Source organism: Carex rostrata, chromosome 18 (genome assembly GCF_964058835.1).
Source record: "Carex rostrata chromosome 18, lpCarRost1.2, whole genome shotgun sequence".
Taxonomy (NCBI): Eukaryota; Viridiplantae; Streptophyta; class Magnoliopsida; order Poales; family Cyperaceae; genus Carex; species Carex rostrata.
Genome location: NC_135935.1, coordinates 8522304 through 8593131, shown reverse-complemented (window position 1 = coordinate 8593131; position 70828 = coordinate 8522304). Strand labels below are relative to the sequence as shown.

General features: G+C 34.9%; 7 protein-coding genes, 2 long non-coding RNA genes, 1 other non-coding gene and 2 pseudogenes across 15 annotated transcripts in view; 7 read left to right on the top strand and 5 right to left on the bottom strand.

The window, feature by feature from the left end:
* The window catches only part of LOC144569440 (uncharacterized), a 4080-nt gene extending 3149 nt beyond the window's left edge, over nucleotides 1–931 (top strand). For both annotated transcript variants that reach the window (XM_078319792.1, XM_078319793.1), the window contains one exon: nucleotides 434–931. In XM_078319792.1, coding sequence (XP_078175918.1) covers nucleotides 434–762 — 329 coding nt within the window. In that variant the 3' untranslated portion in view covers nucleotides 763–931. The remainder of the gene's footprint in view (nucleotides 1–433) is intronic.
* A 25-nt stretch (nucleotides 932–956) lies between these two features.
* Nucleotides 957–6239, bottom strand: LOC144569439 (uncharacterized). Of its 2 annotated transcripts, XM_078319791.1 has the most exons (13): nucleotides 6022–6239; nucleotides 5774–5869; nucleotides 5558–5634; nucleotides 5248–5327; nucleotides 4903–4969; nucleotides 4406–4470; nucleotides 2772–2844; nucleotides 2362–2432; nucleotides 2036–2117; nucleotides 1795–1872; nucleotides 1617–1691; nucleotides 1339–1458; nucleotides 957–1251 (listed from the first exon to the last, which is right to left on the bottom strand). In XM_078319791.1, the coding sequence occupies exons 2-13, from the start codon at nucleotides 5865–5867 to the stop codon at nucleotides 1063–1065; spliced, it is 1071 nt and encodes a 356-aa protein (XP_078175917.1). In that variant the 5' UTR covers nucleotides 5868–5869; nucleotides 6022–6239; the 3' UTR covers nucleotides 957–1062. The 2 variants fall into 2 exon arrangements, with proteins under 2 accessions (XP_078175917.1, XP_078175916.1); XM_078319790.1 differs by lacking the exon at nucleotides 6022–6239 and having other exon boundaries at nucleotides 5774–6001.
* On the top strand, nucleotides 1635–2219 carry LOC144569441 (uncharacterized). Its single transcript, XR_013516060.1, has 2 exons — nucleotides 1635–1748; nucleotides 2142–2219. It is a non-coding gene; the product is annotated as an uncharacterized LOC144569441 (long non-coding RNA).
* Nucleotides 6240–16700: 10461 nt separating the features above from the next.
* Nucleotides 16701–20108, top strand: LOC144569697 (amino acid-ligase). Its single transcript, XM_078320151.1, has 4 exons — nucleotides 16701–17081; nucleotides 17421–17714; nucleotides 18830–19123; nucleotides 19456–20108. Exons 1-4 carry the CDS (start codon nucleotides 16754–16756, stop codon nucleotides 19827–19829), a joined length of 1290 nt encoding a protein of 429 aa, XP_078176277.1. The 5' UTR covers nucleotides 16701–16753; the 3' UTR covers nucleotides 19830–20108.
* A 2388-nt stretch (nucleotides 20109–22496) lies between these two features.
* Nucleotides 22497–24155, bottom strand: LOC144569469 (profilin). The gene is made up of 3 exons (XM_078319836.1): nucleotides 23879–24155; nucleotides 23134–23271; nucleotides 22497–22861 (listed from the first exon to the last, which is right to left on the bottom strand). Exons 1-3 carry the CDS (start codon nucleotides 23999–24001, stop codon nucleotides 22727–22729), a joined length of 396 nt encoding a protein of 131 aa, XP_078175962.1. The 5' UTR covers nucleotides 24002–24155; the 3' UTR covers nucleotides 22497–22726.
* A 1812-nt stretch (nucleotides 24156–25967) lies between these two features.
* On the top strand, nucleotides 25968–26908 carry LOC144569699 (uncharacterized). Its single transcript, XR_013516137.1, has 2 exons — nucleotides 25968–26164; nucleotides 26477–26908. It is a non-coding gene; the product is annotated as an uncharacterized LOC144569699 (long non-coding RNA).
* A 788-nt stretch (nucleotides 26909–27696) lies between these two features.
* On the bottom strand, nucleotides 27697–29885 carry LOC144569698 (uncharacterized; annotated as a pseudogene). The gene is made up of 4 exons (XR_013516136.1): nucleotides 29757–29885; nucleotides 29417–29548; nucleotides 28537–28773; nucleotides 27697–28202 (listed from the first exon to the last, which is right to left on the bottom strand). The product of XR_013516136.1 is annotated as an uncharacterized LOC144569698 (transcript).
* Nucleotides 29886–35987: 6102 nt separating this feature from the next.
* Nucleotides 35988–38029, bottom strand: LOC144569654 (uncharacterized). The gene is made up of 2 exons (XM_078320113.1): nucleotides 36988–38029; nucleotides 35988–36643 (listed from the first exon to the last, which is right to left on the bottom strand). Exons 1-2 carry the CDS (start codon nucleotides 38024–38026, stop codon nucleotides 36606–36608), a joined length of 1077 nt encoding a protein of 358 aa, XP_078176239.1. The 5' UTR covers nucleotides 38027–38029; the 3' UTR covers nucleotides 35988–36605.
* Nucleotides 38030–40888: 2859 nt separating this feature from the next.
* LOC144569413 (RPM1-interacting protein 4-like) lies at nucleotides 40889–43735 on the top strand. 3 transcript variants are annotated; one of them, XM_078319759.1, is made up of 5 exons: nucleotides 40889–41017; nucleotides 42047–42397; nucleotides 42801–42995; nucleotides 43445–43488; nucleotides 43520–43676. In XM_078319759.1, the coding sequence occupies exons 1-4, from the start codon at nucleotides 41012–41014 to the stop codon at nucleotides 43475–43477; spliced, it is 585 nt and encodes a 194-aa protein (XP_078175885.1). In that variant the 5' UTR covers nucleotides 40889–41011; the 3' UTR covers nucleotides 43478–43488; nucleotides 43520–43676. The 3 variants fall into 3 exon arrangements, with proteins under 3 accessions (XP_078175885.1, XP_078175886.1, XP_078175884.1); XM_078319760.1 differs by having other exon boundaries at nucleotides 42804–42995; nucleotides 43445–43735; XM_078319758.1 differs by having other exon boundaries at nucleotides 43445–43735.
* A 2533-nt stretch (nucleotides 43736–46268) lies between these two features.
* On the bottom strand, nucleotides 46269–46831 carry LOC144569212 (polygalacturonase inhibitor 3-like; annotated as a pseudogene).
* Nucleotides 46832–61652: 14821 nt separating this feature from the next.
* On the top strand, nucleotides 61653–63963 carry LOC144569211 (uncharacterized). Its single transcript, XM_078319452.1, has 4 exons — nucleotides 61653–62292; nucleotides 62413–62579; nucleotides 63386–63487; nucleotides 63910–63963. The coding sequence occupies exons 1-4, from the start codon at nucleotides 61653–61655 to the stop codon at nucleotides 63961–63963; spliced, it is 963 nt and encodes a 320-aa protein (XP_078175578.1).
* Nucleotides 63964–67889: 3926 nt separating this feature from the next.
* LOC144570799 (small nucleolar RNA R71) lies at nucleotides 67890–67995 on the top strand. Its single transcript, XR_013517023.1, has one exon. It is a non-coding gene; the product is annotated as a small nucleolar RNA R71 (small nucleolar RNA).
* The last annotated feature ends 2833 nt before the right edge of the window (nucleotides 67996–70828 follow it).

Genomic DNA, 70828 nt, shown 5'->3' with positions numbered 1-70828 from the left:
TAGAATAAATTGAAGAACGACATTTTGTTCGAAAACGAATAACATTCTGTTTCAACAAATATCTGGGTCTGTAACAGTGATCATATACTCCCAAAACTTTTGAACCAAAAATCTCCTTACCCTTCATTTGTTGTTTCATCGAGGAAAAATGATATATTTAGGATAATTATTGGGGGAGAGGAGCAAACTATGGAAGAGAAAGAGTGCTCAGGAGTCAATTAGCATAATTGTCATTATTTTTTGTGTTTTTGTTTTCTATCTTTCCTGTAAATTTTGGAAGCACCTAACATATCCTTCTTTTTTGGGGCAAATAGAAATAATTGACGTTGTCTTTTGCAAAAAGTCATTTTACTGTTTTGGTCTGTGTCAATTTTGGGTTCATTAGTTGGTACAGATATTGTTCTATGTTTCTAATTTTGTCTGATTGGCACAGATGTTGCTCCACTGAACAATATTTCATCTGGAGATCAATCTGATGGCATAAATCATGAAACCAATGTTCAAATGGCAAACCCAGATGTTTCGGAACATGAAGAGAGGAAAAATGTTGCCTTTGTCTCAGAGATTTCCGAACAGCAAGCGAAGAGAAAAAACGTTGCATTCGTCTCAGTTGGTCAACCAAAGACTTTATCTTCTGATCCTGGCCTTATTGGATCAAATAAGAGGCCTAAGTTGGATCTAGATGCAGCTGGCAGTGGCTTACCCGGAAACCTGTTTGATGATCTAGAATTTTCCGAAAGCATGGGCAGTTCCATATTTTAGACTTTTTTGGCAGTTCGTAGTTTTATTCTTTTAAGTTCGACTAAATTATATTACTCGTATTTCCCTTGTTTATACTTCTGTTTGTGCAGCGTCTAATGGAATATCCTAATGTATTATATGCTCAGGTTACTTTTATTATGAGAGAGGCTTTGCCACTTATAACGCATGCACATATCACGAAAACATTCGTTAGCTTCCTTGGAGGTGTATTTTGCTCAGTAACTATTTTATGTTAACTATTTCACGTACAATTTTACTATTAACAGCAAGTCTGCAACAGTTATTCTTTAATAGAAATTATCATTGGGAAAGAAGGCCGAAGTAGGGATTAGACATGGCCGAAAGAAGCTCACTACCAGCCGAATTTAGAAGCTGTACATCGACCTTATCTTTTGGCAGTAATAAATACATTTCCTCTCCTTCTTTGGTCTTCTCAAACCCACAAAGCTCTAGAAATTCTATGCCTCCTTTGAAGTTGCCTACTCTCTCCTGTTTAGCACACTTGCATCATAAGCTCAAAATATGATATCTTATAAATATGCACTATAGTGGGGACAGTAGAGTTTTCGAAAGTACCTGAAATGCATGGTTACTGAGCCTTATTCTTCGATATTTGTCTTCATTTGGATTTTTGCCAATGTTACCCACAATTCTTAGAAGTGTTTGGAATGCTCTCTTAACCTTTGCATCCTCATCCTGAAATGCATTCAGTTTAGAGAGAGAGAGACGGGCATGCAAGAGAGAACTTGATAGCCACTGTCAAGTCTTTCAAAAAGAAAAAAAAAAGAAAAAAAAAGAAAAAAAAAAAACGAGAAAAGCAAAAGAAAAAGGGACAGAAAAGATAAACGGTGTACCTTGTGATTTCTCTTAAGAGACCTCAGGCAATCCTGAAATTGCTCTGGCTTCGCCAACAGAGTTCCTGCCTCTTTCTAACCAATAAAGCAAAAGTATCTATAAATCTTTACAAGTCTATCTCCACTAAATATGTTGAAGAATTTAACTTAATTTCTCTTGTGAGAGAGTAGTAAGCACCTTTTCATTTTGAGGAACAATGGGTTGTGCAACTTTAGGATTTTCGTTAGGCAATCCTAGCTTTGATCTTCTCTCTGCCTGTACCAAACATCAAAAGTAAAATGTAAAACAAAAGATCTTCCTACTGCCGACACTCTCTCGGCTCATGTATACATTTTTCTTTTTCTTTTTGTTTAGGACTGTTTTTCCTACCAACACTTTGGGCTCTGAACCAATAAATACTGGTAATGTGCATAGGTACCTTATCATCCTCTATACGTCTTCTGATTCTCTCTCTAGCTCTTCTCTCTTCCTCCTTTTCTAGACCTGCTTGTGCTAGTGACCTGTGCTAAACAATGCACCCATAGATGCAGAAAATACAACGAGATAAGCAAAAATACTACAGGACTCAACAATTATGCTAAAAGATGGTAAATAACAAAAAGCATCAAGGAAAAAAAAAAAAACAGAATGATCAAATAACTGATATCCGTCTGGTATCAACTAGCGCATATTATGTACTGACACTGTACTGACAACATTAGTTATTGCCAGTCTGCAAGCAATATAGGAGGTTATTATACAAACCGTTTCCTTTGAGATTCCTCCAATTGTCCCTTTGCCTCCATAAGCTCTTTATTGGTTTTCATTTTCTCCTTCTTTGTACCAGCACAATCAGAATTAGAAAATCATCAAACAATTAATAACAGTCAGTACAATGGATTTATAACCCTAAGCTATTGAATTGTACAGTTCAGGTCTTGTAGTTGCAAGTACATGGAACCCTGATGCGATTTCACTATTGTATAGAGCAGTAAAGAGTTATATTAGTATATTACCACATTCTTTCTTTGTTTCAGTCTGTCTACATTATATTTTAGTTGGACTGAAAACCAGAAAAGCATTAATTCCTAGCTAGCAAGTGCCACTGAACTTATGGGCAGTACCACCAGAAATGTTTTGGCTTTCATTGTAATATATGGAAACCCCAGTTGTACCTGATCATCCTTTAACTGTTTTTCTCTTACTCTTTTTTCTTCCTCCCCTTTTGTTCTTATCATTGAAAGAATTCTGTTATAATGAAAGAGAAAACAAAATACAGAGACATTTTAGTCCATAATAATTAAATTATCCAAATCAACTTCATCTTTTAAAAAATACCCAAATTACCTTTTCATGACTTATATTAGAAATAAGAGAAATTTAGATATATACCCATCATAACTTGTTCAATTAGATATTTCTCCATCAAAACTTTAATATTAGTTATTTCCCCATCTAAACTCCCTTAAATTATTAATATCCCCATTTCTTACTTTAATTACTTAAAAATTAAAGCCAATATTACTAAACAATTAAAAGGACAAGATTGCCCTTCAAACAATGTACTCTCTCTCTCTCTCTCTCCCTCCCTCTCCCTCCCTTGTTTCTTAATGTGAAAATTGATTCTCTTCTCCAAGAAAACAATGAGCCAATGACAAGAAAAATATTCTGATTTTAGAAGTTTACTCAATGACTGGAAGAACCGTAAAACATTACCTATTGAGGAGAGAAATAAAGAATTACATAGTTTCCTTGAGACTACCGGGGCAATGCATCTGTTGACCCAAAACACACATGTATGTAGAAAAACAAGATGTTTGATGGAAGAGGAAGAATAAGCTATTCTCATTTTGAGATAGACTAAAATAATACAATTTGCAATGTACCGTTTCTAACTGTAACCATGAGTATCGGTGCTAAAATTTCAAAAAGATCGCATTGCTATTATATTTCAGATTTTGCTTCTTTTTATTTACTGCTCTTCTTTAGATTATTAGAATTAAATAATCAGATAAATCCAAAACCTTACAAATAATTTGCAATTTAAAAGATGCTTTAGTTCAAAATATTCTTCTTATTACAACTTCAGAACTGTATCAAATTTCATAACCTTTACAAATGCATAGCACATGATTATATTATAGCATATTTCATATTATAATGAAAAAAGGGTTCCTGATATCCTTGGCCGCATGTATTTCTCAAAACAAATAGCATATTGTTCATAAAAAAACAATTTTAAAATTGTTTTCGTTCAATTAAAAGATAATTCTCATTCCTCGTACTTCTTTCTAATTCAATTCGAATTATTTATCCCAAGCCAATAGTATGTAATCAGCTGGATAGCCTCTTAAAAGTGGCTAGTCGTGGGGTTTTTAAGCTGCTAAAGCTGATATCTGAAACAGACTAACTGTCGCACAATACTTTGATGCGGCCATTGATTCAATGTTTCCTTGGAGAAGAAAATCCTTTTTTGCAGGAAGAAACGAGGGAGGGAGGAAGAGAGAGGGAGACAGTACATTGTTTGAAGGGTAAACTTGTCATTTTAATTGTTTGTTAACTTTAGTCTCTATTTTTAAGTAATTAAAGTAAGAAATGGGGATATTAATAATTTAAGGGAGTTTAGATGGGGAAATAACTAATTTTAAAATTTTGATGGGGAAATATCTAATTGAACAAGTTTTGATGGGTATATATCTAAATTTCTCTAGAAATAAAGGACATAAGATTTAGGACCATGGATATGCAATATGGTTATCCAAAAAATTCTCTTTCGATACAATATAACTTATAAGGGGAAAACACAAACCTTTCTCTTTCATCTTCTGTATTTTTTGAATCATTGATTGTGGCTTCTCTGATTGCTGTTGTCACCTTTACGAAAAGAGAAAAGATATCAATAAAATAGATGAAGGATAATGATTTCGGTTCCCCACCAATAATCCCTAAAAAGTTCACTACCTCTCCCATATACCAATTTGTATTTTTAATCTATTATCTTGTTAAATATGCTGAGTTTTAAGCAAGAGAGAGCATGCAACTTCAAAGGAGGCATAAAACTGTGCTATTGACATGGAATCTTGTCAGGTGATGGTATCCGTCCTCAATTTTACTAGTATAAACCAATTCTCTTTTCCTTCCCTTATAAAAGACAGAGGATCTTCTTTGTTTCCTTTTTCTCCCTAAAATGGTGCCTTCAAATTCATTTGACCAATGATAAGGATTCCTCAGAATTTTCCTTTATCCAAATGTTGAATACATGTATTAAGAGTTCAACAGCAAAAGAAAAGTTTAGAACTGCAGTACCTTTTCTACTTCTGTCTGAGATGTTTTCAGATCTTCGAAATTCTTGGCATTACAAATTGTATTTTGCCTGAAATTCATTTCAAGAACAGATGTCAACAAAAAATGAAAAAAAGATAATACTTCCATCCAAGGTTATGGTGCCAACTAGTATCTGTACTAGCTACCAACAATTGGAATAAATAGAAAGAAATCATTGAGCAAGACAGTAATTTGTCCCACATGATTGCTGCATTGCCAGAAAAAATACACTTCATTTCTACTTATTGTAACTGATCTCATCCTCAAATTCCTAATTCTTTTTATATGTAATACAGCAATTAAAACAAAAAGAGATTTGAATCATACCACATTTTCTTTGCTTCCAAGTTCACTTCTTCTGGCAAGGAAAATTGATTCCCATCTTCAATTTTGATATTGAATGGCACCTAATAAATTAAATTACAGCATGTACCACTCACAAAAGGTAACAATGTATATGTCTAAGAGGAACTGACGCATTGGTACTGTGCCTGACAGGTGTCAGGTTAAACACCACAATTGGGCCACACAATTTCATAAAATTGAAATGACAAAAAAATGAATATAAAAGCACTTGGTAGTGGTGGTTTCCTTGAGAAATCCTTTGTAAGAGAGTAATTTTTACAAGAAGTGGTACCAGTAGTATTTGATCGATATCAGAATCATTCTCATGCTCTATGACCCAATCCAGGGCAGCTTCAAGGCTACAACTTCCTAAAAACATTAATTCCATGAGAAATAAAGTCATTACATACAGACCCCGTTTGTGGAGGATAGGAGTAGTATGCTGAACACAAATTAGTATTTAGTGTAGATTAGAAGAAATTTGAATTAGCAAAAGGGAAAAAGATACCAGTGGAATAAAGCGCTCTTGTTGCACGGTTGATTGGAAATCCCATTAATTCAAGTTCTCGAAGTAATCTTCTATCAACTTCTGGCTCCACCATTTCTTATATTGACCAAAATTAAAACTAGAAATCAAGAATAAGATTATCCTTGCACAAATCGAACTTCAGAAAACCAGTGTATAACGAGAATTTTATCAGATTTAAAACGAAATCGGTGAATCAGAACAGATAAAATGGAGAGAAAAGAAATTACTTGCAATTCACTAAAACCGTTTTGCTCAAATAACCTGATCTAAGGTTAATTAGAACAGCGTGCGTGAGGGAGGGTTACCTCTTTCTAGTCTCACTTTATACGTAACCTTCTTCAGAGTTCAGAGAGATGGAAGTGGCTTCTTTCAAAGTTGATCCTTTCTTCTTTCCTCGGTGTAAAGAAAAAACAATGAATAAGGATCAGCTTAATATTTATACCTTGTGGCTTTATCCGGCTTTGCAAGGCCACGGGCCCACGGCCCACGGGACAATTCTTACCCGACCCGGTCGGCTCCGGAGTCCGCACCGTCTGCAAGGCCACGGGACAATTCTCAGCCGTCTGATTTTAAATGGAGTCAATCGGAACAGTTTATAATTCAGGAGTCTTTTAATATTAGTGTGAATCTAGTCTGCACGATTCTCAAAACGAATTGGACAGTTCAGATGTATTAACTCAGAAGATTCCTTTTTAAGTTAATGCAGAGGATACGAATTCTTGGCTCGACCATTAAATGGCATTAATCAATCGGGTTTTACCACACGATATATTTGAAAACAAAAGATAATCTAAAACATGCCCCACGATTAAATTTCGGCGGTTAGTAAAATCCGAGTTTTGTCTTTTTGTGAAGATTTTGGACTGATCTGATCGGATTTATTCTCTCTTCTTATCCTTCACTGCAAATGCAATCAACTGATCTTCGCAGTAGTTTATTCATCAACTACTTATTATCCGAGGTTGGGATTAATTTCTTGTTGGTAGTGAATTGAAAAAAAATTCTCTTACGATGGTTATTTTATTTGGAGTAACAATTTAATTTTATAATTTTTAAAATTCAAACAATTTAACTTATAATATTTATAAGTTACAACATTTAGTAACAATTTAATTTTGTAATTTTTTAAATTCAAACAATCGATTTAAATCGTTCAGTATGATTTCTATATTAAAATATATTTGGAGATTAATTTTTTATTTTATATTATTTATCAAGTATTTTACAAATTTGTTGTTATTCAGTGTTTAAAATTGTTTAAAGAATAATTTTGTAAAATAATTTAACTTATAATATTTATAAGTTACAACATTTAGTAACAATTTAATTTTGTAATTTTTTAAATTCAAACAATCGATTTAAATCGTTCAGTATGATTTCTATATTAAAATATATTTGGAGATTAATTTTTTATTTTATATTATTTATCAAGTATTTTACAAAACTATTGTTATTCAGTGTTTAAAATTGTTTAAAGACAATAATTTTGTAAAATACTCAATAAATATTTAAATAAATTCAAAAAAGAGGAGGGATCCAATTACACATTTTTTGGTGACACTGAATTACACTCTCGATTTTTAAAATTTTCAAAGTTTAAATAGTCGATTCAAACCGTTCAACATAATGTATATATTAAAATGTAATTGCATATCAAATTTTACATTTTTTTTGGATTTTTTTTACTATTTATTAAGTATTTAACAAAATCGCTATATTTAGACCATTGAATTTTTTACCCATCTTAATAAATAGTAAAAAAATTCAAAAAAAAAAATAAAAAATTTGATCTGCAAGCACATTTTAACATATCCATCATGTTGAACGGTTTGGATCGACTGTTTGGACTTTGAAAATATAGACTGTAATTCGGTGTCACCAAAAAAAGATGTAATTGGATCCCTCCTCTTCAAAAAATATAAAATTTGATCTTCAAGCACATTTTAATATAGAGATCATGTTGAGCGACTTGGATCGACTATTTAAACTTTGAAAATTGCAAAACCGAATGGTTATAAGATATTGTAACTTAACAAATGTTGTTAGGGGATCCTTCCTCGAATCGAATCGATTGTTCCTGCAGTTGGCTAATATCAAATCGATTGTTCTTAAGATCCCGTGCAACTAAGTCGTTTTTTTAATTTTCAAAGTCCAAAATATTGATTTAAACCGTTAGATGTGATCTCTATATTAAAATGTGCTTGGAGATCAAATTTTACATTTTTTGGAAATTTTTTTACTATTTATTAAGCTACATTGAAAATCACTGATTCAATGATCCAGTCTAATTTTTACTATTTTGTTAAATCACTATTGGAACTACTATCGTTATTTTTGATGATTTGTTTGATGGACTTTGTTGTTCGTACAATAATCTTTTACGTCTATTTGACTAATTTGCAAAAACATACAATTATTGAATTTTACGATTTCTTCTGTTTTAAGATTATGTAGGTTCAAGAAGAGTTGGAATTGCAATGTAATATGCTTGGACTGAAGAAATCACGAAGACTTTTATCAAGAATACAAATTGTAAAATCAGAAGCTTGGTAAAGTAAGTTTGAAGCTGTTTTTACAGAGGTAAAACGTTAGTAACGTTTATAAAACGTTGTAATGTTTTAATTCTGTCAAAAACACTGAAGTAAAAGCTTGATTAAACTCAGAAACAACTTAAAACGTTGTAACGTTTTAGGAGTGTCAAAACAGCTAAAGCACAGGTGTACATAACAGCTTAAACGTTATAACGTTTTTATAAAACGTTATAACGTTTTTATAAAACGTTATAACGTTTTTATAAAACATTATAACGTTTTAGGATCGTTTATATCAATGCTAAATTCAAATTTAAAACGTTGTAACGTTTTAATTAAATCTGAGCTTCAAAAATTTCTGTTTTTGATCAAGATTTTACAGAACAAAACGTTATGTAACGTTTTACAACCGTTGTAACGTTTTGGATCGATTAGCTGAGCTGTCAGAAAATTGAAAACCTAAAATCGCATTATAAGATAAAACGTTGTAATGTTTTTAGAAAACGTTGTAACGTTTTTAGAAAACGTTGTAACGTTTTAGCTCAATTTGCTCTTTCTGGAACTGTCTTTATAAATAGAGCAATGGGGTCTCTTCCCCATTTAATCTAGCCGTCCCTAAACTTCAAAAGAGGCAATTTTCTGAGAGCTTGGTTCCACCATTGTTGATTGAGCTTAAAACTTCAATATCTCTCAATCAATCTCAAACAACCTCAAATCCACTTCACTAATATCTAATTAGATTAGGTTAGAGTGATCTATTGAGTGTTTCTCTTGTTCTTGAGTAGCTTGTGTGACTTCCCTTGTTTGTAAGGGCTCGCCGGCTCAAACCTCGAGTTGCTCGTGTGACTTCCCTTGGTTGTAAGGGCTCGCCGGCGCTCATCTCTCGTTGCCCGTGACTTCCTGTTTTGTAAGGGCTCACGGTTCACAATTGTAATCATTTCATATTGGGTAATAGAAAGGCGCACCTAGAAAGAGGTTACGACACCCCGGAGACGTAGGCCTTTGTTTTGCCGAACTCCGTTATCATCCCGCGTGTCAATTTCTCTAAACTCATCTCTTATACTTTTAATTGCAATTTAATTTCAGTTTTCGAGCTAATTAGCGGTGCCCCTTATTACAACAAAGTGGTATCAGAGTAAGTTACTCAAATTAAGGCACACTTAATTAGAGTTAGATCAATTTGTCAAATGGCACCCTATAGACCCGTGAAGGAACCCCTAATTTTTGGCAATTCGACCAAAAATTTTATGCATTGGAAGAAAACCATGATCAATTATTTAAACATTCTTGAGTTATGGGATGTGGTTAACAAGGGGTATACACCAATATTCACTACCACTACCACCGACATTAAAATCGAGACTCCCGAATCCAAACAAACCAAGAAAGACAATGATCTTGCAATTAATGCCATAATTAACTTGGTTAGTGAATCGGTTGCCTTAATCTTTGGTAGCTCTTCAACCGCAAAAGAAATGTGGGATGCCCTTGTAAACCGGTATGAGAGAAATACCCAAATTAAACGAACCAAATTAATCGGTTTAGAAGCCAAATTTGAAACCTTTAAGGTTGAAGATGGCGAAAGCATTGAGGATATGTATAATAGACTTATGCATATCCAAAATGAATTTACCGAGTTGGGAGAACCGCTTTCTAACAATAAAATTGTAGGGAAGCTATTGAGGATCATGCTCATGAGAGACAAATGGTCCGGCTTGGTGAGTGCGCTAGAAGCAATTCAAGGCACACATGACTCACTCACACCGGATGACCTCTATGCACACTTACGAAGCTTCGAAGAGAAACTTCGGCAATCCGGAAACCCAAAGCAAAGTTCAAAATTCAAAACCATGACATTTCCGACTCAAAACTGAAAACCTTCTAGCTCCTCAAACACTTCTCTCAAATGATCAATTTATAAACAAAATTGATCATAAGACCTCCAAAAATACCCTTCTCCTATCCAAAATGTTTCAAGACATGCTTGATCTCGAAATAAATTACAACAAGGAACAAGAAGAGAAGAACAAAAGAGTGATGTGCTTCGCATGTCATAGAAAAGGGCACACCACTCAAACTTGCTTCCAATTGGACGGGTACAAGGCCAATAAAAAGGCTAAAGCCTTGCAAGCCTTATTCTCGGATGAGAGCGAGGCGGAGCAATCCGACACGGAGTCGGAAAATGAACAAGAGACAAACATTGCATTGATGGCAAGTGTAGATGAAGGTCTCTCGGCAATTGATGTCGACTCGATTATCGCAAGCAAGAATATCACCGATGAGACCACCATCGAATTCCTTAAAGACCTTGTCAAATCAAGAAACATCAACAAGGAAGGTGATGAAATTGAAGCCTCAACTAGCTCCACTAATAAGGTACATTTAAGTTTTGGTCTTAATGATCTTGATACCGAAGATGAATTGACCGATGAGGAAGAAGGTGGTGAAGAATATAATGATTCAATTGATGAGACCAAACATGACTTGTGTACCAATCGGTTAGAAACCAATGATACAAGCAATTTCACAAATGAGATTCTAACACGGTATGATGATGAACCTAGGTGGTAAACTCTCCTTGATGAGTCCAATAGAATCTTGGTTGAAAATGAAGGTATTATTCAAAAATTGATTGCTAAAAATGACATGTTAGAATATGAAGTTAGGAATTTAAAAACATCGCACATAGGTGAAATAGGCATATTAAAGGTTAAAGTTCAAACCTTAGAGACCGAAAATAGGGCATTAAGGTCTCCTAGTGAATCTTCAAATGTCACTAGTCTAGATCCTTATTATGTGAGTAATTTGATACATGATCAATCTTATCATAAAATAGATAGAATTGGTCTTGGATTTGAGAAGGGTAAATCCTCATTTAAATCCAATCACATACAAGGCCCAAAAGAAAAAGGAGAACATTCTCAAACTTCAAGTATTCCAAATGCCAAACTTAAGTTTAATTGTGAGCAATACTCAACTTATCAATTCTTTACCAAAAATGGTTTAACTCCCTTGAACAAGGAGTCATCCAAATTGAAGTCTTCTCATGCCTCAAATGCTAAACAAGATAAAAAGTCACCAAATTATGCATTTAGGTATAAGTACAATAAAAGAAATTTCAAGAACAAAAATACTTTTCAAAATAGTGATAGGAACATGTTTAATCCAAAGGGGTCAAACAAAACTTATTTCAAAGGACCCGATGGATGGTTTTATGAACTTAAAAATAAAAATGCTTTACAAAACCAAACTCAAAGAAATGGTGTAGCTAGAGATGTTCCTCAACATCACAATCGATTTGATTTCAACAAAACTAAAAGTGTCACATCTAAAGTTGCAAATAGGTCTCATGATAGTCATAGGTGTAGCATGCATGAAATTAAGCATCAATACCAATCCACTTTCAAGCAAGGTTCTATTGCTCAAAAGCCATCAATTACATTTTGTAATTATTGTTGCAAAATTGGCCATACCTCATTAGAGTGTAGGTTTAGGAATGGAGACAACAACTCAAATGTTGTTTGGGTTCCTAAAGCTAAACTAGCTTAGATTCATACATAATCTCCCCTAATTTATTCAATTTGCCAAAAATCAAGGGGGAGATTAAACAAGGTATATGTTAGTTACTAACTCAACAATAACTAATATATACTATTGTAGGAATTATTGATTGCATCTCATAAACAAAATGCTTGGATCATTGATAGTTGTTGTTACACACAAATATTATGCGCAATCTAAACTCTGCATAATTATGAAATTCGCTTCCGCTACATACCAATTATGTGTGACAACACTAGTGCCATAAAACTAAGCAAAATAGAAATATTTGTGTTAGTTATGACTCATACATATTGACAACAAAAACCAAATTGCCAATTCTTACAAAAAATTGCTAAATTGTTGGATTTTATGAATTAATGATATAGTAGGGATTTAAATGCAAAAATATCAATTGCTTGACTTGTTTGAATTGCTATATCTTGGAAATTTATTTTTTGATGATTGATATGTATGAGATGTAGGAATTTATATGAATTGTATCAATTGATAACTTGTTAAGGGTTAAATTGCAAAATTGTTGAATGAGTAGAATTGTGTATCTTAGAATCTTGACAAGTTGTGTGATATATTGAAATGCATGAATTGAATTATTTTATATGAATTGATATGCATTGAATTGATTTGTCGATTGATAATCATTGCTTTAAAATTGTGACATTTAAATGGATTTGTAAAATGTTTGACATGAAGTATTAGAGTAATCCCTCAATTTTATCTCATTTGTGAATTATCGTTATTATATTGCTAAATTGAGGGGGAGTGCATATTTTCAGGGGGAGCACCTTCCATGAGTGCTAATTTTTCTCCCTTTCGTCGATTTTCAAAAAAGGGGAGAAATTGGTATACCGAATGCTAGATATGCAAAATAAAAAAAATTTCAAAATTTTCTTGGATTATGCACTTACTTGCATTGTATGTTTTTGCAAATCGCCAAAAGGGGGAGATTGTTGTTCGTACAATAATCTTTTACGTCTATTTGACTAATTTGCAAAAACATACAATTATTGAATTTTACGATTTCTTCTGTTTTAAGATTATGTAGGTTCAAGAAGAGTTGGAATTGCAATGTAATATGCTTGGACTGAAGAAATCACGAAGACTTTTATCAAGAATACAAATTGTAAAATTAGAAGCTTGGTAAAGTAAGTTTGAGGCTATTTTTACAGAGGTAAAACATTAGTAACGTTTATAAAACGTTGTAACGTTTTAATTCTGTCAAAAACACTGAAGTAAAAGCTTGATTAAACTCAGAAACAACTTAAAACGTTGTAACGTTTTAGGAGTGTCAAAACAGCTAAAGCACAGGTGTACATAACAACTTAAATGTTATAACGTTTTAGGATCGTTTATTTCAATGCTAAATTCAAATTTAAAACGTTGTAACGTTTTCATAAAACGTTGTAACGTTTTAATTAAATCTGAGCTTCAAAAATTCTTGTTTTTGATCAAGATTTTACAGAACAAAACGTTATGTAACGTTTTACAATCGTTGTAACGTTTTAGATCGATTAGCTGAGCTGTCAGAAAATTGAAAACCTAAAATCGCATTATAAGATAAAACGTTGTAACGTTTTTAGAAAACGTTGTAACGTTTTAGCTCAATTTGCTCTTTCTGGAGCTGTCTCTATAAATAGAGCAGTGGGGTCTCTTCCCTATTTAATTTAGCCTTCCCTAAACTTCAAAAGAGGCGATTTTCTGAGAGCTTGGTTCCACCATTGTTGATTGAGGTTAAAACTTCAATATCTCTCAATCAATCTCAAACAACCTCAAATCCACTTCACTAATCTCTAATTAGATTATGTTAGAGTGGTCTATTGAGTGTTTCTCTTGTTCTTGAGTAGCTCGTGTGACTTCCCTTGTTTGTAAGGGCTCGCCGGCTCAAACCTCGAGTTGCTCGTGTGACTTCCCTTGGTTGTAAGGGCTCGCCGGCGCTCATCTCTCGTTGGCCGTGACTTCCTGTTTTGTAAGGGCTCACGGTTCACAATTGTAATCCTTTCATATTGGGTAATAGAAAGGCGCACCTAGAAAGAGGTTGCGACGCCCCGGAGACGTAGGCCTTTGTTTTGCCGAACTCCGTTATCATCCCGCGTGTCAATTTCTCTAAACTCATCTCTTTTACTTTTAATTGCAATTTAATTTCAGTTTTCGAGCTAATTAGCGGTGCCCCTTATTACAACAGACTTCTCATTGTCTATTTTTTTTTTAAAATTTGTGTGATAGTAGTTCAAATAATGTCTAACGAGCTAAACGAGCCAACTCGGTCCATCTCGTTGTTGATTCGATCCAATTATGAGCTTATATCCTAGTTTGACCTTTTAATCTCTAACTCATTCGGTTGCCAAAGTAAACCGATTATGAACTGGCTAGTTCGTTACCACCCCTACTTATAACCTTGTTGAAATAAAAACAAGAGAGGCAAAAACTAAAATTAAATAATCTGTTATGGTATTGCAAATTGGGTCAGATCATGCTAAAAATGTGGTTTTAAATTCGCAAAATTTCATAACATATCTTTCTATTTTAAACTCCAGTTCGTAGTTTTAGATTCGCAAAATTTCTCACAGATCGTCTGAAATATGAATAAGATTGAACGGAGAAAAAAAAGTCCCCCCCCCCCTCATATAGTTTGAGTGGTCCCCTACAGGTATTTATGGTGCAGATATATTTGCGAAATTTGGTTGAGAAGATAATTATTTATGTAAAAGTTGTTGAATTTATGGATATAAATACTTTCGTGCAAATGCATAAGTGCATATATATTAACACTTAAAAAAAATTATGTCTTTCAATATAGTTATGGTACGGATACAGTACAGATACTGTAGCATCGCTACTATTATTAACTTCCTTAAATAAATATGTACAAGAATATAATTTTATTTTTAAAATATATAACCGATACGAATATGGATAATCCAGATCCAAGTATTCGGATAGCCGTATTATAAAATTTGAAAATCCATTATTTATCCACTTGACTTTCATAACGGGCTTTAGTTTGGGCCGTCAATTATATCACCGACGAAATCGTTAAAAAAGCTTCATTTCTTCTCGGTGCTTCTTTTCTAAATTACTAGACCAAAATGAATGAGTCTATATGTTACTCCGCATAGCATGATTGGTTCATAATACTGATTAATATTTTTATTTTCAAAATTATAGTGATTGATCTGAATCGTTCAATATAATTTTTATATAAATATATACTTACAGAATGAATTTTATATTTTGTAGAATTCTTTTACTATTTTTTAAGATAGATAAAAAATTACTGTTTTTCTGATGGTTCATAATTTTCACATCAAATGATTTTCTACCTATCTTAAAAACAGTAAAACAATTCTAAAAAAAAAATATAAAATTCAGTCTGCAATTACATATCATATGGGGATCATGTTGAACAGTTCAGATTGACCGTTATAATTTTGAAAATGAAAATATTAATCTGTATTATAGACCAATTTGTGCTATACATAGTACAATATACTCACTCTACCAAAATAGTGCATACTGTATACTTTGAAGTTTGAACCTATGTTGCATGGATACAGATATGGATATTATATTAGATACGATACAAACACAGCGATACGACAATTTTAAAAATTTAGAACACGATATGGCTATTATATAAATTATTTTTATTATTTTAATTATATTACTAATTCAGCACTTATATTATACAATACTTGTATATTTTAACAACTTCGTGGTTTGATTCACGCTGCTAGCAAAATGAGCAATTTTTTGGGTGTTTGTGCAGCTCACGGTACACCTAAGTGGCTAAGTTGTGTGGTGTACGATAGCGGTCCATGGGATTTCACGCTATGTACAGGTATCTGTGGCGTATCAGAGAATATCTATAGCGTATTGGGAAGTATTAGAGCGTATTCGCGGAGTATCGAGTTTGTATAGGATACGTCATGTAAGCCGATACGTCAGTTGGCATATCAGACACATTTTGAAACCGTATTAGATGCATATTCATATGGCGTATCCGTGTCGAGTTCGTACACATGTCGAAACCGTATCAGATACATATCCGTATTCTATACACACCCGATACATAGCTTTGAACTAATTAGCTTAGACTAATATTTCACAAACCTACTCAAAGCGAAAATGAGTTACGTTGTTGTATGCGTTGAATGTATTTTGTGTAAAGGTATTAATTTTAGTATTTAAATTGTATTCGCATTTATGATTTATATCCGTTTTGTTTAATATTCAATTTTTATTCACATATGTTTAATGAGGAGGGATTCGATTGACATATCTTGACATTATATTTTTACAAGTTATTTTTGTAATTTCAAAATCTAAATAATCAATTGAACCGTTTAACATGATATCTATATTAAAATATACTTGGAGATCAAATTTTACGTTTTTTGAAATTTTCTATTATTTATTTAGAATTTTTTGAAATTGTTATTTTTCAATAATCTAGAATTGTCTAAAAATAATAATTTTGTACATATCTTAATAAATACTAAAAAAATTCAACAAATATAAAATTTGATATCCAAACATATTTTAATATAGAAATCATCAACTATTTAAACTTTAAAATTGAAAAAATAACTTATAAAAATATGATATAAATATGTCACTGTAAAATGAATAATTGATGCTCTCATGTTTGATAGTTGATTTATAATTCTATTCGGATCCATCCGTATTTGCATTCAAAATTTTAAAACGAATTCGGATACAGTCTAAATTGTTGTAATATTTGATGATTTTACAGGGTTTTAGTTGTAATATTGTGTTTGTACCTGTCACTTGTTTTTATTTCCTGTTCCTTCTTTCAAACCCCCGCCAGTTTCCAGAACCTCCCCGGCCTCTCTCACACTCTCTCTTCATGCAACCAGAGACCCCCTTCTCTGACATCACCATCCACCTCCGCCGCGACTCCGCTATTCACTTGGTCAGCTCTCCGCCTTCCACCTCAGCCATCACCGTCCCTCTCTCCACTGGGGTGGACCTCGGTTTAGTGGGCCGTGTGCTCCGCCTTGACCCGACCACTGTGCGCCTCAACGGCTACTATGTCAGCCGCTCTGGGCCCAGACACGTGTCGCCTGGTATTTTGTGGGGCCAACTGTTGGATTTCTTTGCACAGAGGGGACTTCCCTGTGGGGGTGGCGTAGGAGATGCCATTGTTGTTCAGGGAAAACATATGGGCTCCACTGGTCAGTTACCTGATATGAGCACTTTATGACTATACTTCAGTTTTATTATTACTTCATGAGTCATTGTGTTGCTTGTTTGATACCAGTACCGGCAGAATGCATGATCTGTACTGTAGTGGTACTTCAAGGACTGTCCATATTTGACGATTATATTAAGTCCTTATTAACCTCATTTATGCAAATAAAATAAATTGTACAGTACCAGCAATGACCTGAATGGTACTATACCAATACAGCCACAAAGGTTTGCAATGCTTGATGAATTGTTAAATATTTAGTACAACCATGATCTAACGGTTAATGAGGGTTTTTGAAATTTATTTTTTGGTTTTAATGCAGACGGGAACCCTTTTCTGAAAAGAAAGTTCTATTCAGAAACTGAGTGCCCTCTTAAGAAGAGAAAGGCAGAAATAAATTGCAAACCAAATAAAAGTGCGACTCTTTCTACCAAGAGAAGTCTAGAATTCCAGTTAGAAGTTGAGAGCCCTCTTAAGAAGAGAAAGCTAGAAGAAAATTACAAATCAAACGAAAATGCTCCTACCAAAAGAAGTCTAAACTCTGATGATGCTTCAGTTACCTTTAAAAAGGTCAAGATAGCAGATTTTAATACTGGTACACAGAAATCCCATACTGGTATGCATCTTTCTCAAGTCTCAAGGTTCACAACCAGAGTATAATGTGCTTGACAGTATACAACATGGAAATTGAAATAAAAGTTAACGAGTTATCAGTTATGGCGAGACATGTTCAGTTAAACAGTAACTTTAGGTTATCATAGAACGTAAGTACTTCTTTTGGCAATGTTAGAAGGTTGTAGCAAACTTTGGAGAGGGTTATGGATGCCTTCAATATTATAAAAATTATAAGGGTGATTCTAGCGTACATTCAAGTTAAGTACATCCTCAGTCTTAAGCATATATCCCATGACTAAAATATAAACATGAGAGATATAACAATTTTCCTTCTGTTTTCTGGACAAGGGTATTTTCATCTGTCTACTTAATATATATGCGGATTAATCAGAGATCAAGCATTTTATATTAAAAATAGACTAAGTAATGATTTTGTGATACTAATATCCTTGTATAAAAGATACTCAATTTGATACTGTTATTGGAAATGGCTTTTCTACCCTTTAGAAATGAACAACTATGATTTAGGATTTATGCTAAGACCATAAGACAGCATGTACCTTAAAGTTTGAAACTTTTAATGCACACCAGAATTATTCGAATTATGAAATGAAGCAATGTGTACTTTTTAACAATAACAAAGGGGTCATTTTTCGTTGATTTGCTTTAAATAAATAGCGTTGGACTCAACCCTGAGTTCCTGACCCAGCCCGATAAAGATGATCTGATCGGGCCAACCTAGAAATTGGGTCAAGAACAGCAAACAATCTTTTTAGTTTGAAATAATACTCTATTTGTAGTGATTAGCATCTAAATTCTGTATTTATTCTAACTAAACTCTCCAATGTTTGTTATGGTGCTTTGATAAGGAAGCACATTCCAAGAAAGCCAGAAAGAGAAACAAAAGGGAAAAAAGAACATCAAACTTCTCCTTGTTTTCTATTATAGTTTTGAGTCATATCTCTAAATTTCAGCTGTATAGCACTTAATTTGCAAGTGTGTATTCCATGCAATGATTCTATACATGAGATATTACATGGTTTTATAGGTTAAAATATAGAACCTTCTCTAACTATGTCCACTCTTTCTCTCTCTCTCTCTGTGTGATGCAACCAGCGAGCACTTCTCATGTCCCAATTTACCTCTGCCTTGACTCTTCTGTTGGCTTTTGCGGTGCTTCACCTCCCAACTGCACCATCACCATCTCCCTCTCATCTTCTGTTGACCTCAGCTTAGTTGGAAGGATGCTTGGGCTTGACCCAAATACAATGCGCCTCAATGGGTACTATGTGAGCCGCATTGGGCCCCACTATGTGTCACCTGGACTTTCATGGGGTCCTCTGTTGGATTTTTTTGCACAGAGGAGACTCCCATGTGGGAGTGAAATACAAGATGCCATTGTTGTACAGGGTAAGTAGGGGAAGTATGTGGGCCTAACAGGTCAGTTACCTGACTTGTCATGGGCATCTTTTTTACTCTCTGTAACTTTGTTAGTCAAATTTGATGCTTGTCAGGTGCTGGTATAGATGCTAGACATGATTGGTTACGGTGCATGTGCCAATCTTTGACTGCATAGATTCAATATTATAGTAAGGTTTAATTAAGCCTCAGTTATGAAAGGGATCAAAATTCAACACAATACTATGGTATGGGCATGGACCTGACTGGTCAATAGCAATTGTATTGCAAACCTTGATGTTGATAGAAGTGTTTGTAATTGATGGTTTTTGGTTCTAATGCAGATGTTAGCCTCTTTCTAAAGAGAAAAATCAGGTTAGGAACTGAGTGCCTTCTAAAGAAGAGAAAAGTAACAAATTACAAATCAAATGAAAGTGTGGGTCATCATATCAAGAGAATTATAAATTCTGATGATATCCAAGATTCCTTCAAGAGGACGAAGATAGCCGATTCCAGTACCAGTGCACAGAAATCAAATGAAATAAATTACAAATCAAATGAAAGTGTGGGTCATCATATCAAGAGAATTATAAATTCTGATGATATCCAAGATTCCTTCAAGAGGACGAAGATAGCCGATTCCAGTACCAGTGAAATCCCGCACCAGTATTCATGTCTCTCATGCCCCAAACCTTGTAATCATGGCAATTTGAAATAAAACAATTGCAAGTTATGATGCCATGCGTTTAGTAAAATGCTGTAACTGTAGGTTTATTTTATTAGCTAATAATTGTAATTGGTGAATTGTGCCTTTTAGCCGCTGTAATTATGCACTTAATTGTCGGTGCTTGTCTTTTAAAGATTTTTTTTTTTTTTTTTTTTCTCTTGAGGAGCTTCAGTTCCTTTTATATGGCTTGTTGCTTCGTTTGATTTTCTCATCTCTCAACACAAAAGAAGGCACAAACTGATCTTTAAGCTATAGTTTATTTCTTCTTCATCAGAGCTTAATTAAACAAGGTTTAGATTCAAAATGAAGCACTGTAGAAAGGATAATTAATTTTTTTGTGATTCTTAGTGTATATTTATATTCATTATTGCTGCTATGCATTATGGGCCTTGTATGATATTTGATAATGTTTGGTACATTGGACAACTCACCTAAAGCAATCTGCATCGCCTCAGATATGACCATTTACCAAACTGATTAAAAAAATAATTGAGAGTCAAAATCAAATAGATGTATAAATTAATTACCCAACAAGACAAATGACGAAGCTGGGAACCCCTGGATCGGTTTTCTTAAACCTGCTATTTGGTCGATGAATGTCAAAAATCAGATTAGCTGCACCTATATGCAATTCCTCTACCCGACCTGCTATCAAATCTTGATCTGTATTAGCTGTGAGATATGAATTAGAGTTTACTTTATCAAATTTTAAGCTCCAAGGCTGGCCATGTCTCCCGACTACATACTCCAATGATTCCAGATACAATCATCTCATACCTTAGAATTCCCATGAATGCGTATTCTCATGTGAGAGAAACAATCATCTCATATTTTAGAATTCAAGATATAAATAAAATATTAATGACACAAACATAATCCATATTAAATGTTTTATTTTGATTACGTCCAATTCCCTGATCTCCATCAGGTATCCATTTAATTAGATTGACAACTCCTTGTCATATGATTTGCAGAACATAATCATCATCTAATCTAAGTGCTAATCTTATGCCAGTAATTAATGTTCCTTGTTAATTACCAAGTCTAGGGACACTTTAGAGTATTCATTAACTCATGTATAGAGTTCTACAATTCCAAGTCCTCAACCTGAATGATCTATATGTAATGAAATACTTAAGGAACAAAATGATAAACAAATTATCCAATTACATGAACAAAACTTAGAATACAATCATCCTATGATTGGCTTCTAGATCACAACACTAACAGTTTCTAGATCTGCCCTTAACCTAGTTTGTTACTGTGTCGGACCTACCCTACGGGGTCGTTCGGCAACAAAGGATTAAGAGTGAAGGATTAAGAGCTTAAGGAGCGCTAAGGAACCGATGTTCGGTTGTCTTAATCCGTGGGTAAAGGCTAAGGAAGCTAAAGGAATTGGAATATGGTAAAATAAAAAATTACTAATGATAGAATAAATTTTCTATTGATTAAATTGTAAAATTACTAATTTTTTGTAATAAACAAAAAATTACTAATGATAGAACAAGTTATTATGATTATCATTAGTAATTTTCTATATAAAATTACTAATGATAGAACAAGTTATCATTAGTAATGATAGAACAAGTTAGCTCTATCAGTAGAAAATTTTCTAGTAATGATAATTACTAATTTATTTTATCATTAGTAATTTTACAATAATTTTTTGTATCATTAACCAAGTTAACAAGTTAGCTCTGTAAATAAACACAAACCTATCAATGATAATTATTATCTCTAGTAATTTTGTACAAATTTTTTTTTGTTTATTACAAAAAATTACTAGAGATAATAGAAGACTGATTTACAGAGCTAACTTGTTCTAATGACAATTACTAGAGATAATTATTTTTTGTACAAATAAAAAATTACTAATGATATAATAAGATTAATTTTGTTATAAGGTAATTTTTTTTCCTGCATGGCCCTACTTTGGAAGACCAACTCAGTATTGCCTAGAAGAGACCTTTATAGAAGCTTGGCTGCCATAATGGACATTAGAATGTCTACAACATCACAGTACAACAATGTGGATGCTATATCGGCAATAGTAGACTCTTCATGAAGCGAGCTATATTGGTAACATCCCAATCCCAATTCGTGATATGGAGAGAAAGATGTGCAAGAATATTTAGAGACTCTACTAACCGAATACAAGATCTGTTGGACTGAGTAGAGGAGCAATGGAAATATAGCATGGCGAGATATATCAAGACAAAATACTGGAAGACGATGAAGAAAATGAAGACAACGATCCAAGGCCAGGGTATAACATTAGAGCACAATGAAGATTTAATTTTAATTTAATTTTGTTTTTCGAATCTTTTATTTTATTTCCTCTTTAGCTCAAATGTTTTGAACTTCTTTCTTTGCCATTGTAGTTACAAAACCCTTGTAACTTCTTTACCATAATATAACTAAATAGGGGCATGATCCTTATTTTTCTTAAAAAAAAAAAAACTCAGCATTGCAGTGCAACAACATACAACAGCACAAATGCAAACTCTCAAGCAAATTAGTTGTCTGAATATTTTTAATTAATTGGGCCAATATTAAGATATGAAACTGAATTGACTGGGAACAAGGACATCTCCAAGTACTGAAAAATATAGTTAGGCTGTTTAGATATTGCTTATATATCAACACTATATATGACAATTAATGCAGAAGCATCAACATATATAATATTCAATGAAAGAAGAGGACAGTTAATATGCAATTACAACTGAGAACTTGTCAAAACACACAACTAATTGGTGTTGTTCTCGTAAAACTTGCTCAAAAATGCAACAACAAAAAAAGAAATAAAAGTAAAGATATGACAACCCCCTGTCAAAGCTATAAAGGCGGTCGAAGAAATTTTCTTTTTATTTGGAAAAATAATACTTTTAGAGGTCCTGCTCGTAGAGGTAGTCGCCAAGCCTCTCCACAACCATGTTGCATTGCCCAGGTGTCATCGGCTCTTCATAAACACCCATAATCAGGGCTTGGTTCGTCTTTTTCACGCACACACCACCAGATCCCTAAAACCGAAACCAATAATTGAATTAGATAAAATAAAATAAGCCTGAGTACAATGAAAAATTGGAAATTATTCTCTAAACTCAAGTTGAGTACTATTGATTAGAAAAACAGTATCACTTCGGTGTATGCACGAAAAGAAGATCATTTTTTTTGTTTTTTGCAAGGAAAGAATTCCATACTTTGAAGGGGTTCACATGTCACTTTGAGACCTTAACGGCATTGTAGTTTGTAGATGATGTAATTTTTCAAAATTGAAAACCAAATGAAGTACCTTCTTTCCACGAATAACTGCACCGGGCTCCCCCTGGATGACCATGTACTTGGCCCCACCGAGAAACAACCCAGTTGGTGCAAGTGACCCAGGTTCATCAAAGTCCTTCACTATAGCTGCTATCTCCTCTGGTTTAAACTGCACGTTAGAATACCATTACCATGGTTAATCATCTCCAAAAGGCTTTACATATAATGTGTATCTTGTATACATATCTCAGCAAAATATTTTTTGATGATCATTCTAGCTCTGTTTTAATACTCTTTCAAAATGATAGAACGAGGGAACCTACGGTAATACTTTAGTGAATTTTTTGAGGATTATGTCTATATATGTTACCCACATATTCAAGGCAATAAGCAACTTTTTGAAGTACTTTAAAGTGAAAAAAATTCAGTGGGTAATATACTGTGGAGACATGTAAGTCGGAACGAGAATTTTATTCTAAGAGGTCGATTTGAAATAAATAAAAAAGTGTCTATCTTCACAAGTTTCACTTGATATAAAAATTAAAGCAGCGATATGCTTTATGGAGTGCATTAATATCTCGACCAAATACTTAAAAATAGGTTTCTGAAGTTATCAAATTTATTCCAAAAATCACAGCATCAGTCGATCAGATCATCATCGATCCAGTTATATTGGATCCACATTTCTACACAGAAAGGTCGGATGGAGCGGAACAAACTTCCAATCGTCACCCAATCTAAAAGAGAAGGAAAGGTGATGCATGGATGGTGAATACCTGAGGGAAGGCGGTGCTTTGGGCCCAGACAGAGCCATCCTGGCCGAGGATCGCTGCTGCAGTGAGATGCTGACCATCGATCTCGCACATGAGATGATCATCGACGTATGATTGCCACGACATCTTTTCTCTCTTCCTTTTCTTTTTCCTTCTTCTCTTTCCTTTGCTTCTCTTATTTCTTGTGTATGTAATGCCTCGGTGTATCGCTCATTTGAATACTATTTAAATAGGGTTTTTCTCTCCTTAGGTAACAAATTGCAGGGCCATGAGAGGCGGAGAGTGAATCACTGGTGCGTCGCCACTTCTTCTCCTAATAATATACTGTTGAGAAATAGGATATCAGGCAGAAGATCATCATAGGCCGGTTTAGGAAATAGGTCAGCTAGCATCCAAATTACAGTTGCTAGAGCTAAATTAGGTACCTAGCTAATTAAATCCTTGTAATTAGGCAACATCCAGAATCCATCATATTAGGAAATTGTATAACGGCTATATTCACAAACAACCTATATATGTACAGCCAATGTAATAGAACAGATATCAATATACAAATTCATTTTCATCATCGCTTTCTAAAACATTTCATATATGCTAGGCTCGGTGTACTAGGAAAGCACGCAGCCGGTCCCATATATCGATGTACGTAGGTGTATTAAACCAAGTTCATGTAAAACATTGACCTCTTATTCTTTTTTCCGATAAAATATAGTTCATGAACTTGGTTTGGATACAAAACAACGCTCCGGTCTCTTTAGAGTTAAAAAGTGGGCATTTTATCGTCAGTAAGTTACTAAGTTAGTACCTGTTGTATATTGCTGTTGTGTTCCAAGTGTTAGAGGTAAATTGAACAGTAATGGATGACTGGCCCGCAACATCGCCTTTGATAACGGACTCGATGCACTGAAAAGAAGATTTAAAGGTGGTGATGCGGATGCCTGTACAAGCTCCAGCAGTTAAAAGAAAAGAGGGGCGAGGGACCACATCATTACCTGGGTGCGGGTCCCATTGACAGGTTTGTGCTTATTTACAGAGCTAGCTTGTTAACTTGGTTAATGATAGAATAAATTATTTGTAAAATTACTAATGATAGAATAAATTATTGTAATTACTGATAACTAATGATAGAATAAATTTACAAAAAATTAGTAATTTTCTATATAAATTATTTTATAGAAATTAATTAGTAATTTTATATAGAAAATTACTAATGATAATTACTAATTTTATATAGAACAAGGTTGTCTATCATTAGTAATAATTTTTTGTTTATTACAAAAAATTACTAAAATAAAGTGGGTATTTTATTAAGTTGTCTATGTGTCATTAGTAATTACTAATGATAGAATAAATTACTAATGATAATTACTTAATTTTATTCTATCATTAGTTATCAGTTTTATTATTACTTCACGAGTCAATGTGGTGCTTGTTTGATACCAGTACCGGCAGAATCCATGATCTGTACCGGCAGAATCCATGATCTTCATGAAGCAATGTGTACTTTTTAACAATAACAAAGGGGTCATTTTTCGTTGATTTGCTTTAAATAAATTGCATTGGACTCAACCCTGAGTTCCTGACCTAGCCCAATAAAGATGATCTGATTGGGCCAACCTAGAAATTGGGTCAAGAACTGCAAACAATCTTTTTAGTTTCAAATAATACTCTATCTGTAATGATTAGCATCTAAATTCTGTATTTATTCTAACTAAACTCTCCAATGTTTGTTATGGTGCTTTGATAAGGAAGCACATTCCAAGAAAGCCAGAAAGAGAAACAAAAGGGAGAAAAGAACATCAAACTTATCCTTGTTTTCTATTATGGTTTTGAGTCATATCTCTAATTTCAGCTGTATAGCACTTAATTTGCAAAGGTGTATTCCATGCAATGATTCTATACACGAGATATTACATGGTTTTTTAGGTTAAAGTATAGAACTTTCTCTAACTATGTCCACTCTTTCTCTCTCTCTCTCTCTGTGATGAAACCAGCGAGCACTTCTCATGTCCCAATTTACCTCCGCCTTGACTCTTCTGTTGGCTTTTGCGGTGCTTCACCTCCCAACTGCACCATCAGGCTTAGTTGGAAGGATGCTTGGGCTTGACACAAATACAATGCGCCTCAATGGGTACTATGTGAGCCGCATTGGGCCCCACTATGTGTCGCCTGGACTTTCGTGGGGTCCTCTGTTGGATTTTTTTGCACAGAGGAGACTCCCATGTGGGAGTGAAATACAAGATGCCATTGTTGTACAGGGTAAGTAGGGGAAGTATGTGGGCCTAACAGGTCAGTTACCTGATTTGTCATGGGCATATATTTTACTCTCTGTAACTTTGTTAGTCAAATTTGATGCTTGTCAGGTGCTGGTATAGATGCAAGACATGATTGGTTACGGTCGGTGCATGTGCCAATCTTTGACTGCATAGTTTCAATATTATAGTAAGGTTTAATTAAGCCTGAGTTATGAACTGGATCAAAATTCAACACAATAGTATGGTATGGGCATGGACCTGACTGGTCAATAGCAATAGTATTGCAAACCTTGACGTTGATGTTGATAGAAGTGTTTGTAATTGATGGTTTTTGGTTCTAATGCAGATGTTAGCCTCTTTCTAAAGAGAAAAATCAGGTTAGGAACTGAGTGCCTTCTAAAGAAGAGAAAAGTAACAAATTACAAATCAAATGAAAGTGTGGGTCATCATATCAAGAGAATTATAAACTCTGATGATATCCAAGATTCCTTCAAGAGGACGAAGATAGCCGATTCCAGTACCAGTGCACAGAAATCCCGCACCAGTATTCATGTCTCTCATGCCCCAAACCTTGTAATCATGGCTATTTGAAATAAAACAATTGCAAGTTATGATGCCATGCGTTTAGTAAAATGTTGTAACTGTAGGTTTATTTTATTAGCTGATAATTGTAATTGGTGAATTGTGCCTTTAATGCCGCTGTAATTATGCACTTAATTATTGGTGCTTGTCTTTTTAAGATTTTTTTTTTTCTCTTGAGGAGCTTCAGTTCCTTTTATATGGCTTGTTGCCTCGTTTTGATTTTCTCATGTCTCAACACAAAAGAAGGCACAAACTGTTCTTTAAACTATAGTTTATTTCTTCTTCATCAGAGCTTAATTAAACAAGGTCAAGATTCAAAATGAAGCACTGTAGAAAGTTGAATTTTTTTTTTTTGGGTGATTCTTAGTGTATATTCATTATTGCTGCTATGCATTATGGTTCTATGATATTTGATAATGTTTGACACATTGGACAACTCACCTAAAGCAATCTGCATCGCCTCAGATATGTATTACGGGTCTTCTATGATACTATGAGATGCTTATTCCAGAGACCAGAGATGCAGCTCCCTATTGAAACAAAACTGAAATAACAGTTGGTTGGCGAAGACGAATGCTTCTTAAGAAGACAGTTTACCAACAGTTTTGATACTATGAAGTTTTTATACTTCCCAATTAAGAGAGATTATTATCTAAACCTTGTCCTGACAACCCTTTCTTCACTTCCCCACCACTTGGAACCTATCCACGTTTTGAAACAGCCGAAGACATCTCGTCTCTTCTTTGCACAGGAATTAATTCGTGAAGATTTTGATAGCAGCCGGAGTGCAAAACTGAAATTTTAGGTTTTTGCCATCGTATCATATATTATACCCATTCAAAAGTATTAAATGTTATCATGCAGCTAAATTTTAATAGAATTTTATATTATTTAAAAAAATTTCCGTAGCAGTATTCACAAATTCTCCCAACCGGGCAGTTTAATTTAGTATTACTTTATCAAAACAACAGCAATATATGTATATTTCAGCTTCCCAAACACATAAATAAATAGAAAGCAAAAGTAGAGCTTCACAACTGAGTCCCCATTCGTCAGATAATTTACCACTAGATGAAAAATTCAGTCATTCATCTGCCTTGAGATCCCTGCATAAAGAATCCACATCCACTAGATAATTGAGTGCAATCTGACAAAATTCAAGCCATTTGTCTGCCTTGATATCCATACATGCATGGATCTCAAAGTTTGATGAACACTGGTAAATTATCAAGTAGTGGTTGGGTATCAGAGACGATATGGCTCTTTGTGAGGTTTCTATTCTTGCTTTTAAAATACAACACAAGTACTATCACCTCATTTTCCTACTGAAAAGATGAAAAAGGAATACAAGTCAAGGCAAGACCGGAAGAGAAACTTTGGACAAGGAAAAGAAGCTGACATTGTCGTGATTAACATGACAAAATTTAAGAGGAACTGATTTGCATCTCCTCTCCAGATCCTCTATTTCTTTTCTACTTGGGGGCCTATCCCTAGAAAATATGAGTTCAATAACAAATCATATCAATGTCAGTCACTAAATTAACACAACTCATCAAATAGGCTCAAAACACCCAAATCTTAAAATAGAACCAAGTGTGGAGATAGAAAGAGAGGTTGCTTATTTTGCTATATACTAACCATATACTGAAACAAATTCCAACTGTATAACAACATAGATACCTAATTCTACTGTACAGTACATTACAGCTTGCGTAAGCTTGTATAAGATATAAATGACCAAGCACTATAACAAGGTGGCTCCATGGACCAAACTGATTAAAAAAATAATTGAGTCAAAATCAAATAGATGTATAAATTAATTACCCAACAAGACAAATGACGAAGCTGGGAACCCCTGGATCGGTTTTCTTAAACCTGCTATTTGGTCGATGAATGTCAAAAATCAGATTAGCTGCACCTATATGTAATTCCTCTACCTGACCTGCTATCAAATCTGGATCTGTATCAGCAGTGAGATATGAATTAGAGTTTACTTTATCAAGTTTTAAGCTCCAAGGCTGGTCATGTCTCCCGACTACATACCCCAATGATTTCAGGTGCCTGAAAGTGTTAAAATTACAAAAAAAAAAAAAAAAATTGTCTCTGTATGGGTTGTAAGACGATAAAAGTTTATATATTGTAATTTCTCGTAGGTTAAAATCATCAAACAAAAAAATTAGAACCCTAAATTGGATCCAATTGTGATATGATGTTAATTTAGCAGAAATAAAGTAGATATCCGAGCCAGATAATGGAATCACAGAAACTTAATCCAAATACAATTCTATAATGCTTGCAGATAGTTGGCTTGTTTCACAATGTCTAGTTTTAGACAGTCGAGAAATGACAAATAAAATTTAAGCAATAAACATATTACGCTTGAGGCTTCTAATTATGGTTTCATATTGTTGAGAAAGTATCAGGTAACATACACATGTTGAGAAAGTATCAGGTAATCATATTAATTCAGAGTTATATCATATTAATTCAGAGTTATATCATATTCAGGATAGAATTATAATATTTCATTGGAGCTTAATCTAGTAATTAAAACAGCTATTGCACATTTGTACATTCTTGATTTATTTAGTTCTCAACTTGGCTCGATTCAATGAACCAAGGATCTTAATCAGAATTCTAGTACCAGTGTGGAACAGAATACATTTAAAGCATAAATCCTCATCTCATAAAAAGGGTACCATACCGATAAGCCTCAAAAGAATCCCAGGTGCAGCCATACCGCTTGTTGGCACACTTTCTAAAAATATCCTTCAGATCCATTATATTATTATCTCCTTCATCAAGGAGCACTAGTGCTCCTATTTGAGCCAAAAACCTGTAATAATTGATCATGCAAAAGATCATAGATAATAAGATTGCGGATTACCACAGAATTTTAGGTCTATGTATTATTGTACTGTCCCAGTCACCAGTATTAGACCTTTACCGGCACAAACAATGTCTATTAACGTGCAGAGCAGTATTTCTAAAGTGTAAAAAATAAAACAAAAAGAGAAAAAATTGTTAGGAATAGTAACACTTACCCAACTTCTTCAATAATGACAATAGAGCTTGCTATTGCGAATTACACCAGTAGTGCCCCACAGGCTACCTTTCTTCTCTATCACTTCCCCCATCCCAATTTCTTCTATCCACCTAGCTATTGACACCTCTGTCCTTTTCTTAATCAAATTGACACCAATTAGTATGAAATAGCAAAATATACAATTTCAACCTTTTCCGAGGGCTATTTTATAAACCATAAGTATTGGTTGGTTTGGGTAGAATGGTAACCTGATTTGGGTTTTGGGAAGAGAAGAATTGCTAGAATTCGGAGAAGAAGGTAGAAAGGGGTTGAAGTGGTGTTCTTCCTACTCGTCTTCCAGAAAATAAATAGTTTTTCTGTTGTTGATTTCTCTCCTCTTGGTTCTCTGCTCTTTCTTTTCCCTTTCTTCGTCTCCTAGTCTCTCCTTCCATTTTACACACTTCGCCATCGCCATCCATGGCTGCTTGCTCTTCCACTTCAAGCTCAAGCTGCTCTCTCTGTTTCTGTTTCTGTTTCGAGAGGAAAAAGCGGGTGGGTCTGTATCCTCTCCGATATTGTGCTCTATACAAATACAATTACAATTAGCTCCCAGCCGGCCAATTCGGGCCAAACCACCAATGGGAATTTGCTTTGCTGCCTATTGTAGGTATAAGGGTCGTTTTAAGATTTGTGTTTTAAGTTATAACTGATGGCTCAAATCTCATTATACTCAGTCAGGTATACTAATTAGGGCTGCTAATGAGCGGGTTTCAGTCCATAACCGACCCGTATCGTAATTTGAATGATAAATGCCCAGTTCATAACCGGCCCGAACTTGAGGGAGGAACTTTTGACCATGTTCAGTCCATCCAACTTGGATCATTACATACCCCATGTTCAAACTGGCCCTGTTCAGACAAAAATAGATGGACAACTAATGGCTGTCCATTGGACAACCAACGGGCTTTGTATGGACAACATATATGGACAATTAATTGGTTTGACTGATGACGAAACATGTTATATCTTTGGAAATTTTACACAACAGAAACTTAAATGAGAAACTTAAATATAGAAGAAAGATAAATTGAAGCAATCTTCAATACTAATATCCCAACATAAACTTAAATTCATTCAATACTAATATCCCAACAGAAACTTAAATTCATTCAATACTATATAATTGGTACAATTATTTAAGTACCCCTGACCTATACCATATGCAACTTCCAACTACAAAATCCAACTATAAAGTTTTTTATGCTAAACTAAAATTTTACCAGAGAAAAACTAAAAATATAACTTTAAACTGACCTAATTAGAAAACTAACTAGATCCAGTTCTAATTAAGCACAAAAACCCAACCAAACCAAACCAGAGTAGAGAGAGGCGGGGTGCATCTATTTTCCAATCTGTACAAAACAAGGAATAATTAACGGATAGAACAATTGATATTCACAGCAAAGTCAGATTTTGAGTTCAGAAATTTTAAACTTATGCCATATATAAAAACACTCATAATCAAATAAATTACTACAATTACAGTGAGTCTGTTGATATTCCACCAATATATACCAGTAAACACACTCAAGTAATACCTAGGCAATTGATGTGCAGAAATAACAAGCTTTATGAAATTAGATGAAATTGAGTATGTTTACTGGTCAAATACAAGCCCAATCAAGTGTATGTGTGTATGTTTACTGGTCAGACGAATTACTATTGGGTATGTTTACTGGTCAGACGAATTCAAAATTCGAACTCAAATACAAGTCCGATCAAGAGATGTGCAGAAATAACAAGCTTGATGAGCTGCTTCAGACGAATTCAAAATTCGAACTCAAATTCGAACTCCTCAGTTCTGTACTCTCCTCGATCCCAATTTACTTCATGAGCTGCTTCAGATTGCCGATGTGGGTCATTGCAAAATTGGATAGAATCCGAAGGCATTTCCTATGGGGGAAAGGATCACAAGGGATAAAAGGAATCTCCTTACTCAATTGGGATGATTGCCGGCTATCTAAAACGAATGGGGGATTGGGGGTTGCGAACCTTGAGCTCCAGAACATAGCATTGCTAATGAGGTGGCTCTGGAGACTATATCAGCCGGAAACTCAACTCTGGGCAAAAACGGTCAACTGCCTTTATGCCAGAAACATTGGTGCACTGGCACCGAGGGTCTGGAGAATGCAAGGATCTTTTTTCTGGTCAATGCTACTTAAGCTAAAGCCGCTGTTTCAAAGATGCTGCGCATGGCAGGTTGGGGATGGAAGATCGATATCGTTCTGGTTTGACAATTGGGATGTCACCCCTCTGGTGCAATATCATGACAACAACAGACCCCCATACTCCCTTATATCGCTTAGGGACGGCATGCCTCTGATTTATACGGTTGCCCCTACTTTTGAAATCCAGTTCTCAGATCAAAGGGATGTCCTGATCTGGACCCTGACAAGCAGCGGAATCTTTACCTCAAACTCCTTATACACGGTATTACGGGAAGGGGGCAAATCCCGATGGCCACATATGGAGATTTGGAAGGCAAAGGTGCCTCCCTCAATCTGTGTGTTCGCTTTTTTAATGATCACTGACAGGTTGCCTACAAGAGAGGTGCTGAGCAACAGGAATATTATTGGTGAAATGGATTGTGCGGTTTGCCAAGCTGGGACAGTGGAAACTGTGTCGCACTTGCTATTCCACTGTCCTTTTTCGAGAGGAGTTTGGGGCTTTGTCCAGCGGGCAACAAACAAAATGCTCTTAAATCCGGTAATGGTACACGACTCATCCATACAGGAGATACTACAGAGCTCATGGATGGAGATTAAGAGTACAACTGGCATAAGCAAGGTTGAATGGATTAATAGAATTTTGGCGACCTGCTGGTGGCTGTGGAGGAGCAGGAATGAGTTGATCTTCAGAGGTGTGCGGATGAGATGTGAGGTGTTGGGTAGTAAAATCTTGCAAGATGGGGCGTTATGGTTTGCTTGTTGCTGAGTTAGCCCTGAGCTTGTAACTTTCCTTTTTCTGTACTTGTAACCCTTGGCAGCCTTTGTCAAGTATCTCAAAAAAAACAAGCTTGATGAAATTAGATGAATTGATTTCAACAAGGATTTCATCGGACCAAAAACAATTGATTCCATACTCATATCCAATAAGTTAACGAAAAAATAACTTTTATTCATATTCGTCTTATCGAATACGATACAGATTGAGTAAACGGCTAAAAAGGTACCATTGACACCCCTACTGTTTGCGAGTCCCAAATAAATAAATCATCTTCTCTTTTATAACCTCCTACAGTAAAAACAGTATCGGATTGAGTTTGATCTTGACAAATTTAATGAAATAAAACTAAAGAACACAGCGCTCCCATGAACTCCCTTCCCTCCCAATTTTATTTATTATCAGATTTTTTGTATTACAGAATTGATCGATTAAGAGTTGCATATGCTCCTTATATCATAGAGCAATACAGCTATTACATCTCCAAGTAAGGAAATAATCTTTTTTAATAATGGAAACAATCTAACATGGATTTACTACTCTCTAATACTAGGCCGAAATATACATGAAATTTATTTCCTTATCAGCAAGATCTAATTTGACGATTCCTTCATGAGTCATGATCTAATACTTCATGGGTCATGAGCAATATAATCTGACGAGTCCTTCATGAGTCATGATCTAATCCTTCATGGGTCATGAGCAAATCCTTCATGGGTTATGACACTTTCTTGACACGGTGCTGCTTTTACACTCCCCCTCACCGTGGTAAGAAGATATCGACCATCCCAATTCGACTAACGGCTTGCTGAAACTCCTTGCCACCTACTGCCTTTATTAGAATGTCAGCAGCTTGCTCGCTCGATTTTACAAATGGCAATGTGATCACCTTAGAATCCAGTTTCTCCTTGAGAAAATGTCGATCAATCTCGATATGCTTGGTACGATCGTGTTGTACTGGATTATGAGAAATCTGAATGGCAGCTTTATTGTCACAGAATAGTCTCATTTCTTTTGTGTTTTCTAGTCCAAGTTCTGTTAAGACCTTTTTTATCCATATCAATTCACAGACTCCCTTGACCATTCCTCGGAACTCTGCTTCTGCACTTGACAAAGCAACTACATTTTGCTTTTTACTCCTCCAAGTCACTAAATTACCTCCAACAAAGGTAAAGTATCCCGCAGTTGACCTCCGGTCCAAGACATTACCAGCCCAGTCTGCATCAGTGAAGCCATCAACATCTAGGTGCCCATGTTTCAAGAAGGTTATTCCCTTGCCTGGAGTTCCCTTGAGGTATCTCAGTATTCTTAAGACCGCATCCATATGCTCATCACTTGGTGCATGCATAAATTGGCTCACCACTCCTACCGCATACGCTATATCAGGACGAGTATGAGATAAATATATAAGCTTCCCAACTAGTCTCTGATATCTCTCCTTGTCTACTGGATTTTTTGGTCAGATTTTATTTCCAACTTCAAGTTTTGCACCATTGGAGTCTCGGCAGGTTTACACTCTAGCATCCCTACCTCACTCAACAAGTCCAAGATATACTTCCTTTGAGAGAGAAATATACCTTTCTTGCTTCTGGAGACCTCAATACCCAAGAAATATTTTAGCCCTCCCAAGTCTTTCATCTCGAATTCTTTTGAGAGCTGCAGTTTCGGCTCCTTCATCCCTTCTTCATCATTACCAGTAATGATCATGTCATCGACATAAATTATCAACACTACAATCTTACTCCCTTTTCTCTTGAAGAATAGCGTGTGATTAGAATCTGCCTGCACATAGCCATAGTTCTTCATCGCGCTTCTGAATCGTCCAAACCACGCTCTGGGTGATTGCTTCAAGCCATATAGCGCCTTATTGAGTTTACACACCTTCTTCTCCCCTTCTTTATGGCAGAAACCAGGAAGAATGTCCATGTAAATTTCTTCCTCCAAATCTCCGTGCAGGAATGCATTCTTCACATCAAATTGGTTCAATGGCCACTCGAGATTAGCTGCAATTGACAAAATAACTCGAATTGTGTTAAGTTTAGCCACGGGAGAAATAGTCTCCTGAAAGTCAATGCCGTAAGTTTGGGTGTAACCTTTTACAACCAAGCGTGCCTTGTACCTTTCAATCTCCCCTGCCGCATTATATTTAATGGAGTAGACCCATCTACACCCAACAGGTTTTTTTCCATTCGGTAAATTAACAAGTTCCCAAGTGTTATTTTTCTCAAGGGCTTCCATCTCCACATTCATTGCGTCAACCCAGTTTTTATTTTCACAGGCATCTTCAAGTTTTTCTGGTATGGCAACTGAGGACAGCTGGTTTGAAAAGGTCTTAAGCACTTTGGGTAAATGATCTGTTTTCACAAAATTCACAATTGGGTACTTCACAGCACGGCTTGTCCCATCTTCTGGGATATACTGCTTTGGTGGTCTACCTCGATTTATTCTAGGTGGCAAATTATACCTAGGTTCAGGAATACTTACCTCTGGAGCACCCTCTGGAGACCTTGGCTCGAGTGGTGATTGTATTACTTCTTCATCTTCACTTTCCCTATCTATCCAGAATTTCATACTGGATGATGATTCTTCATTGCTTCCCAGTCCGTGGCCTTGTAACAGACTCGGTTCTGTTTCGGCCGAACTTGGGTCCGTTCCAGCCTGCACTTGGTTGTCGCTTGTTTGTTCTAGCACATGATCAGATTCGGTTCTGTCTGAACTGCTGACATCAGCCCCAGTAAAATCCGAACTACTGATTGTAGTCCGAACTGGTCGTGGCTCTAGGTTAAGTACTGGTTCTAGATTAACTTGATCAGGTATTTGAAACAAAGAGGGACTCAAGAAACTAGACTCAGTTGGTACACTAGAATTTGGTTCTCCATTACTCTCCCCCTGAACCAAATTCTGGTTCATGAAGTAGAACTCATTTTCAAGAAAAAACACATCCATAGTAATATAGAACCGCCTCTTTGTAGGATTATAACACTTATACCCCTTTTGACTCGAACTAAATCCCAAAAATACACACTTCTCAGCAAACGGTTCTAATTTCGATCGTCCCGTCTTTTGAATGTGAACATAGACACTACATCCAAAAATCCTTGGTTCAAGGTTGAGAATAGATGGGATAGACACTTGGGTTGACAATTTTTGGAGTGGTGTTTGGAAATCATTAGATTTGGTTGGGATTCGATTCATAAGATATACAGCAAAGGTGACTACATTATCCCAAAAAATGTCGGGCACTTTACTCTCAAATAACAAGGCTCGGGTGATTTCAAGAATTTGTCTGTTTTTGCGCTCAGCTACTCCATTTTGCTGTGGAGTGCCAACACAGGAAGTTTGGTGTAAAACCCCGTTTTCCCTAAAGAAGGTTTGAATGCTGTGATTAATAAATTCTGTCCCGTTATCACTTCTGAACATTCTGATGCCTATACCAAATTGGGTTTTGACCATTTTGTAAAAATCCACAATAATTTGAGACACCTCATTTTTTCCTTTTAACAAATACAGCCAGGTCATACGAGAAAAATCATCAGTAAATAGTACATACCAACGACAACCTGATTTTGACATGAGTGGTGATGGACCCCAAACATCAGTATGAACAATATCAAACACAGATGAACTTTTATTCAAACTATCTGGGTAATTATTTCTATGGCTTTTTGCCTTAACAAATGTTTCACAAATAAATTCTTCATTATTGAATCCTACAAATAGATGGGGTAAAAGTTTTCTCATATATCCGAACGACGGATGTCCTAACCTCCTATGCCACAACCACACTTTATTCTTCAACTTCTCATTCCTCACATGAAATGCTTTGCCACAATTTAAGTCTTCTAAGTAATACAATCCACCACGTCTAGTACCATGGCCCAAGGTCTCCTTCGTGAGGGTGTCCTGAAAAATACAGTGAGTAGGAAACATTAGAACTGTACAATTTAATTCTTCAGTTAATTTTCCCACAGAGATAAGTTTTGTAGAGAGGGAAGGAACTACCAAGGCATTTTTAAGAACCATTTTTTCAGATAAATGAATGTCTCCAGTCCCAATTACAGGATAAATATCACCATTAGCATTCAGAATTCCCCCTTTAGTCACTGGTTTATTCTCAGAGATGTCACATTTTTCAAAGGTCATGTGATCGGTAGCCCCGGAATCAATAACCCAATTTCTCAATTTTTCAGGACTTATTTGCTTATTTTCAGTTCTAAAATGAACAAGAGATGAGGAGAAATTCTTACCCAATTCACCATAATTACCAAAAATACCTGTGCTTTCCTCTCCTGACTCGACTTGCTTACCAGTAACCGAAGCTGCCCTCTGCTGGTTCTGTATTTTCACCGAACTGCTGCCCCCTGCTGCTGTCTGCGTACCACCAAGGTGCTGAAAATGCAATCCGTTCATGCTGCTGGTTGCCAGCGCCTTTCCTGGGTGCTGCCCATCGGCTTGAACGGTTCCAGGCTGATGACAAGGAGAGTCACATTGATTCGTACCAGTAAATTCAGAATTTGCTACTGTATATGCTTTTCCTCGATCTGACTGCTTCTTCTTTCCTTTCCACCACTCTGGGTATCCGATCAATTCAAAGCATTGATCCTTCGTGTGTTTATTACCCCCACAATGACTGCACTTGAGCCGGGATTTGTCAGGAGATGCATAATTTTTGTTGGCATATGACCTCGTCTCTTGAAATCTAAAACCTTTGGTTGCTAGGGCAAGTGTGTTTGGTGCTCCCCCTTTTATCATCACACTTTGACGAATTGCTTCCCTTCTGACATTGCCATATGCTTGTTGAACATTGGGAAAAGGTCGGATTTGCACGATTTGTGCCCTTACTCCATCCAGAGCATCATCTAACCCATCCAGAAACGTGTACACTCTTGTTTTATGAATGAACAGATTGAATTTGTCAATATCCACGGCATATTCCATTGGATTTGGACTCCTAAAGTCGATCTCCTGCCACAGTTTTTGGAGCTCATTGAAATATTCTTCAAGTGCTCGCCCTCCTTGTCTGACCTGGCTGACTTGCCTGTGAAGAGCGTGAAGATGAGCCTCATCCTCACCATCATGATAAGTTGTGGCAATTGACTTCCACACATCTCGTGCAGTAGGATACCCGATATAGTTTCCTCTTAATCGAGTCTCTAGTGAACTAATCAACCACCCTTTCACAACTACATCATCGGTTGCCCATCGGTGGTAAGCCGCATCAGTTATAGCCGGTGGAGCTGGTTCACCTGTAAGGTGTCTTAGTTTTTCACGACCACGAACATACATCTCTACAGCCTGACACCAGAAGGAGTAGTTTGTGCCATCGAATCTTGCATCAATGGGATTAGGATGTATATTTCCCTCTGTTGCGCCAATTGCCTGAGGTAGAACTCGAGTCGCCAATGTTTGGGAGGTGCTCATGGCTCCTGTTTGCATCTCAGCCATCTGAGCCATCATTTTCGCCATGTGTTTGATTAGAGCAGCAGTGTCAATTTCCTCTTCCTTAGTCTCATCTGTTTTTTCAATTTCATTCACCATTAGTCTTCACAAGCTTGAAGCGTAACACCTTAGATCAATATAGTAATGGAGAACAGAGAGGGGACAAGAAGGACTCCGATTCTCCTAACTATATCAACAGGTTACAACTTTGCTCTGATACTATGACAAATTTAATGAAATAAAACTAAAGAACACAGCGCTCCCATGAACTCCCTTCCCTCCCAATTTTATTTATTATCAGATTTTTTGTATTACAGAATTGATTGATTAAGAGTTGCATATGCTCCTTATATCATAGAGCAATACAGCTATTACATCTCCAAGTAAGGAAATAATCTTTTTTAATAATGGAAACAATCTAACATGGATTTACTACTCTCTAATACTAGGCCGAAATATACATGAAATTTATTTCCTTATCAGCAAGATCTAATTTGACGATTCCTTCATGAGTCATGATCTAATACTTCATGGGTCATGAGCAATATAATCTGACGAGTCCTTCATGAGTCATGATCTAATCCTTCATGGGTCATGAGCAAATCCTTCATGGGTTATGACACTTTCTTGACACGGTGCTTCTTTTACAGATCTGAATACAATTAATCTGCACTGTTCATTCTTTTAAATTGTACCTCAGGTATCAGAAGGACACGGACTCTAGGAAAAGAGGAGTGGAACATAGTATTTTATTTTCACAAAATTTAAAGCTGTTTATGGTGGAGTGTTTGAGGTAGAATTAATCTCAATATTTCAATAAATCTTGTTATATATAAAAAGACAAATAGATCTATTTTTTATTTTTATTTTATTAATCATCATGTCTTGAAATTTTTTAATTAGAAAACACATTTTTTTAGATTAAAACTGTGAGTTAAATCTTCAAAATTTAATATCTATAATTGATCCTTCAGCTGGATTTCTAATTAATTTACAATCTTTAATACAGAAAAATATTATTTTAGCTATTGGACCAAATAATGATAAGCTTTATTTATATCTAAAAAAAGTAGCATCAAAGTTTAGTTAGAATTAGGAATGCTTACTGGTTTAAGATATCATATTTTAATTAATTTTTTAAGTGTAAGCTACCCGCGAATAGTCATTTGATAAATAAGCTTAACTAATATATAGTTAGGGATCGATGCCAGTTATTCCAATCTAAGTAATTTCTACCAAAACAATACTAATTAGTTCATAAAATGCATGTTCTGCATTTAACACGTAATTAAGTCTGACAATAATTTTGCGAAAGCAACCTCCATGGATTCATTACTTGAATTTAATATAAGCATCGATCGATTGCGTTCCATCACAGGGTCACTTATCAGAGTATATTTCTTTCACTGCCTCATTTATGTAGAAATTTTAGTTTTTGGAAACAGGGAAAAGAGAAAGGGATTGATTGATTGAATGCGTGATTGAATGCGGATACAAGCATTTCGGATAAAAATAAAATAAAATAACAAATGATTAGTCCATTGTAAGAGAATAATTAATGAAATATAAGAGTATGTAACTAAAAAACTATAAAATACTGATACAATAATCACAATTTTACAATATTTATTGTAGGGATATAAATCTATTTGTTAATTTACAATATTTAATCAGAATTATTAGTACAATACTCGCGTGATAGCTGCAAGTCTAATTAATTGCATAAATATAAGATCGAAATATTAATAATTTGAAAGGATACCACGAATTGGAATTGGAGTAAAGATTAAAGAAGAGGAAGAAATTAAACATCATTATAAAGGAAAGACCACAGAAGATCAGCACAAAGGCGGAAGAATATACGACAGCAAACGTCATCAATGGCAAAACCATAAATAAATTGAAAAGACAGCCACATCATCTATTTAGAACCGGTGGGACCCTGCAATTGTCATTTTGCTTGTGTTCCGGAGACGTTACCATTTTGAAATAATTAGAGGATGTATGTACTTCATAACTTCATATTCAGTGAAAACAACTTATTCTTCCATTTGGCTGCAGCGAAAGAAAACAACTTATTCTGGATAATGAATGCTTCACCCATGGATTATATTTACTCGCTATATTGAAATATATGGAAAATAGTCACAGAGAATCTCTAATAGATAGAGTGCGTAGATGAGACGTTTAAAGATTTGGTTACAGTCAAACAGGACCCACCACAACAGTCAAACCCGCCCCAAACTCCGGCTGCTTTTTGTTTCGGATTATCTACAATTGTATAGACATATTGCACTATATATAAAACGATCATGAATGTTCAAACGAGCGGAGCTATTTTCATCGGACAATTATAGACCGTTCGATATTTATGGACCACTTGGATTATCTTATCAAAATTTTAAGAACTTGAGAGGAACTGAGTCTGACAACGTCTATTTCTCTTCTCGGGTAAAGATTTTAACGGTGTAGTTTTGGCTTCATACAGCGGACGAGCTACAGAATCAAAACAGCGCTGCATATGGTTCGTGCGCTGCATGGAGTCGAAACTTCTCTGTTAAAACCCTGATCCCTCTTCTCTTTCAGTTTCAATAAAGTATACTCCCTGTCTTTCTCTCGCTGTCGCAAGTCACAACCAATCAGGGCCTGGGGTGACGCACAAGGCAATTAAGCACCACCTGGATCAGCTACTTACAAGAAAAGGGATTCAGACTCTTCGTTTTTCTCTTCGTCTTTGCCTTAGTCTTCTCTAAAGAGAAACAAGCTCTGTCTCTTTATCTTTTGTTTATGCATTGCAGAGTGTCGAGATAATTCTGGATAAGCGGATCGCGCATGGCGGTTTGTGCTCTTTCCTTTTTCTTAAATTTGAGGTGCTGTTGATTTAGATAGGTTTGAGACTTGAGAGAAATTTATGATTATCGGAACTACAATTTATAAGATTCCTGATGTTCTCTGTTCTTATCTCTTAGACTCATGGTTGTGATAAATTAATATCTCTAGTTGAAGAGAATTTGATACTTTTTTTATTGCTGGTTTAAGTGCCAATACTTGTCGACTGTCTTCTTAAGAGGAGGAGGGACTATAGAGAGATAAATTCGAGAAAAAAAGTTCTATTTATCTTGTAGACTGGTACATATTTTTGAAATAAATTAGAATGAGTGGAGCTAAGGTACTATGCATAGCGCAGATTGGTCCGTACTACAGATCAATATCTCAATTTTCAAAATTCAAATAGTCTATATGAACCGTTTAACATGTTTTTCATATGAAAATATACCTGCAGATTAAATTTTACATTTTTTGTAATCTTTTTTACTATTTTTCTAGATAGGTAGAAAATCACTACTTTTTAATGGTATAAAATTTTGATTTCCTACCTATCTAAAAAGAACAATAGTAAAAAAATTATAAAAAATGTAAAATTTAGTCTGCAGGTACATTTTCATCTATAAAACATGTTGAACGGTTTACATCAACTATTTGGACTTTGAAAATTGAGATATTAATCTGTACTACAGATCAATCCGCGCTATGCATAGTGCCCTAGTCTCACTCAATTAGAATAGTATGGTACATTAGTTTGCTGCCTTATTTGTGAATTGGTAAGCTTTTGGTAGTAAATTAAACTGACAGACTATAATGCACTTTTGGTTTGAAAATTTCTATATTGTCTGGATAAATCTTCTTAAACTATTAAATCAGCAAATTCAATCAAGAACCGATCCTAGAAACAATCTGGTTCTTTGGTCATTTAATTAACTTAATAAATGATGAGAGGCCATTTAAAATTTTTGTTTTCTGTTATCCTAATTCACCATCCTTTGATTCACAAAAACAGAAGTAAAATTACTGTTTATGTATCTGTAGCAAAATCCGCGTATACCAAAATTTGGCAACTGGGAGGATGCCGACACCATGCAGTACACGCAGTACTTCGAGGCTGCTCGAAAGAGCAGAGTTACACATAGGTCGGTAAACCATAATAGCATGTCACATATCCCTGGAGTCTTCACCCCAAAAGCTGAACCAGGCCGTGATGGAAGAGCCATACCGGGGTCTCCCTCTGTGGGACCTAAGGTTTTGCGTGAGAGGAGAAGGAGCTGGGATGAGATAGCTGCTAGAAGTTTGCCTCACCACAGACACTGGTACGATGAGAATGTTGCGTCTCCTTCCGGTGGTAGACCACGTCTGAGAACCAGAGACAGAGGGCAAGAAAAGGTAAGTTCTTTTTATTGATGCTAATTTTTTTAGTGTGTTAAGTTCTAAACTTCTAATAGAATGCATCAGATGAGTACTGGCCTTTTTGGCTGGTACCACTGTACAAGTGTTGCTTGCCACTTACTGGTACAGACCTACTTTTATTGAGAACTGAACAGTAAAGGAGCTGGTTAAGATACTATTTTCTTTAGATATATTATATTTTTTTTTATGGTTGTCGGCAATTGCTGACAACAGATATATTGATAAAAGAAGGTTATTTACAAGCTTAATATATACAAATTACACACTCCCACGCCTATACAAAGCTTTAGATATATTATATTATTATACTTAATTTTCTTCATACAGTTATCTCTAACATTTGAAGTAACAACTAACATCTATTTGAAAATTTTGCAAGAAGCCTGAGAGGGCATCAGCCTTGCCAAAATTTGGAGAATGGGATGAAAAGGGTCCTTCGTCAGCTGAGACTTACACCCGAATTTTTGACCGGGTTAGAGAGGACAAGCAAAGCGGGTTAGATCAACAACCTGATACAGCCAACAATTTAGTAAATCCCCAGTACAACAAACAGTTTGATAGCTATCAACCCTCGGTATGTTATCTTGGTTCAACTTTACTTGGATATTTTTCAATATTGCTACTAGATCAACAGACAATTGTTCAGCCAGGATAGAACTTCCTGGTTAGTATAAACTGCAAGGTATTGATACTTTTGGTACAGTGCAGGTACCATACCTGAAAATAGTTACCCACAACTAGAATCATAGCTTTGCTTCCAGGGTACGTACCATCCACTGCGACATAAGCATTGTTCAATACAATTTTACTTTAATTTTTTTATTGGTTGTCTTGTGGTTATTGCTCTGTAAATCAACCTATTAAATTTCAGTGACCTGTTAGCAAAATTTCATTTATGAAATTTCTTTTATTATACCATCATGTGATATCAATTTTGGAAATATATACTCTATTTATTCACTAGGAGGTTTAATTTGTTTCCTTGTTGCTGTCTCACATGTGATTTGCATTTTTGACATACAGGGTTGTTTATGCTTTGGTTGGTGTAAAAAGTGAAGTTTAGTGCACAGCCAAATTTCGTTGTCTGAGAAAATTGCAATCATCTTTCCCCCAATCCTTTCTCAAGACATGAACATGTACCCGTCACGATCGTCTCACTGATATCTTCTATTTATTTGGCTTAACTGGTTTGGTCATTGTAATGATTGTTGGTTATGTAAAATAAAACTTCTATTATTTCATTTGATATCATAAATTTTGTTTCTTCATCAGTGTAAGAATCCTGATATTAACAAAATTGTCACACTTTTGCCTCACCAGGTGTCAAAAAATTCACATTGTCTTGCAAATGTAAATCCTAATCAGAGAAATATCTTCATATTGCACTTGCTTTTATTGAAGTGAACAGAGTTACACAGAACACAGTATAAATAGTGTATAAGTTGCATTAGTCTGTATTTGTTGCTAACTTGCTATTAATGCTAAGATAGCAGAATCGTTCTGTTTAAATCTATCTTCATTATCTGGTAGGAAACAGATGTAGTGGGTAACAGGGTAAGACAATTTCTCTCCTTGAAAAGAATGTCTCAAAATTTAACATTATGTAGGAAACCAATGTGGCTATCCCCAGACAGTACAGACTTTGTATAGCATTGCCCCTGCTGTGCATGCATAATAAAAAAATAAAACCACTGAATTGGAGCCCATGAAATCTAAAACTTGTACATTATGTCGGTATTATAGATCGAATCTTATTATTGTTATAATAAGTCGCAGCTGGTCATTGTTTAGCCTCCTTAAACTTTGTGCTTCTTGGATCTCCTGTAATAATTAGATTTTTTTTTTTTTTTTCAGATTAGAGTTGACATTGGCCATTTAATAAATTGCTGCTAACTTTTTGTGTTAAATTACATAAATGCCTGTTGTGCAAATACATTTCAAATGTTGATTTCTCATCATCCCTTTAATAAAGTTTTTTCTCTCCTGATTAACATACAAATTACATAAAAAAAAAGTTAAATTGGTCATCATCATCTATAATAATTCTTCATCATTTTTATAAATTAAGGAGACATACTGATCTCACATCGAACTTATTTAATTTTGCCAGTCAGACATCTTTCTATAGGTTCTGGATACTCGGATAATGACCTGTGATTTAATCTGGTATCGATTCACGCTGGCCTGGGATCTATGTAAAGAAGCGGGATTGTTGTTGTAATGTTGTGTAACTTTTTTTTGATAAAGCTGTTGTCAATTTGACACATAATATTGTGTAATTAATGAGGAGTGTCAATTTGGATACGTTATGTCGTGTACTGCTAATTTTTTTCTGGTAAAAGAAAACAAATGTAGCAGTGTCATTTGGGCAGAGAAAAAAAGCTATAGAGCTTCGATGTAGTAGGACAACAATCAATGAAGTTTAAATTCATATCCATATGACTACAGGCCATTCTTTCAATGAGAACTTGAGAAGGTTTTATTCATGTCCAAGTCATACATCTTTCTAATGGAAGCAGGAATCCAATGACAATTGGATAAAAAACTGGTGTGCTCAGGTGCATACTTTTTGGTTCAAGAGGAGCAACTTATTTTTTTATTTTTTATATTATGGAGAAGGCTAAAGCAGAGAAGTTCTTGTATTAGCAAAATTATGCTCTGGCCTAATAAAAAGTCATATTTTTTCTAAGATTTTTTATTTTTTTGACAAAACTGGGATATTCCCACCGATTTCTTATTGAAATCCCAAACCCAAATTTATTCCTGGCTGACAGGAGTTGCCAGTTAAGTAAACACTCAAACATAATAATTGAACGGCTGAGACATCCATTGAATTAATTTCTACAAATAAAAATCAGACGGCCGATCTGGTTTCCTTTCTAATTTGATGTCTACTAAATCTGAACCATTCATAAATATCAGACGATCACTCTATCAGTGACTCATCTCTTCATTCTGTCATTGCAGGAACTAGGAACTAGGAAGGGAAGGAAGGCTAAGGGATTGATTGATTGATTGGATCAGTTATGTTAGTTTTAATTTGTTGTCCGAGCTGACGCAACAAACATGTTTCATTTCATATCTGTTATTAATTAGTCACAAGCACAGCGACATTTTCTTATTGTTTTACCCGAATAATATTATACACGACATAATGTATCCCAATTGACACTGCTAAATTTGTCGACTTACACAATATTATGTGTTCAAATTTAATTACACAACAGTTCAACCATCAATCCCACTTCTCTACATAGTCATAGAGGTTGTGGCTCCAGCAGACTTAGCTGCTAGTGTATCAGCATGACTCCAAACAGGTTAATTCACAGGTCGCTATCAAAGTATCTAAGACCAATAGAAAGCTATCTAACTATAAAAATTACACAAGTTCAATATGAGATCGGTATGTCTCCTCAATTTACAAAAATGACAAATTAAGAAATACAGATGATAAATTGATGATGACCAACTTAACTTTTATTTCTATCATTTGCATGTTAATGAGAAGACAAAAACTTAAAAAGGAATGATAAGAAACAAACACTTGAAATATATTTGCAACACGGGCATTTTTTTTTTGCTTTTTTATTTTTTTTGTTTTCTCCAAGCATGCTTAGATAGTTGAAAAAAAAAATAATGTTTGGTAGATGTCAAAAAGTTAGTAGCAATTCGCAATTGGATCACTAAATGAATATTACTCAATAAAACACTGGAGTTACATAATATATATTGGATACATCAGAGCACCATGACATCTAAACTTATTTTTTTATTTTTTTATTTTTGAGATGAAAAGCCCTTAGGCAGACATCTAAACTGTTGACACCTAAGGTGTGGAATCTGACGGTTATAGGAATACAGGTGCCGGTGCAGGTGTCCGGTTGAAGCATGGTGCCAATGGCTTCTGACAAAGACATGTATTGTTTACAAAAGAGTTGGCATTGAACTGCCACATTTAACCCCCTTGAGGTATCTCCCCACAGAGTTTGTTGTATGATACATCGAGTGAAAATAACCAATCAACACTTGCTAGTGAGTCAGGCAATGTCCCCCAGATTTTATTGTGGCTTAGATCTAACAAACTGAGGTTCTGTGGGATTTGTACATAACTTAGATCAAACTCAAATTCATGCGAGTTCAAAAATATACCATAGGCTTGCTTCTGTTTACCAAATAAAAATGAAGCATCACCACTGAGTCTGTTGTGCCCCACATTAAATACAAAGAAATCCACCCATCCATAAAATTTTGGTCTCACCGGTACGTCAAGCTGTTGTTGGAAAGGTAAAGCCTAGAAGACGAATTATGGACAAGCCCAGGTGGTATGGTACCTGTGAGGTAGTTTGACGAGAGATCCAAGTAAAGTAGGTTTGGTAAGGTAGAGAGAGATGATGGAATTGAACCCGACATCTGGTATTTGAATATATTAATTGCTGTGAGCTTTTGATGGTAGGGAAAACCAGGCAAGGGCCCCGACAGGGTTGTTTCTACTATATATAAACTAATAACATTGGAAATTAAGTTTGTTAATGCAGGAAGGAATCGAACCATAAAGCTGAGCGCGAGAGATTTGTAAGGCCATTAGTCCGGAAAATTAAAGAGGTACCATAGTCATTAATTCCAAGATAGCTTAATTACTCGATCAGTGCTGATACATGAAACACCGGAGTAGTGACAGTAGTTGGTGCCTTTGACCCAGCTTTCGAGTTGTCTTGGGTTGCCTAGCTGCTCCTTGATTTTTAGGAGCACTGATCCATCGTCTTTATCACATAACACCAGAGAGGTGCAAGAGGAGATCAGTAGTACCAGCAAGAAAATGATAGACATCTTGTATTTTTTTTTTTCTAGGGTTTTGAATGGATGATGTTATTGTGAGGATGAAACTATGAAAGGTGTTATATATATATAGAGGATTAGAGGGTGATTACAAATACTCAGATAATGCACGCATTTGTTTCACCAGTACTTATCTGAACTTTTTTCTTGATTTGGCAGAAATAGTCCATAGTAAAGTACTTCTATGAATTTCGAGGCACCTAATAGAAAAGACTAAACATATCTTGCCCCCTCTACAAATCCAAAATCGTGTACCAGGCATCCTATGCTAATGGGACCCGCACATCAGTGCCATTGTGTGGGGCCCGTCATGCATGGGGACAACAAGAAGATGCTACTGTATTACGTGGCCCGATAGAAAAATAGTGAAACGACTTGAGGAAATTTATTATTTAAAACTCGGGAGTGCCACATATATCAGAGCCCGAACGGCTTGTGGGGTGCCACACTACAGAGGCTATACAGCATTAGTGAGCCAGCACAACTGGATACAATTGCCACATCATCCTACTTCAAAGACATAGCTAGCCTTCTACCCTTTTTCACCACCTCGGTGACACAGGATGCCATCACCCAAAGATGGGACTGGCGACAACATCACTTTTTACATGCAAATCAGCCTACAAAATGATGAGCAACTCGGGAGTGATCTCTGCATACCATAAAACCCTGTGGAAACTGAAAGTCCCAACAAAGGTTCAGGTATTCATCTGGCTGCTGCTAGAAAACAAAATACTAACACAGGAAATCTTAAGGGTAAGAGGTTGCACAGTGTCATTTGGGTGCCACTTATGCCAAAATAATGATATGGAAACAAGGGACCACTTGTTTTGGGACTGCAGCTACGCAAGGAGATTTTGGAGAGGTTTTGGAAACAAGGGACCACTTATGCCCAATTCAACATCATGCTGGGAAATATCCGAGAAGTGCGCGATATGTGGTTAGGTCTGCCACACCTGTCTAGCCGAATGAAGAGGCAACAACGGACAGTTTGGGCGGCGGGTGCATGGTCAGCCTGGAAAGAAAAGAATAGAAGACTTTTTTCAGACAAGAGTAAACCGGTGGACATCTTAATTAATGAAACGACTATCACTATCATGCATTGGTTGTGCACTATTTAAGGAGGAGCGAAGGGGCGATGGTATTGAACACGCGGGAGCATACGTTATGCAACTCGCAATTCTATCTACCATTTGAAAAAATAATCATGCTAGAGCTACAAATAGAAATATGTATGTATAGAGCTTATATTTCCTTTTTTCATGTTATTTTTTTTCATTTTTAGCTTACTTATATGCATAGTATTGTAAATAAACCTTTGATTTTCTTATCAATATATTGTTGGCACTGCCAACCTTAAAAAAAATAAAAAATAAAATAAAGTGACATAGAAAAAAGATTTATATTACTTCTGTGTTGCTTCTCTTATCTATTTTTCTTATTTTACAAAGACACCTAGGTAGAAATCCGAATCCATTTGATAACCTCCCATTCAAACTGTTATGTACAATTTGACCTGTGAGAATTTCAGATGAGATTTTTTTGTTCCTTGCATTTCAGTCTCCGGTCTGAATTATATATTAGAGATTATGCAATCTGGAAGAGCACTTGAGGTAGGGCTGGGCAAAAGAGCTCGAACTCATAACTCGCTCATTTACAGCTCGCTTTAGCTCACTCATTTACAACTCAGCTCATTTACAACTCGAGTTGGCCAACTCGTTTAATAAATGAGCTGAGTTCGAGTTGGCCCCAACTCTCTCATTTTATAACTCGAGTTACATAAAGTTACATAGTATTGGTCACAATAAATCTCAAAATAATCAAATTCGAATCTCTAAACTGTTATTTGTGCTTTGAAATTCGTGCAATTTATGTTTGAACTTGTGTTGTAATACTATCATTGGTTAAACAAGTTGTGAGCTAACTTCAGTTGATAACGAGCTGAGTTCGAGTTGGCTCTACAACTCGTTAGTATCATCTCAACTCGAGTTGACTCGCTCGTTTATTAAACAAGTCGAGTTCGAGTTGGGGATAACTCGCTCAAACTCGGCTCATTTACAGACCTAACTTGAGGATTTATAAAATGGACAATGTCAACTCTAAACTGAAAAACAAAATTTACAATTCTAATTATTACGAAAGATCCAATAAGCACAAAGTGTAAGGAGGCTAATCGGGTATTGGTCTATAAGCAGAACCTATAATCTTAATAAATTCCTTCAAAACATGAGTACTTTTGTAGGCAGTACTTGACAAAAGCATTTAGCAAAAATTATGAATACTTTTAGCTGGAGACCACAATATGCATTACAGAAGTTATTTGAGAGCCATTATGCCATTGAGAATATTTTACAGTTTTTTTTTATGCATGCACAGCAGGGGAAATGCTATAAAAATTCTGTATCGTCCGGGAATAGCAGGATCGGTTTCCTACATACTGTTAAATTTTGAGACATTCTTTTCAAGGAGAGAAATGTCATACCCACCATATCTGTTTCGTACCAGATGATATCTAAATTTTAAAAGAACTACTCTGCTATCTTAGCATTAATATAGCAAGTTAGTAACAGATACAGACCCATGCAACTTATAATACTGTGGTCCGCTGTGTAACTCTGTACACTTCGATAAAAATAAGTGCATAATGAATATATTTTTTCTGATTTAGGACCAAAATTTGCAAGAAAATGCAACCTTTTTGACACCTTCTCCTAGTGTGGCAAAAATGTGAAAGTTTTGTTAATATCGGGATTCTTAATTACTTTGATGAAGAAGCAATGATTAATTGATTATGATATGAAATGAAATTACTGAAGTTTTATTTTACATAACTAACAATCATTACAATGACCAAACCTATTAAGCAGATAAATAGGAGATATCAGTGAGACGATCGTGATCGGTTGACTTTTAACAGGTTGAACTACAGAGCAATACCCAAGAGACAACCAATAAATAAATTAAGGTAAAATTGGGTTCAGAAAAATTAAGGTAAAAAGAAAAAAAATGTGTATATCATGTTTTAGAAAAATGTCAGTCTTTTAATTGTTCAATTTTCAAGGAAAAATAGATAATTTTTTTACTTCTAACGCATACACAGTGACATTTATCTTTCATGCTCAATCCAAAATCCAACATCAACTGAGATTTATGAAAAGGGAAAGTTTCATGTATATCCCTCAAAAACTTCAAATTACATTTTCTCCTCTAAAGTTCATGTTATCATATTTAACCTTGTAAATTTCCAAAACCCACAAATCTACTCATTTTATTGTCTTTTCTATTAAAACTAATTTTAAATTCATAAAATACCCTTTTACACTTTATTATAAAAAAAAATGTGTATAACATGTTTTAGAAAAATGCCAGTCTTCTAATTGGTCAATTTTCGAGAAAAAATGGATAATTTCTCTACTTTTAATGCTTACACAATGACATTTACTTTTCATGCTCAATCCGGCATCAACTGAGATTTATGAAAAAGGGAAATATCATGTATATCCCTCAAAAACTTCAAATTTATGTTTTCTCCTCTAAAGTTCATAGTATCATATTTGACCTTGTAAATTTCCAAAACTCACAAACAAATATACTCATTGTATTGTCTTTTCTATTATAACTAATTTTAAATTCATAAAATATCCTTTTGCACTTTATTTTAAAAAGAAAAAAATTGTATAACATGTTTAGAAAAATGTCAGTCTTCTAATTAGTCAGTTTTTTTAGGGCAAATGGATAATTTCTCTATTTCTAATGCTCACACAGTGACATATATGTATATGTGTTTGTGTAAGCATCAAAAGTAGAGAAATTATTCATTTTCCCTTGGACACCGACCAATTAGAAATTAAGTTGACAATTTTTTGAAACATGCTACATATTTTTTCTTTTTTTTAATAAGGGGTAAAATTGATAATTTCTCGGGCCTTACTATGGGGGGAGCACAAGTTTCAATCCTTATGCTTGGTACAGATGAAGGTTTTGTCTCACGAGATGCTACTTCTTGAAGATGTTGTGTTATGTGATTTACTTGGTTCTAGGGGTTTTTATGCATATTTTTAGTTTGCTCGGTTTTAGGTTGTTTCAATGATTATGTTGATGTAATGCTTTTGTGGATGTGTTGAAGGTATTTTTCTAAAACCAAGTTTAGTTCACTCTTCATTATGCTACTTTTGTAATCTGGTACCAATGATGGTACCAGTAACAATGTTCTCTTGTATGATTTTTATTTTAATGGAAATCTGTGGACATGCCCACTTTTAGTAAAACTAGAAATAAAAATAAAGGATAAAATTAATATTTTATAAAGTTAAAATAAATTTTAATTAAAAAATAAAATGGGTCAGGTTTTGAAATTTAGAAGGATAAATATGATATTATGAACTTTACATGAATAAATACCTATGTTTTTGAGGAATATACATTGAAATTCCCCCCCATGAAAAAAAGGAGTGTCCAAATTAAATCATTCATTTATACTCAAATATATATGAATAAAGATTTATTTCCCCCATCCATCTCCCAATCATTAATTATATGAGGGGACCACAACTTCCAGCAAAAAAAGATAAAAGAAAACGTGTATCAGTCATTAATAATGTGGGGGACCACTTATATTTGAAAAACTTTACAACTGATGCGCATAAATATGTATACACGCAAGTATTAACATCTAATATAGTAAGTATTCATATGTAAGATATCAAGTATTTCTTTAAACAATCTTTCTTATCACATACTCATTTTTTTACATATTTTATGATTTTTTTTCTTACTTCAATGTCGCCCATATTTCTGACAATCTGTGAATTTTTTTGCGAATCTAAAGTCACAGACGTTTTCTACGTAATTTTCTCTTTCAAATGAGATCCATGATGAAGTACTTTTGAGTTGTCCGCCGCGCAAGTATTCATACTTGATATATTATATATTAACACCTGCGCGCATATGCATCCATATTTACACGTGACAGTTGTAAAATCTATCAAATATTAGGTGGTTACCTAAGTAGTTAGTGATCCCCCACTTAATTAGGGGTCCCCACAGATAATGCATTACGAGGTATGAATACTTGCTCAACAAGATATGAATACTTACACGACAACGTATGAATATTTGCATGACGAGGTATAAATACTTGCACGACAGACAACCCGAAAGTATGTCATCATGGATCTTATTTGAAAGAAAAAATTACGTAGAAGACGTCCATGGTTTTAGATTTACAAATTTTCTCACAGATCGTCATAAATATTGATGAAATTGAACGGAGAAAAAAAATTCAACTCTAAAAACGTGTAAAAGATGTGTGTGTGATGTGTCCAGTTTTTTTTTTTCGAAATACTTGATATCTTAGGTATGAATACTTGATATATTATATATTAACACTTGTGCGCATAGGTATCCATATTTGCACGCGTCAGTTATAAAATCTATTATATATTAGGTGGTCCCCAAGTAATTAATGAAGTTCAGTTAGTTAATGGTCTCTACAAGTAGTTATTGACTGGGAGATGAATGGGGAAAATTGACTGGAAAATAGTTAGTCGATCCCAATATATATACATAATATGGAATAAACTTAACTAATTAAATTTAAAATTAATATAGCAATATATCAAGTGATTTTAAAAAAAAATTATTAGAAGTACTTTATGACGAAAAACAAATGAAAAGTAGACCGAAATATATATGCACGTACGTTGTCCAAATGAAGAATGGTAGACTTATAATTAGATTTCTTTTATATGAGTAGATTTCATTGTTAATTGTCAAAAGTCAAGACTATGAAATGAGGGCAAATTTGAACGTATGTTAATTAGTATCATATGAAGAGAAAACAAAACAACTTATTTTATTATGCTATATGCCACTAGTGGAAAAACAGGAATCGGGATCGGCCTATCTGGATCGGCTATATGAAACAACTGATACTAATATGTAACTGGATCGGTTGTTTATACAAAACCGATCTTAAAAACTAATCAGATCGAATTTTTTTAGTCAACTGATCCTAATAAGTCAGCTATCAGGATTAGTTGTTAAGAACAACTAAACAACTGATCCTAATAGTTGAACTATTAAGATCAGTTATTTAGAACAACTAAACAACTGATCCAACTATTTTATAAATTATTTTAATAAATTATCTTATAAATTATTTTAAATAACTGATCCAACTATATGCAACTATTTTCAACTGATCCAACTGATCCACGCAAGTGTTTTACGTAACTGATCCGACCAATCGTTCAAGACATGTTGTCCTCTCTAGTAAAAGACGTATCATCGGGATTGATAATGTGGAAGACGAAGAAGCGTACGATTATTTTGATGAGATACCACCGTTTTCCATTGGCATAGAATCTTTACCAACCAGTGAGGATAACGAAACAAGTCACACGCACAACGATCATAATGAAGGAGAATGGATTGAAGAAGTTTCCACTGGCAACAATCCCTAAAAGCTTATTGGTATGTCCAAATATAAAAATATAAAAAGCTGTACGAGTTAATATTCTTTAATATCGCTGACTTAAGAAATTTTTCTTTTTTCAGGATGCATTGAAACACTAGACAATGAGAAGTATGCAAGTTATTCTTCAATTTTTTTGTAGCTTATTTCTTTTCATGTTATATGTAAATTTATTAGCTTATTTTTTAATTTTTATTGTCATTTTTTAGTAGCTTATTTTATTTCATGTTATAAATAATTTTCAAGTTATTAAGATAATATACTAAAATAATTTGTAAGATTATATAATAAAATAATTTCTAAAATATCATACACATACACATTTAAAAAAAATTATTAAAAAAATATATAAGAAATTTTTTAAGAGAATTTATTGGTTATTTATTAAAAGAATTTATTGAATTTTAAGATAATATAATTTACAAAATAATTTTTAAGAAGTAATCTTGTTTGTTCATTTAAAAAAACATCTGGATCGGTTCCTTATAAAATAACCGATCTTGATGTTTTTTTTTCTTATAAATTTAGTTATGAATTTTTTAAAAGTAAATTACCTATATTATATTTTTGTTGTATATTATTCTAATAAAATCCTTAAACAAGATTACTTTCTAGAAATTAATTTGTAAATTTACTTTTAGAAAATTTATAAGAAATGTTATTTGATAAATTCTTCTAATTAATTTTATTATTTTTATTAGTTTATAAGAAAATTAAAAAAAAACATCTAGATTGGTTCCATATAAAATAACCGATCCAGATAACTATCTGGATCGGTTTTGTAGCTTAGAACCGATCCAAATAGTTATCTAGATCAGTTATTTTAACAAGAACCGATCTTGATGATTTTTTTCTTACAAATTATTTTAATAAACAACCTTATAATTATCTTAAAATTATATTATCTTAAAATTTAAAAATTATTTTAATAAATAACCTTATAATTATCTAATAAATTATTTCAAAAAATTTATCTTATAAATTAGAACATAAAGAGGGTACTATATTAGAAATTAACTTTTAAGTTATTGTAACTTACAAATTGTTTCTAAAAGATGGGTTATTTTTTCTAATAAATTATCTTGTTAAATAAAAGCTACAAAATTTTGTAACATCAAATAATTATTATTTAGAATCTATATTTTTATATTTTTAAACCAATAAAAAACTAATAAAATTAATTATCTGATTTTTTTTAGTATTTGGATCGGTTGGTTAGTACTGAACCGATCCAGATGTTAAAAATTAAAAAAAATTAAAAATAACTATTAAGATCGGTTCTTTAGCTTAGAACCGATCCTAATAGGTATCTGGATCGGTTCCTTAGCTTAGAACTGATCCTGATAGTTATCTGGATCGGTTCTAAGCTAAAGAACCGATCTTGATGTTTAATTCACAAAATATTTTAGTCCCGCGCATTTGAGTACTTAGCAAAAATTTTGAGTTTTCAATTCATCACTTCTCTCTTTTTCTCCTCCCTTCTCCGAAAATCATTTTCCGCCGGAGCCATCTCCCTCTCCTCCGTCGAGCCCGCTATCCTGAGCCGCCGCCATCGATTATGTGGAGCCCTCTTCTCTCTAATCGGACCATCTTCCTCTCCTCCGTCGAGCCCGCTAACCCTAGCCGCCGCTGGTGCCCCTCCGTTAACCCTAGTTGCACTTCTCTCTAATCGGGTAACTCTCTTGCTCTTCTTGATCGATTTGTGCTTGATTGGGTTTATGGTAGTATTCAATTTCTTGAGCTCGGGTTGTTGATTTTCCCGACTCAAGTGAATTACTAAATTGTTGAGTTTTCAATTCAGTTATGCATTGTGTGTAATGGTGATGGTTTTATGTGTGGAGGAATACCATAGCAAGCTTTACCTTTTTAGATGCAAGTAGAGTTGATTTAGTCTCTTGGGGATTATGTGTGTCATATAGATATGAAAATTAAATGGCTTACTCCATTTTATGTGTGTAATATAGTGGTCGGGTTTATGGTAATGGTGATGATTTTATGTGTGTAATATAGATATGAGGATTAAATTGCTTACTCTATTTTAGGGTTTTATAGGGAAAATTACAAGAAGTTTAATTTTTAGAAAGTTTCCAAACCCGGCCCCTATCTATATTAGATCATTAAAAATATATATACAAATGACTATGTTTTGTATAGAGAGTGGTGATGAATCTCATATCAAAGAAACCTAAGAAGTGTTAGAATTTGTAATACTTATTACTTATTTTGAAAAAGAATAGATATGGAAGGTGATGGTGAGCCAGCCTCGGTTAAGAAACGAGGAAGCGGGCCTAACAAAATTAAGGAGAAATTTAATGAGAAAGGAAAAAAGCTGGAACTTGACAAATTTCACAGGCCGGTTGTTACTCAAGAGACAACGAGTTTTGCAACGGAATTTGGGATATTGGTAAGAAGGCATGTTCCTATAAGGTTCCAACGGTGGAAAAATGTTCCAGATGAGAATAAGCTCAAAATATGGGAAATACTTAAGGTAAATAACATGGTACTAAATTCACAAGCTTTCATTTGATTAGTTTAACGAAATTTTGCAGGAACCACGCAAAGAGGTACAGGTTCCTGGAGGTCGGAATGCAACGAGTAATGTCAAGGCGTTTGATCATATCAATTTTGACAAGCTGGGACGAACATTCAAGGAGTTGCGTGATCGGTTTTCAGAGCTAGATGGCAGTCCATTCAAAATCGATCTGCCACTTGATCTTTTCTGTTCACCAGACTCCATATCCGTTTATGCAGATGATTATGCGGCCTTGCTTACACCACGGGAGTGGCTCACTGGATCAGTCATTCAGATGTGGATGCTGTGAGTTAATATTCGTAATAATTATAGAATTTAGTACCTTTCATTCAAATAAAACAAATTTGAGAACACCTGTATGACTTCTTTTTTTAGGTATTGGCACAAATTTATCAAGGAGGAATTTCCCGATGAGCAGGTTGGTTTCATGGACCCCCAGCGAACGAATGCCACCATGCTGAATGATGATCGAGGAGGTACACTTCAATATATAAGGGAAGCACTCAACGGAAATCGGGACAAGATATTGATATTTATACCTTACCATCTGTTAGTGTTGGTGTCCTAGACCCAGATCATATCTATGATATGTTTAGTTTATTAGTGAATGATTTTATCATTTTGTACCTTGAGTATTCATATTAGTGGATCATTTGAGTTGATGACTTAAATTGTAGAACTTCACAATGAATAAATTTGTTTACTCTTAAATGTTCCTTATCTTGGCAATCAGCAAAGGTACACTGGTTGACCATATAAGATAAGTGTGGTGATTAGATGATGGCCATGTTCTATAGGTTATACGATAAGGAGTTATCGATCTAATCACACATGTGCATACATGGAGATGTATGGCACTGGACAGACCCAAGAATGAAATATCATATGGATTGTGTTCTGTGTCATTGATATTTCATTGTGTCTAGAATTCTTTGGTTGAGATATTTATTTTTCTTACATAAGGGATGTGTATTGTTGGTACTGTCCAACGCTCTCTTTAACCAGGAGTTATAAAGGCAGTTACTGCAGTGCATATAACTTATGCGGAAGAACGATACGTATCAAGAAACCATTGTCCCTTATATGTTAATATAAGTGATGATATCTCTAGGCCCCTTGATAAAGTTTATATTATGTGCATGCAATATGATTATATGATAATCATATCATAATTAAACTTCAGGAAATCAAGAAAGAATAATTGGTAAGGATGACACATTCCTACCTTACGATTATTTGGATATCATGTGGCAAGGAATTGACACAACAACATTTTTAATGTTACAGGGATCGTGATTTTGCATTGTGCTTTTTCATCCACGTCATTTGGGTAATCAATATACCATGGCTAGTTGTATCATTGATTTATGGAATTAAAATGTTTAATTCTATTGCCATAATGATGGGATCCCATAGGGTCACACCATATAAAAGATTAAAAGAAAATATATTAATAAAGCATATGTGATATGTATATAATATGTGCTATGTTAATTATAAGAAGTTATAATTAATTTGTACAAATTATATGTTATTAATATATGAACAATTTTATGACATGGAGATGTTATAAAATAATCCTAGTAATATTTAAAGTATGTGTGACATATTTTAAATAGCTTTTGACACATGAGAGATGCATATAAATTAACATGGAATATTAATTTATATGTTGGCCTCTTTTAATGTATGAGATTGTGGACTTAATTAAATATTAATACGATTAATATGTTTAAGCCCAAAGCCCAAATATATGCTGGGGAGAATTGATTAGTAATGACATGATTTAAGGAATATTTAAATATGTCATTAAATCTAATCAATCTCATTAAAGAGCAAAGAAATTTCTGGACAGATTTTTTTAGGTAACTTTGAACTGGAATTTGAAAAGGTAAATACTAATCATTCTAGACACATGACCTATGTAATCTATAGCCCTTGGAGTCTAGAATCCAATGGTGAAGATTTCAAGTCGTTTGAAGTTACCTAGAAAAAGATATAAGGATTTTAGTACCGAAAGGTCAGAAATTCTGTGAAATATATCTTGGCCGAAATTTGCTCTTTTCTCCTCTCTTCCAATTTTTCTCATGTGTTGAGATCTAGAAATCCTCTAATAAGTTTTCAAAAATTAAGAAGAGGGTTAAACTAGGATTAAGGTTCTACTTGTTAATCTCTTACTAGCCTTAGAGATACAAGTATTTCTTTAATCTCTCGGTGGATACCTAAGGAGGCTCGTCATTTGAGGGGCTAAAGCACAACCACCATTGAAGGAGGAAGGGAATAAGAAGTTGCTAAGCAAGACAACTCTTCTTGATTTGATTTGGAGATCAAATCCAAGGTATTATGTTATTCCATTCTTGATTAGGCTAATTAAGATTGTTTCTTGCACTTACAATAACTAGATCGTTTGTTTTGAGTCGAATAAATTTTTTGTTTTATTCCTTGCTATCTAAGCATCAAAACTTTCACCATCAGATGTTAGTGTTATATATATGTTCTAATTTTATTATATTTATGTCAAAATATAAAAATTATAGAATATGACATGCTACAAACCTAACATGCAGCAATCATTGGGTATTGGCCGTGCTTATGCCAAGAGAAAGTGCATTGTACGTGTACGATTCTGATAAGAAGAGTAAAAAAATGCTAATGATCATTGCTGCGATCGAGGAGTAAGTGCCATCCTAAATTTTATGTTTGTTTAGAATGAATTAGATTTTTTTTATTATTTTATCATTTTAAATATCTCTCGTAAGTACTGATTGTTCAATGTGTTCATATTTCAATAGTGTCTTCATCAGGGTAATGGGTACTTCTTTGACGATTCATAACGATTGCAAGGTAATAGTTTCTATTGAGATATATGATTATAAGGACCTAGATGCAAAAAATTGTGAATATCTAGACATATAAGCCATTTGTATGCTCATTAATATACATTTCAATTTTTTCAAACTTGATATGTAGTGCCCACAACAATCAGCCGGCTGGGAATATGCATATTATGTCATGTTGCTCATGTAAGACATAATAAACGAATACATTTATACTTTTTCGAACTTAAAGGTATGCATTTATATATTTTCAAAAAGTAATTAAGCATTATTGCTTCAAATATAATAAAATACACAATTAATTGTGCATGCTCTTCTATCTTTTAAAAAATGCAGGACATTCCCGCTAAACATACTGTACAACGCTTGAGCGACTTACGAAAAATGTGAGTTCAAAATTTCCTAAATGAGGTAAAGTCGACAAGAAGAAGTACAACAATTTAGGATATGTAAACTTAATCTGTAGGATGTGTATGTCTATGATATTTAATTTAAGATTTGTATGTGTCAACTTAATTTAGGATGTGTTTGATATCTATCTGTGATTTGTATGCATATTGGGCCAGCATATATATATAAATAGAAGCTGGCCAAATAAATAAAATTTTATTTTTTACATTCAACCTAACATCAGGATCGGTTCTACTTCAAAAACCGATCTAGAAAACAATTTTTAATTAAAAAAAATTCCAAAACACTATCAAGATTGGTTGTACATAACAACCGATCTTGATAGTCCTGTATCTGGATCGGTTGTTATGTACAACCGATCTTGATAGTTTTCTGGATCGGTTTGGTTTTTTGTTACAAACGATCTTGATATATAATCTGGATCGGTTTGGTTTTTTAAATAAACCGATAGTAATAAGAATAAATCTGGATCGGATTTGGTTTTTTAAAAAACCGCTAATTTATTTAATAATGGGTATTAAAAAAACGAGAAAAAAAACTATTCGGATCGGTTCAGCTAAAGAACCGATCCTAATAGGTATTAATCTGGATCAGTTATTTTAAAGAACCGATCTAGAATGTACCTATTAGGATCGGTTCGTTAAGAAAAACCGATCCAAATAATGGCCTATTAAGATCGGTTATAGTAAAAAACCGATCCTAATAGGTGCTATTTGGATCGGTTGTTTAAAAAATAAAAAACCAATTATGATAGTATCAGTATCGCCTTCATCAGAATCGGTTGTATTCCGATACTAATATGCGTATATAACTGATCCTGATGTATTATTTTCCACTAGTGTGCTATACATCAAATACTGTCATAGCTCTAGATAAAATTCTATTATTGGGAAATTAAGGCATGCTTATATATATGTATATAGGATACATATTCACAAATCAAACGGTTGAGTCTAAATATTTTTGGATATAGCTGTTATTTTGTTTTACTCCCGGTAGGATTTTTTTTAAAATGGAATTTCTTTAAATTATTTTACCGGAACAAGCCTTCTTTGGTTAGATTTTCGAAAACTAGCCTCCACCGATCTCTAGGATTGGTGCAGCAAAAAAAAGAACCCAACCTACACCGGTCCTTAGGACCGGTGGAGACAAATTTTACTCATTTTCGCATCCGGAAGAGCATTGCCACAGAAAATCAATATTTTTTTCTGCACCGATCCTACGGATCAATGGAGAGTTCTTTTAAATAGTACTCAAATAAATCCCCGAATGGTAACTCAAATAAATCAATTAGTACCCAAATATTGATTTTCTGTGGACCGGATCAATTTACAAATACGGAGTTAGAATAGTACTCAAATAAATCCACTTCAAATAGCTTGAATGGTCCACAAAAAATCCTAAACCTACACCTAGCTTCAAATAGCTTAAATGGTACTCAAATAAATCCACTTCAAATAGCCCCTGTTTATAAATTCTAAACCTACATCGGTCCACAAGACTGGTGGAGATGTTTTGTGAAGCTACACCGATCCTATGGATCGGTGGAGGTTTTGGTGTGACCTTTGGTGCAGCATATCTGTGGCTGGTGCAAAACAGGCTCCACCGGTCCCTAGGACCGGTGTAGATTGGGTTTTGTTTGCTCCACCGATTCTAGGGATCGGTGGAGGCTAGTTTTCGAAAATCCATCCAAACAAAACTTGTTCTGTTGAAATAATTTGAAGGAATTCTATTTAAAAAAAAATCCTCCCGGTACCGGTCTACCGGATCGAGGACAATATGAACCGGTGATACCAAATTCAACACAATATTTTTTTTCACTTAGAAATATTCTTTGTGGAATGTGGATTACTTTTATAAGCAAAATCTAGATGATGTAAGAGAATCATTAATACTTACTTCTTTTAGGTCAAAACCTCAATTTTTTTTCTTCAAATAGTAGCGTTTGCTTAATTTTTACGGTGCACTTTTATCGAGGTCGCCTCATTATAGTTTAATATTGCAAACAAGAGTTGCTGGAAAAAAAGAAAGCGCGCTATTTGAAATGTTTGCTATTCGCCTCTCTATATAAGAGCTTACATCGTCATAACATCCAAAGCATAAACCATTCAAACCCTGAAAACCAAAAGGAACATGTATATGGCTATCATTTTCTTACTGCTTATCCTCTCCTCTTTCACCTCTTTAGTTTTATCTGCTGATCAAAACGATGATTATTCAGTGCTCCTCAAAATCAAGGAGCAGCTAGGCAACCCGCCTGATGCTCTCCCCGAATGGGTCTATGGTTTCGGCTTCTGTAATAATGTGACAGACGTTCATAGTTTTGTAGCATGTACCAGTACTGGTCGGGTAAAGTCTCTCTCTCTATTTGACCTCCATTTGTCCGCTCCCTTTCGTCAAGCCATTTGCGACTTAATCGAACTAGAATATCTATCTATTTTTTTGATTTATGATCTATGTGGTCCTTTTCCTTCGTGCATTAACAAACTTATCAATCTTCGTAGCTTTTATGTTGGGGATACAAACCTCTCTGGTCCTGTTCCTGAATTTCTTAACCAAAACAACCTCACACAAATCACTTTATCAAATAACAATCTCTCTGGTTCAATTCCATCGTCTCTCTCCAAATTACAAAACCTAGAGTATTTAAACCTTTATAACAACTCCCTCACAGGTGCCATACCGTCGGGACTTGTTCCTGCTCCATCTGCGGAGATTAATCTTAGCCACAACAGATTGACTGGCAAAATACCGAGGTGTTATGGTTGGGTAAATTTTGGTATTATATTTCTCAGTAATAACTGACTTACTGGCGATGCTTCTTTATATTTGGTAAACACAAGATAGTCACTCTCATTGATTTGTCTTATAATCAATTTGAGTAATGTGGAAATCCCAGAAAACCTCACAGGCTTAGTTCTAAATAATAATGGAATCTATGGGAAAGTGCCCAATTCAATTGCTAATGCTTCTGTGTTGTCGTGGCTCAATCTGAGTTCCAACAGACTATGCGGAGAGATACCTCAGGGTGGCGGTACCATTCTTATGTATATGACAACAATACATGTCTTTGTGGGAGCCCACTGCCGTGCTCCAACTCTGCACCTACACCTGCACCGATATTTGCACCACCATTTGATTCTACACCTTAAGCCTCTACAAATATGCATTCGATTAATTAAAGAACTCAATAGATGAGTCATGTTGTTTCTCTTTTTCAATTTGGTTTTACAAGCCTGTACGTAGGCTTATGTCATATTCTGTTTGGATGTAATTAATACTCAAAATAATTAATGTAACTTGGTGTTTTAATCAAGTATTATACATTTAGTGATCATTGTGAGAATTGCTACTAAATCTGTTACATCTGATGATTGTTGTTTCCTATTACATCTTTCTAAGCTTACGGGGAAAATAAGAACCAACGAAACTAATTAAACCAAAGAAATTACAAGAATCAAGGGCACAAATGCATTTAACGTTGACTATTTGCCTTTTTTATTTTTACATGGAAAAATTCATGGATATTTTAAAGAATAACAATAGTTAATTATATGGCTTTAACACATGAATATCGGCAATAAGAACGTTAGTTAACCTTGTAATTGTTAAGAGGCAAATAACAAAAGTAATGGAGTGAGAATGTGGTAATATGCATATTATGGATGGATATGCGCTATAGATCCATATCTCTATTTTCAAAGTTCAAATAATCAATCCAACCAGTAAGTATGATTTTCATATGAAAATATATTTACATACCAAATTTTAGATTTTTTTACTATTTTTTAGATAGATAAAAAAAAAAAACACTATTTTCAAATGGTCCATAATTTTAATAGGTGATTTTTTATACCTATATAAAAATATAGCAAAACAATGACACCTACTCATCCCCTTCTTTCTGTTCTGATTCTTTCTCCTTGCTTATGGTTGATTCCATTCTCCTAAATTTGCCTGACGCCACCAAGAATGTAAGTTTTGTGAGCTGTTCTAAAAATTGGACTCGACTAAAGACAAAAAAAAAACTAGAAAATTCAAATTTAACGGTCGTTCTTGGGTTGCCTCCTAAGCAACGCTTCTTTCAAGTCACTAGCTTGACTATGTCGAGGATCATCTTATCTCGGGTGGCTTAAACAGGATGCTCATGAGTTTGGATGCATATGTCTCCCTTGGGGACTCCATTTCAAATGATAATTCACATGAGCTTTCCTTACATTAGGTTCCTTGTCTTTTATGACTTGGTGTAATGGGTGTTTCTTATAAGGGACAAATGTCATTGGTCTAGTGTTTCCTTTTGTTGAGAACTTCCGTTGATTAACGGGATTACTAGTCTTGGATTTTCGGTCGGGTGGATTAGGTTTGGGGTTGTCGTTGGTCAAAATTTGCATTTTAGTGCAGTGAGATATCTTACGACAAGTTGCTAGGGGCAGATTCTCTTCAGTTTTGAGATCTTTCTTGATCAAGTCTGCCTCCATATTTGGACCCGAATTAGTTATTGATACCGAATTGATGTCCTCATAGTCATCGCATGAGTAGGGGTCTACGCTAGGTGAGGATGAAGACCATGACATGTCATCGTCTTCTAATAGATTGTCTAGGTTCTAATCCTTGCATAGGTAATCTTCAATGCTGTTATCCTCATCCTCTTCTAAGAATTCCCGACCGTATGCTTGATCTGCTTCAGCGGGATAATTCATGGATCTCTTAATGTCGAATTTGGTTTTCTCATCTCCAACTAATAGCGATATCTTCCTGTTCTTTATGTCTATCACAGTGTTACATGTAGCGAGAAATGGACGCCCTAAGATGATAGGAATCTTGTCATATTCCTCCATGTCAATGACTACAAAATCTACGAAAATCCATAAATCTCCAACTTGGATAGGGACGTCGGGGATGATTGAGCGGACTACTAGTTGCAATTGACGTCGGGTAATTCTCTAAAATCAAGCTTTTGAAAAACTGATTTCGGCATAAGACTCACACTTGCACCTAGATCGCATAATGCTCATTTAAATATAGTATTTTCGATTATGCATTGTACTGAGAAACTTTCTAAATCTTTAAGCTTTTGTGGCAATTGACTTTGGATCATGGCGCTGCACTCCATGTTCAGTAATACTGTCGCATAATCTTGTAATCTCTTTCTATTGGATAGTAACTCCTTCAGAAACTTGGTGTATGTAGGTATGCTAGATATTGTCTCCACGAAAGGAATGGAAATGTTTAGTTGACCTAGCCTCTCGAGAAATTTCTCAAATTGCTTTTCAAGTTTGGCCTTGATAATTCATTGAGGGAATGGTAGAGGTGGCTAGTAAGGTGGGGGTCCACTGACAGGTCGGTTCTATCGATTTGTGTTGATCTATACTAAACTGGGGGTGCGTGCAGTTGAGTATGTGTTTGAGGTGGATCTGTGTGCGAGCTGGAATTATCTTCTTTAGAGATAGCGTGTTGTTGTGCTGATTCATGTGCGATTGGGGTGGATCATGTGCGATTGGCTTCATCCGTATGCGATTCAGTCTGAGGCTGAGAGTTGTCCTCTAGTAGGTTAGACATCATGACAGGCATATGAGGTTCTTCATAGGTCATCCCGCTCCTCAGTAGATGTGCTACAGCCTTACAAGTCTTCCTATAATAATATAAGAAATCGTGCACCAATTGTATATGATTTTCTAAACTTGTTGTGGTTTCTGCTATACTTTTGACCGGCGGCTTGATAAGCCTAAATTATATACACATTTGATCTGATTTTTATCACGAAACAACACCAAATATCATGTATTTTGAATATAAAGTGAGTAGAATACACCTATAATCAAGTTACTGCGGTTGTTTGTCTTTTAAATGCAGGAAAAGATGAAAACTGAAGAAAAATACCCTTCAGTGTGGACGCACTCATAGCCAGTGTGGACGCACTCAGTACTTAGCCCAATTTTCAACATCCAGCATTGTAGAGGAAAAAGTATGAGCGTAATGCGTCCGCATTCATTATCCAGTGCTGGTCATCCATCCGCACTCAATACTAAGCCAATTTTAGGAACTTCAGAACAGCACAGAAAATTCACAAGTGCGGGTCATCCATCCGCATCTATATCCAGTGCGGATGCACTAAGAAGAATACGCAGGATTTTCAGAAAGTTAAATAAGGAAAGTTGGATCCAGTGCAGATTAGACCACCCACACTCACCACCAGTGCAGACTCATTGGACCAGCAGAAAGCCAAAATTACACTGTTTAACAGTTTTTCTATTTTTGGCACATCATGGACGCGTTTTTACAGTCAGACCTGGACAAGGCATCTTGAGAAACAATCCAAAGATAGCACCCACTCACCCTACAACTATGTCTTTTGATTGGGCATAATCTTTTGCTATAAATTGGGGGAGGGGGGGGGTACATTCCCATTCAAGGCACATCCATTCTCATCTCTCTTGACCAATTGGTGCATGTCCATTTTCATAAAATACAACGATAAATCTGCAGCAATTCTCGGAGTTCCAGAGACTTTTCTAAGAAGGAGAAGAAGATCTAAGTAAGATTTCGGCAAGTTTGAGGTTCTTGATTTGATAAAGGGTGTAATCATTTCTTTATTTTATTTCTTCTTATTTTTGTCAATTTTTATAATGGATCTCTCTAAGAGGGAGTAGATCTCTCTCTAGGGGTTTAGGTCAATGCATGAACTTGTTTAATTCTATTTTATTTAGATTTTAGTTTCTATGATGATTGTTTGATTTGATATTAATTTCTGTGATTTATTCTTTATGAATTTCATTAGTACTTAAATTGTAGTTCACCTGGTTAGATTTAAATGAATTGAAGTAGCTTGAAATCATGTTGTATCATGTCTTTCCGCTTTAGTTTATTAAAATTCTAGCATTGGTCTAGGTAAGGAAAGTACTAATTGAAACCATAAACATATACCTTAGGTTTGGATTAGAAGCGACCATACTTTGATATCTAAGCCGGAACTAAAGAAATTAGGGTTAGGGACGCGGTGAAGGACATAACTGTGAAGTCAACCCCTAATTAGAACACCTTAGAACAATTATTGATATATACTTTGAATTATGTGTATTAAAAATCCCTTTAGGTAGTGACAGCCCTAGAATTCGAGGAACATTAATCCGTTCACGCAAAGTATTTGTATCAATATTTGTTCTAAAGGCTAACACAAATTATAAACCAATTTTTAGCTTTCTTAGAATAAATATTGATGTTTGTTTTGGAGCATGTGTATTAAATATCCCGTTAGGCAAGGTAAAACTCTTAGAGATATTGAGGAACATTAAACAATCCACCCAAGATAATGGTGTCAATATTTATTCAAAGAACATCATAGGTTAGAAACCTCGTCATAATTAAACATGAATTTAAATAGCACCGAATAGATAGAATTAGCAGGGGATTGTAGACCGAATACCCCTAGATGTTCTCAATTTGAAAACAAACCAATCTTTCTTTTCTTTATTTTACTTACATTTATTATTTAAAACTCATCTCTTTCGGGTATTGAACCCAAAATTAGGAATTGTTAGAACAACCCCCCCCCCCCCCCCAAATTAATTAATAAAGTTTAAGCTAAGTATTTAATCATACTCCCTATGGTTCGACACCTAGATACTACAAGGGTAGGGTGTGCGCTTGCAACTAACCTTTCTTTGAGTATTGAGGATTATAAATTTAAAGGCATAAAGAGTATAAAATAAGCACAATTCCGTATCTCTAAAATACTTATCATGACTATCTTCCTATTGAGTCCTTCTGTCATGTAAATGAAATAATCTAACTTTCTATGGAGATAAGACTTACTTAGTGGAGGTCTAGCATAGTGCCCTTGTTGGTAGTGTTGGAGAGGTTGGTGTAGATACCTTGGTGCTTGCATCACCCCTTCATCACACCTATACGAGAAGTTTGGATGATTCCTCAAACCTGGATGATAAGTATTAGTATAAAGTTTGTTAGGTTTAAAAGAACAATCTATCATATTAACATATTTCATTTCTGTCCTTGCAAGGAAAGGGCACGGCATGTTAGGATGATGGAATTCTTCACAATCCTCGCATAGCACATGTGCTACAACATTGGCTACAAGAGCATGTTGGGTGGTGAGCTGTGAGATCATGTCGCATGGAGCATCCACCTTTGATACGCCAAGAGCGATTTGGCTCACTTCTTGTTTTTTTTATTGCGACTGCCCTGTTTGTCTCGTAAGCTAGATAAGAAAAATCTTGGCTCAGACATAAGCTTTCAATTATTAGTGTTGCTCCTTTGACACTTTGGCTGTTGAATGCTCCTCATGAAGACGAATCTACTAGTTGCTTTAGATGAGGAAAGAGACCATCATAGAATGATTGTAGAACTAGCCATTTGCCAAGTCCATGGTGAGGATATTCTCATAGCAGGTCCTTGTGGCGCTCCCATGCATCATTCAGAGATTCTCCATCTTGTTGTTTAAAACCAGTTATCTTTGCTCGATAATCAGTGGTTATCTTTGGTGGAAAGTACTTGGAAAGGAAAGCAGCAGTCAGTTCGTCCTAAGTTGTGATCTACTCGAGATCGAGAGAGTCCAACCATGCTTTTGGCCTAGGTCCAAATGAGAAAGAGAATAAGAGGAGGCTGATGTTGCTTTCGTCTAATCCCTCTACTCGGATGGAGTCACTGATGGTGAGGAAGTTTGAGATGTGGACTTGAGGATTCTCTCTCGGCCAGCCTTCGAATCGGTTCCTTTGCACTTCATGCATGTAGGATATCTTGAGTTCAGTTTGAATATTGGTGGCGGATATCTTAATACTGCTTTTGTTGTGATCCCCAGTTAGCATGTAGTAGTCCTTGATAGGTCTATTTTCCTCTTCTCTTCCGCTCGATGGAGTGGAACTCGATTGTTGCCACGAGGTGGAGGTGGTGGTGGATCTTAGCCTCCAGCTGCGGAAGTATTACGTGGTGGATCATCTTGTGGCGTGGTAGACATATTGGAAGATTTAGAAAGAACCTCCTTTAAGAGATTTTTCTTCCTTACATACTTTGCCTTAGATGGGGTAGGTGATGGTGATAATACTTTCTTGTTTGAGTTGAGAGCTGTGCGGGATCTCGTAAATCCTACCAGTGTATGTACCTACAATAAAAGTTTAATTAAAAATAGAAAATAAAAACTAAAAAGAACTAAAGACCTAGATTCAGTTTGATAAATTAGACACCTTAATGACAATGAAAAAATTTGTAAGAATTTTCACACCATCCCCGGCAACAACACCAAAAAGATTGATGGGTCAAAATTAGAGCTAATAATATTTATAAACCTAATTGTCTACTCTACTACCAATTCACAATCGCATGAATCAATTCGAAATGTCTCTATATGGCAAGAAAAGAGGGTAGTTGCAACCCAAATACAACACTCCAATTGAAGGTGTTTGCGGCACTCTAGAAGTGTCTCCATATGGCAACAAAAGGGAGTAGTAAACCTAATAAAACACTTCAATTGAAAGTGTTTGGAGCACTCTAGTAATATGTCTATATGGCAAGAGAAGAGGGTAGTTGCAACTCTAATACAATACTCCAATTGATGGTGTTTGCAACACTCTAGTTGTGTCTCCAGATGACAACATAAGAGAGTAGTTGTAACCCAAACAAAACACTCCAATGGAAGGTGTTTGGGGCACTCTAGTAGTGTCTCCAGATGGCAAGATAATAGGGCATTTACAACCCTAATACAACACTCCAATTGAAGGTGTTTGAAGCATTCTAGTAGTATCCCTATATGACAAGATAATAGGGCATTTACAACACTAATACAACACTCTAATTGAAGGTGTTTGGAGCACTCTAGAAGTGTCTCTATATGGCAAGATAATAGGCAATTTACAACCGTAATACAACACTCCAATTGAAAGTGTTTGGAGCACTCTAGTAGTGTCTTTACATGGCAAGATAATATGACATTTAAAACCAAAAACACTCCAATTGAAGGTGTTTGGAGCACTCTAGTAGTGTCTCTAGATGGCAAGATAATGAGGCATTTAGAACCCTAATACAACACTCTAATTGAAGGAGTTTGGAGCACTCTAGTAGTGTCTCTATGACAAGATAATATGGCATTTACAACACTAATAAAAACTCCAATTGAAGGTGTTGGGAGCACTCTAGTAATGTCTCTATATGGCAAGAGAAGAGGGTAGTTGCAACCCTAATACAACACTCCAATTGAAGGTGCTTGGAGGACTCGAGTAGTGTCTTCAGATGGTAAGATAATAGGGTATTTACAACCCGAATATAACACTCCAAATTAAGGTCTTTGGAGTACTCTAGTAATGTCTCTATATGGCAAGATAATAGGGTATTTAAAACCATAATACAAGACTCCAATTGAAGGTGTTTCGAGCATTCTAGCAATATCTCTATATGACAAGATCAAAGGACATTCACAACACAATACAACACTCTAATTGAAGGTGTTCGGAGCACTCTAGTAATGTCTCCATATGGCAAGCAAAGAGGGTAGTTGCAACCCAAATACAACACTATAATTGAAAGTGCTTTAAGGACTCTAGTAGTGTCTCCAGATAACAACATAAAAGAGTAGTTGTAACCCTAATACAACACTCCAATGGAAGGAGGTTAGGGCACTCTAGTAGTGTCTCCAGATGACAAGATAACAGGGCATTTACAACTTTAATACAACACTCCAATTGAAGGTGTTTGGAGCATACTACTACTGTCTCCATATGGCAAGATAATAGGGTATTTACAATCATAATACAACACTCCAACTGAAGGTGTTTGGAGCATTCTAGCATTATCTCTATTTGACAAGATAATAGGGCATTCACAACACAAATACAACACTCTAATTGAAGGTGTTTGCAGCATTCTAGTAATGTCTCCATATGACAAGCGAAGAGGGTAGTTGCAACCCAAATACAACATTATAATTGAAAGTGCTTTAAGCACTCTAGTAGTGTCTCCAGATAACAACATAAGAGAGTAGTTGTAACCATAATAAAACACTACAATGGAAGGTGTTTGGGGCAATCTAGTAGTGTCTCCAGATGGCAAGATAATAGAGCACTTACAACCCAAATACAACACCCTAATTGAAGGTGTCTGGAGCACACTAGTAATGTCTCCATATGGCAAGCGAAGAGGGTAGTTGCAACCCAAATACAACACTATAATTGAAAGTGCTTTAACCACTCTAGTAGTGTCTCCAGATAACAACATAAGAGAGTAGTTGTAACCCTAATACAACACTCCAATCGAAGGGGGTTGGGGCACTCTAGTAGTGTCTCCAGATGACAAGATAACATGGCATTTAC

Bases quoted from the DNA above. Each gene is read 5' to 3' on its own strand.
- LOC144569439 (XM_078319791.1), bottom strand. From the start codon at position 5,867: ATGGTGGAGCCAGAAGTTGATAGAAGATTACTTCGAGAACTTGAATTA. The intron at 2,433-2,771 runs GTACAACTGGGG...GCTGGTACAAAG, and splicing joins AACAGTTAAAGGATGATCAG to AAGGAGAAAATGAAAACCAA. The intron at 2,118-2,361 runs GTTTGTATAATA...TGTTTAGCACAG, and splicing joins GAGGAATCTCAAAGGAAACG to GTCACTAGCACAAGCAGGTC.
- LOC144569697 (XM_078320151.1), top strand. From the start codon at position 16,754: ATGCAACCAGAGACCCCCTTCTCTGACATCACCATCCACCTCCGCCGC. The intron at 17,082-17,420 runs GTCAGTTACCTG...GTTTTAATGCAG, and splicing joins AAAACATATGGGCTCCACTG to ACGGGAACCCTTTTCTGAAA. The intron at 19,124-19,455 runs GTAAGTAGGGGA...GTTCTAATGCAG, and splicing joins AGATGCCATTGTTGTACAGG to ATGTTAGCCTCTTTCTAAAG.
- LOC144569469 (XM_078319836.1), bottom strand. From the start codon at position 24,001: ATGTCGTGGCAATCATACGTCGATGATCATCTCATGTGCGAGATCGAT. The intron at 23,272-23,878 runs GTATTCACCATC...TCTAACGTGCAG, and splicing joins AAAGCACCGCCTTCCCTCAG to TTTAAACCAGAGGAGATAGC. The intron at 22,862-23,133 runs GTACTTCATTTG...TTTCGGTTTTAG, and splicing joins CAGTTATTCGTGGAAAGAAG to GGATCTGGTGGTGTGTGCGT.
- LOC144569654 (XM_078320113.1), bottom strand. From the start codon at position 38,026: ATGTATGTTCGTGGTCGTGAAAAACTAAGACACCTTACAGGTGAACCA. The intron at 36,644-36,987 runs GTAAGAATTTCT...TGTATTTTTCAG, and splicing joins TGGTAATTATGGTGAATTGG to GACACCCTCACGAAGGAGAC.
- LOC144569413 (XM_078319758.1), top strand. The intron at 42,398-42,800 runs GTAAGTTCTTTT...AAATTTTGCAAG, and splicing joins GAGACAGAGGGCAAGAAAAG to AAGCCTGAGAGGGCATCAGC. The intron at 42,996-43,444 runs GTATGTTATCTT...TTTGACATACAG, and splicing joins TTGATAGCTATCAACCCTCG to GGTTGTTTATGCTTTGGTTG.
- LOC144569211 (XM_078319452.1), top strand. From the start codon at position 61,653: ATGGCTATCATTTTCTTACTGCTTATCCTCTCCTCTTTCACCTCTTTA. The intron at 62,293-62,412 runs GTATTATATTTC...TGGAAATCCCAG, and splicing joins TTATGGTTGGGTAAATTTTG to AAAACCTCACAGGCTTAGTT. The intron at 63,488-63,909 runs GTAAGTTTTGTG...TTTGCATTTTAG, and splicing joins TGCCTGACGCCACCAAGAAT to TGCAGTGAGATATCTTACGA.